The sequence below is a fragment of the Pipra filicauda genome, unplaced genomic scaffold (assembly GCF_003945595.2).
Source record: "Pipra filicauda isolate LSUMZ 115617 unplaced genomic scaffold, ASM394559v2 scaffold93_size3172892_pilon, whole genome shotgun sequence".
Classification (NCBI taxonomy): domain Eukaryota; kingdom Metazoa; phylum Chordata; class Aves; order Passeriformes; family Pipridae; genus Pipra; species Pipra filicauda.
This window is the reverse complement of record NW_024105131.1, coordinates 798,440-870,528: the sequence shown is the minus strand read 5'-3', so window position 1 is coordinate 870,528 and position 72,089 is coordinate 798,440. Positions and strand designations below refer to the sequence as shown.

General features: G+C 38.6%; 1 protein-coding gene and 2 long non-coding RNA genes across 4 annotated transcripts in view; 1 reads left to right on the top strand and 2 right to left on the bottom strand.

Moving 5' to 3' along the window:
* The window catches only part of TSPAN8 (tetraspanin 8), a 17,601-nt gene extending 1,020 nt beyond the window's left edge, over window positions 1–16,581 (bottom strand). The window contains exons 1-7 of the mRNA XM_039391339.1: window positions 16,455–16,581; window positions 10,813–10,875; window positions 8,693–8,812; window positions 7,991–8,065; window positions 7,799–7,906; window positions 5,428–5,577; window positions 2,215–2,298 (exon numbers count right to left, since the gene is read on the bottom strand). Coding sequence (XP_039247273.1) covers window positions 2,215–2,298; window positions 5,428–5,577; window positions 7,799–7,906; window positions 7,991–8,065; window positions 8,693–8,812; window positions 10,813–10,875; window positions 16,455–16,514 — 660 coding nt within the window. The 5' untranslated portion in view covers window positions 16,515–16,581. The remainder of the gene's footprint in view (window positions 1–2,214; window positions 2,299–5,427; window positions 5,578–7,798; window positions 7,907–7,990; window positions 8,066–8,692; window positions 8,813–10,812; window positions 10,876–16,454) is intronic.
* Window positions 2,694–4,997, top strand: LOC120325333. The gene is made up of 3 exons (XR_005567271.1): window positions 2,694–2,810; window positions 2,974–3,245; window positions 4,274–4,997. It is a non-coding gene; the product is annotated as an uncharacterized LOC120325333 (long non-coding RNA).
* A 21,374-nt stretch (window positions 16,582–37,955) lies between the features above and the next one.
* On the bottom strand, window positions 37,956–71,045 carry LOC113988402. Of its 2 annotated transcripts, none has more exons than XR_003540889.2 (5): window positions 70,959–71,045; window positions 68,340–68,414; window positions 65,251–65,395; window positions 51,938–52,065; window positions 37,956–40,838 (listed from the first exon to the last, which is right to left on the bottom strand). It is a non-coding gene; the product is annotated as an uncharacterized LOC113988402 (long non-coding RNA). The 2 variants fall into 2 exon arrangements; XR_005567270.1 differs by having other exon boundaries at window positions 37,956–38,339.
* Window positions 71,046–72,089: the final 1,044 nt, after the last annotated feature.

Sequence of the window (72,089 nt, the reverse complement as noted above, 5' to 3'; positions counted from 1 at the left end):
CTGTAATCTGGTTTATGTCCACTGCTTTGTCGATAAATGCCAGGTTGTTGACAGACTTGATGTCAACCCCGACAATTTCCCTTTGAAATCTTTCTTCTTTTCCACTGTCACTCTCTTTTTTGTAAATATATGTGCAAAGTGTTATGGATACAGGTATACATATGTGTGTGCCTACTGTATACAGGTACACATTTATACACATACCCCACCATTTTGAGTTGCAAATGATCATGGAACCAACATTTTATATTCATCAGTAATAGATTTGGGATAGAAACACTGATTCCACTGAAGAAGGTGTTACTTAGAATAGAAAATTCAGCAGGGTCACCTCCTGTGGTGGGAATTACTGGGTGAAATTCCACAACCTGTGACAGACAGCTGGTGAGATCAGAAGATCAGAAAGTTTCCTTCCAGATTTAGAATTAACCAGTCTGTGAAGGTGTTCCACAAAAGTGGAAAGCATCCAATTGACATTTATGAAGACATGAACACCAGCATACTTAATTTACTTAAGGAAGAGGTAGAGAAGAGGATATGTAACACAGGGGTGCAGCTAAGACAAGGGGATGGACTCACAGCTGGAATAAACTGACAGGGCATGCTCGTATTTTCACTTGCGCCCAGGTGAAACTGGGCCCTTCTTTTCAGTATCATTTCCACTAATAGGGTGAGCTGAAACCAGTAACAGCCCACAAGTGGCATAATGGAGCAGGTAGAGAGGGGAAGGGCCCTTCTTTTTATCTGGGGTTTTCCAGAGAAGAGAGGTTGTTATGCATGTGGCCTTTGATTTGCAATTGCTTGAGAAGACATAATAAGTTAATATCTTTGGAAAGGCTAAATGTTTATCAAGTATAAATTGCCAGCTGACAATTTGTACCAGCTGAGGCTCATATTGTTTATTCAAGTTGTTTTCTAATCCTTTTATGATTGGGAGAGGCAGCCACCACAGAAAACGCCAACTGGAGAACAAGAAAGAATGATGGCCAATGAACTAAAGGCTACAACTCACATAACTGCAGTAACTAGAGCAAAGTGACTTATAACTTGCCTTAGGGATACAGGTGTAATTTTACACTTTTATTATATTTTTAAGGCCTTTTAACATTGGTGTATTTCACCTATTTTTCCCCCAAAGCCAGTATATGACTGAGAGATCTGACCTGCCACATATAGCTTTTTAGATGCCATGAAGTCTGTGCCAAGTAAGAAGTTGGTGGCCTGTCTGCTCCCAGTCCTGCAGCTACGTAACTCTTCCCTGCTTACTATTATTTTCCTGGAAGTGTATTTTTGAGTTGGGGCTCTTGCCCACTCTTCTACCACAAGGAGCAATCCTCTGCCAATAATGTTAAGAAGTTTTTACTTAGAATAACAGAATGAACACTGCACAGCAATCTTTGTCATTTGTGCTTTTCTCTCAAACATCCACTGATGGGGAGTGGGGGAGGAGGGAAACCAAGGAGGAAGAGTGAAAAGAGAAAAAATGACCAAAGAAAGCAACATGATGAAATCCCATTTCTTTGTTATTTTCTCCTAATCAAATCCAAATCAAGTAGCTGACTGGATAACCTCACCTATTTTCCTCCCCTCTTCAGAGAAAATTGTGCATGTTATTCTTCAGTGTATGATGAGGCAATTAAAATAAACACTTCACATACTCTGAATTTTTTTATACACATGCATGGAGTGTCACAAGTGTGCACTCAGACACATTCATGCACCATCTCGATGGCTAAAGTATGCCTCAGAATTATAATTTAGCTCTACAATTTCTCCATGATACAAATATGTAGTTTAGGGGCTAAGTTTTCTTACGAGATGAGTTTTTCCTCACACAAATAAGAGAAAGAGGAGGAAAAGTCTGCCTATTCTGCTTTATGTCTTCTGGCGCTATATATGCACATGCCCGTCTGTCCACCAGTCTCACTATCAAGGCACAGCCTGGCTGCAGGACTGTCAATTTTTTTGCAGAAATATTCCCATGTGATAAGCTTGCACAGGCAGCAGGGTGGTCTGATCTCACCTGAAGTTCACAGCACAGCAGCCATATACTGTTTATATGAAATAACAGTAAGATTATAGCAAAGATGAGAGCCGGTTTTCCCTTGACTATTAATTGAGCAAGCCAGGTGTTTTAATCCCAGTCCCAATGTATTTCTAAGTAGAACATATTGCTTGTCAGCTACTAAATACTTTAATGGTGTACTCTCATACCTCAATAGCAGCCAGTCCAAAGGCGATCCCCATAATTATGACCAGATGGTCTTTAAGGTATTTGATAATCACTTCTCCACAAGGCTGAAAATAAGACAAAATGATTAATTACAGATAAGCAATATTATCCTAATATTATCCCAATACTAGGAGTGCATCTGCTAAAATAACTCTCCCATGCTTTCTCTCTTTAACTCTGTGTTAAAGAAAGGTTATTTGAATTTACTTTGGCTTGTTGCTAATGAACACAAAATCACAGCTATGTGTACCTGTCATGGTTTGAGATGGTCCCCCCGGGAATTGGGGGCTCTGAGGTGATCGGGTGCCAGGGCAGTGTTCCCTGGAGAGCCAATCACCACTTGTCTTGTTCGCTTCTGCTAAAAATCATACATACACAGCCACCGGAAGCTGCCGGCAGGTTTTTTTCTGTTGGTGTCTGCTGCGTGTAGGTGTAGAAGGCCAGGGGGTGGCTAGGCTCCTTCTTCCCCCTCCGGGGGGGAGGGGAGCCCTGCGGCCCCCCCAACTCTACCTAGGCCAGAGTTAGAAACAACATTTAGAGTGAGTGTTTATGAGGGATGCGACTCACAGCACCTGAGGTAAGAGGAGAGAGGCAGGCCTTGCAGCCCTCTTCCCCCCCCTTTCTACAGTTAAGCTGTGGAGGGGGGCCTTTTCTTTTCCTCCACTGTAAAGTGGAGGAGAGGCTCAGCTTTTGAAGCAGAGCCAAGTGGACGGGCTGATAATGAAGCAACTTGGCGCTAGGGAGAAGAATCCCAGGCGAAATTGGAGACGGGCCAAAAGAGCTCGGGAGTTGCCCTGCCGAAGCTGACCGAGGGCAGCCAAAAACTGATTTGGAGGAATGAAGATTCCAAACGCCTTCTGTGATAAGCTACACTACAGCAACAGCGAACCGAGGTATGAGACTGAGAGAGAGAGAATGACACAGCAGAGACTGACATGGGACCGAGGAGAAAGGACTCAAAGCTACCTTCTTGGACTTCGTGAGGAGAAAGGACTTCAGCAACCAGCTGGAGGTTGGTGAGGGAGTGTTTCAGGTTCCTGAACACTCCCATGAGAGAGAGACTGCGTTACATATCAGCCTTGAAAGGCTTCTCCTGGACTAAAGTTAAAGGGAGGGGCTTAAAGGACTGATAGAAGTGTAATACTACATATATATATTTGCCTTTAGTTTGTACAGTATTTATTTGTGTAAGTAAATGTATATACTTCCCCTTCCCCCTATAGAAGCCTCTGGCCTGAAAGTTTCTCTCCAGTGTTGGGATAAGTTGTGGGAAGGGGTGGGGGGAAGCCTGGAAATTGGATTCTGGATTTCTGATGTGGCTCAAACTGCCACAGTACCTTATGCTCTGAGAAAGATATCTAGTCATTGCCTTCCCAAATACAAAGATAAATTTAGTAGCCAACCATAAAAAGGTAAAGTTTCAAACAAAGACATACAGCTGTAATGCCTAATGTTTGCATGATTTTCGGTTAACAAGGAAAGAAGTGTTTGTTCTTACTTTCACTTCATAATCATTCACTGCTAGGGAAGAGCCAATGCAGCCATGCCAGATCTGAAAGAGAACTTCAGTTTCCCACCAATCTGATCTTTGGATTTGAAACTTGAAGGCTTATTATTAGAGTTTGGCTCAACTAAAAATATTTGGTTATAAAAACTGGCTTAAAAATTAATGTTGTCAAATGTTTGGTGGTCTTGGGCTGAGGGTGGAAGGAAGAGAGTGATCATAACTTAAGTTCTATGCAGAACTACTCTCCTTTTGAATATATGCATACATTTGTTGTTACAATAACTCCATTTTCTCCAGGCATTGACAATACTTCTGCACACTGTAGCAAAACCCAAGTACAGCTTAAATTCATCAAAATTACATTACTGCTACAACACTACAACTGCCTTCCCCTTGAATATAGTTACCTTCTTTCACTTTATTTCCTCCCTCACAATAGAAGGAGAATACTAATGTCTTTTAGTTCATCTGAAAAGCACTCTCATTTAAGCTGACTCAGAACTGCACTGATCTTCAAATCTTTTTTTTCCCAGATCACAAGAGTTGGATGTCTCTACTAGCATCTCACACAACTATAAAATCTTTGAGTTCACGTGAGCAACATCTTGCACCTGCTGAATTTCATGGATGGCTTCTCGTGTGTCCTTTGAGGGTTTGCCCAAGGCCAAAATGTGGCCAAAACAGCCTCTCTGTATATATCTTGTTTCTAGATTGGGTTCTGGCATCCTCTACTTAACCAGACTGTTCCTTTGCTTTAAAAGAGTGTTTCCTTCTGTGGGACTACACAGGGAGGAAATTACTGTTTGGGCAGAACTTGACTAGAGAGCTGTGCATTTACAGAAGTGTACAACCAGAATGGACATCAGCTAATATCTGCTTTATGGTAGGTGCACACTGGCAAACTTTGCACCACTAGCATCCTAAAAATTAAATTATTCTGTGGACTTTTTTTTCTTTTTTTTTTTTTTTTTACATATGCATAGAGCCCGAATTTCCTTGTAAGGAGACAGGTAAACCTTGAAATTAACTAGTTGAGATCTTTACTGTCCACCTACCAATTTTTTAGTATTCTTTCTTGTTGCCTGTCATCAGATATTTATGTCTTATTAATTGTTACAAAGTTTTCAAAAGGCTATAGTTGTAGGAAATCACATTTTAAGTATGTTGTCATGAAGCCTATAACATGTAAGGTTTCTTCCCAGCAGATCCTGCTAAATGAATGTGGGGGGTTTTATTAAAGGATTATAGAACTCCAAAGGTCTTGCATTTAATGTGCTCATTTTTCAATATCCCTTAGCAAGTTGAAAGTCTCTGAGTCAACATATCTACTACCAGAATGAGCCTAGGTGGGAACATAACCTTCTGAGGTAGGAATGAGAGCCAAAAGGTAGCTGACATGCTACTCTGACCCAGAGGTACATCCTGGCCTCACAGCCACAATATTTTTTCACCAATAGTAACCATTGCAGACTGCTGAGGCATCCCAGGAAGAGGGAGGAGGAGAGTATTTCATGTATTCACGGTAATTTTTTGACAAATGGCACAGAGGCATCTGGGTAAAGAAAAGAAAACAAAACTTTGCTTTTTTGGAAAGATACAGAACTGCTGACTATGCCAGTCACCAAAGACAACCTTGGGTTAAAACTTGGTTTTGTGGAAAGAAGATGGAACATTACATTTTTCTTACCGTTTTATAGACGTATCTGCCTTGAAAGTTGAAGCAGAGGTCTTGCACTGACTTCTCTACTTCACACTGACAGATTTGATAGCTACCAGAAGGATTTTTAAAATTGTTTCCCCAGTCTTCAGGTCCATTCAGCAATCCACAGCATTGATACTGCCGGAAAGGAGGAAATGGGGAGATGAGGAAAAAAGTAGTGATATTCAGTTTGAGGAGAGTAGGTGAGTGAGCTGAGAGGAACAATGAAGGACAAATTTTCTTTTATCTTTTACCATGTGGAAATTGGCCCAAATTAGTATGTCGCAAACACCCTGTACATTTAGTGTGACTCTTGGGGATGGTCCTCTGCAAGGCTAAGGGTTGGGCTCGATGATCCTTGTGGGTCCCTTCTAACTCTGCGTGTTCTGTGATTCTGTGATTTCCATACCAGTCAAAAAAAAAGAAAAGAAATAGGGGAAAAAGACCTGGTTTTCATGATAAAGTGCTCAAAAAACATTAACATACTATAAAGCCAGTAATTGTCAATGCTAGAATGGAATTGGAACATAGAACAACACTGGGTATACTATTTTTTGAGAATCAAGTCTTCTTTTTGTAGTTTATACTTGCAGAACGTAAGTAACAGCTCCAGTAACATCCACATTTCACATCTTGAAAAACCAGGCTGGAAACATAAAATTCAGACACATAAAACTCTAAAATCTAGAAAAACAATAGTGATCTTTGAACGATCATTATCCCTTTAAATTAGAAATGATCTGAGGAGACCAGGGCTCCATTTGGGGTTTGTGAAACCTAAACCAGGTGCAGTTTCATGTTCCACTTTATTCAAGTCACTAAAGCTCGGGGGTGCAGACCTGGGTTTGAGGTCCCCCCTTTTTTAAAAAGCAGCTGGAAATGTTCACATAATTTTGTATAAAAGCAAAGGCTGCGGGACACAATAAACCAGTCCTGGTCTATTTAAAAATTAATACAGTCATTATGGTATTTTTTATTTTGCTCACCCTTCAATCATCTCTCCAAGGAGTTCCCTATTATATCAGAAGAAATAAGCTGTGTCAGAAGCAGAGGACAGGACTGTGGGTGGAATGAGGAAGAAGAAGTGGAAGTAACATAAGACACCTAAATATTGTTTCTTTCTTCTTTTTCTTTCGTGCAGCAGTATTTAAAAACATAGGAATTAACTGTAAGTCTATTCATCAAAGTCATCACCCATTAGGAACTAAAAAAATAAATCAAACAGCAAACATTCTGTCAATGTACAGTGTGAAGGAGCAAGATTCAGGATGGGAGAGGTTCCAGGCGTGGAGAAAGACATACAGCAATTGACAGGACTTTATTATATGGACTTTACTGTTATTATGTGGTTTCATTGTATTCACATTACACAGTGCACAGCCTGGACATGCCCGGGCTCGCCACGAGTTTGCCTGCTCCCTGCTTCCCCGCTCCCTTCTCTGATAGGCTGAAGAAGCTGCAGAGAGGAGACAGCTACTATTTGCCCCTTCCACGTTCCTCCCCCTTTTGCCTGTGCCCCTATCCCGATTTGTTCCCCCGTTTGTCTGTCTCATGCTCCACCCCATGTTCTGGCCCTTTCCCCGCCTGAACTGATAAAAAATCTGGTGCACGGCTCAATAAAGCATTCTACTTGCACCCTACCTTGTCTCCCGAAACCATCTGTGCTGTGTCACGGCCCCATCCCGCCTCGGACCGTGGCAGTACAGATCCTTGTACTAGTGGAAGGGGAAAGGGTTTACGCTGTCGGTGATATTAGTGAGATTCAAGGGTATTCTCTGTGTGATGCCTAGGAACAAGCTAGCACTAACTGTCCATCTGCTGGAGTCTTGAAGCTGGGGGAAGCCAGGAAAAGTATAAGTACAATAAAAACAAATCTCTCATCGTATTTTCTTCCCCCTTCTCAGACAGTAAGGTGTGTCATTTAATGACAATAGGATATTCCAAAATTAACTACACTCCTGAAGTTTTCCTCATCCCTGGAGTAGTCTTTCCTCAAGAGTACTGGATAGTTCTTATTTGACATGGTGAAAGATCAATATTCCTTCAGAAGGGAAAGCTATAATGAAGGAGCAGGCAGCCTTCTCATGAAAGAGTTTAGCTAACTGTCAGTCTCACTTGCATGTTGTGTGTCCTTACTTCATTGCTCTTATAAACACTATTGTACAAAGAAATCATTACAGAAAGACCATGTCATATCAAGAGAACAGAAGCATCTTCTGTAGTGTTTTAACTTGCCTTTAAGTCAGACCTTTCCCCATTTCCAGGAAATGCAATTCAAATCTACAGCAGAGTAGTCATAAAATGAAGCAGAGATGGAACGGACAGCAACAACCCCTGCCCTTTATTGCTTTTTAATTACCTTTCTCTCAATTTTTTGGAACTTCTCCTGAAACACTTTAGAATCTTGTGAGGAGCTTTGCAGTGCATCCACACTAGCCATTAGAGTCAGGTTAACGGATGCCTCAACCTGCAGGTTAAAATATATTATTATTTTTGGGGTACAAATAAAACTCTGTGAAGACATCAATGAAAATATAGAATAATTCTGTACCTGAGATCTGTACACTGCTCCTAAAATACCTCCTGTGACCTGAAGAAGCAGGATAAGAAGCAGTCCAATAAAAAACTAGGAAAAAAAAACAAAAAGGGGAGGAAACTATAGTACTTTCAACCAAGATGACATAATTTCTTCTAAATTACCGTTAATCTTTCATGTGCTTGAAAAACCATGTAGGTAGAATGCAATTCCAGTCAGAGCTGCTCCAGTTATTTCTTCTTTGGTGATAAGAAAATGAGGTGCTTGAGACAGAGTGTGCGCAGCTGGTGATCATAACAAGGTGCACACCAGAGCGGTGCCAAGATGGGCAATGTGTATGTGAAAGTTGTTGGGCAGGAGGACACAGAGGACATTCTAGGTGGACCAGCAAAGGGAGCAACTGGGAATTTTTGAAATTAAATGGGATAGGTAGTGGGGGAGGATTAATGGAGGGAACTTTGGTGATAGCTGGATGGAAAAAAAGCTCAAGTCTCTCTGGACCCTCTCATCTTGTTGATGAGTCTACCCATCATTTTTACCACACTAGAATTCAGAAGAGGCTCAAGCTCAAGGTAAGCAATGATAACACATGATCATAGAAGTGCTTTTGGTTAAACTAAAAGGCTCCCATCCTCATTTGATAACTACTTGCAAGGACTTTATCCATCAAATGTAGCTGTGGCCTGTTAAAGGTAGACAAATGTTTTTCTTTCCTACCAAAAGCAGCATGCACCGGCTCTCCTTTACAGCACCACAGCACCCCAGAAACCCAAGGATCATAATGATGGAGCCCACGGCAATCAGCAGATCAACCGCTGCGAATGCGCTGCTGTTTATCTCCAGCTCCTGAAATGAGAGGAAAAAAGTCTTTCAACTACAAGAAGGTCCTCCTAAAAATATCTATATCCCCCAAAACAAGATAATCACTTCATAACTGATAAGTGAACAGTCTGGCAACCACAGAGAAATTCATAAATAAACAAAGGTCTAATGCTACCTTCTTAAATGTTTTAGTGGGGAGCTCAGTAGAACCTGGCTTTTCACAATCTTTGTTTCTACACAAGATGAAAGTCAACTTACCGAGTAAATAAAAATGTCTTGTCTTTAAAGTGGTTTTCGGTTGGCTTTCAGTTGATGAATCTTTGCTTTTTAGTGGAAGTAGCAAACTTGATTATCTCAAAACCTCTGTTTGTCATTAGAAGGCCAGGAACATAGTCTGTGGCTGTTCCTGAGAGAACACTTCTCAGAGCAGTGCTGGATATATTACAGAAATAGATGTATTTTCCAAAGGAGCTTTCTTTTTCCTTTTTTTTTCCTCAGGCATGATCTCTAATATTACCCTCAGAGATGAGGACTCTATTTTGATGTGTGGGATGTTCACTAAACAATTCATATACCTCAATATTATAAAATATCAAATTATTCAGTTCCCACAGGACTGGCTAAGGTCAAAGGCCAAAATAGAGGAAAACATTCAAAGAATGTTTTCCAGTGTGACTGGTGCCAAGATTAGCAAAAATGTCTGGAAATTGTCACATTTGTCTTCTGATAATTGCAAAGGTATATCGACAAGTATAATTTGAAGAATGTGTTGTTCTTTCCCCTTCCAAGTTATTTATTCTTAGAAAGCTCTATTCATCTACAGCCAAATACTTATGCTCTGCTCAATTATTACTCAGGAGAAATATACATTGGTTTTGAATGGGAACTTTGCCTGCCTGGAAGCAAAATAGTGAGAAAATTCTTTCAATTTTGGTCCCTACTTTTAATTCACAGATTTTTGGGGAATACTAAGTGGCACTTCAGGAAAGTAGTTTGTCACACATTTAAGTATGTTTTTCTGAATAGGAGATCTCTCAAAAAATAAGAAATTATAATAGTGGTTGTGGTTTTCCAAGCTCCATTGTACCATCTGAGCCATCATTCTAGAGACTGTCAACTAGCAAGTATGGCAATTTTAGCTTCTAGCAAAATACTGATTGAGGAGTGAAAGTTGTTATTCTTCCTCCTCCACAGGACAGAATGGCAGAGCTCTCCACCATGACTTAATTTACCCAGTGACACAATGTCATCATGAACCAAGTGGATTGTCTGTCCCTGGAGGTTTTTAAGATGAGACTGGATTGTGGCGCTTAGTGCCATGGTCTAGTAACTGCAGTGGTGTTGGATCAAGGGTTGGATTGATGATCTCAGAGGTCCTTTCCAACCTGGCTGATTCTATGATTCTATGATTCTATGAATTCTAAGTAAAGATTTTTGGGTAACTAAAATTCTTTCTATATAAATATGAGGGAGGAAGGATACGGTGTTTTTAAGGAGCTGTTGAAAATAGAGAAAAATCCTTGCTCTCTTTCAAAGTTGCAGTTACTAAGGAAATAAGAATTGTGTTATTGAGAGGCAAAAATATCCCCTACAAATATATGAAGAAACCCTAGGAATATATATGACTATACTATTCTAATAGGGAAAAACATTGAAAATCTGTGAGCTGCATGGCTCCTCATTATTCTAACACTGAAATCAATAACATCATTAGTTTCCATTAAGGGAGAGAGACACATGTTTTCAAGCAGAAATCTGTGTGCATCTGCATGAAACTACATTAATAATACTAGCAGACACTTCTTGTAGTCACATATCTCTGCTTGCATCAATCACTTTATCTGACTGCCTGCACCATGTTGTTTAATCTTAACATCATAAAATACATTAATCTTTACCCACACAAACCGCCTCAACAAAAACATAGAAAATTTTTGGAAATGAAGGTGGTAAATTGAAATCTATGTAGTAGCTTCCACATTTTACATGGTGCTGGTATGACTGCATGCATTTACCTGCTGAACATCTTTGCTAACACGTATCCATATGGAGACTCCCAGAATAATGGAACCACACAACTGCAGGAGAAAACAAAGACAAGTTAGAAAAGTCAACAATTTTTAGTAACGTTCAATATCCAAATTGCACCAGATGCTGTCCAAACTTCTGAAATCATTTGTTTGGCAAAGTGAAAGAAACATGAATTGCTGGAGCATAGAATATTGATTCATAGGCAGGAAAATTTGGATCTTAAGGTATGCACCAAATCCCTGACGTTTCTACCTCAGAGGACTACACATTTCCTTGATGATTTATACACGTGGTTGGGAAGCACACAGAAATTCTGTCAGATCCGAGAGGAATATAAATTGCTATTGTATGTATATAACATGTCTGTAAACAACATTTCTTGTATAATGCAAATGTGAGATTTGACAAGGGATGTTTGCATAAATGTTATTTCTAGATTTATTCAGGACACATATCTAGAGACATATTCTCTATGGTAAAACTACCAGGAAAAGTTCTAAATAAAGTTTTTCTGCTGTTTCCAATGCAGCAGTATCTGGCCATCTCCAGTCCTTAGAATAGTCCCCGTAAAATGCCAGTAGTAATTATTTCCATTATATTTTTACAGAAAACAACCATACCTGGTCATGTACATGTGAATGTTAGACCAGAGTGACTTGCTTAAAGATGTTGAAGTCAGGGAAGATGAATCCCAGGTCCAGATACATTACCCCATCACTAATTGAGCTCCTGTTTCATTATTTGTTGAGGTACTACTCCACTGTACAACAGTCACCCTATTCCTAACCTTGTTCATCACGATTCTAACACAAAATTTCTCTTTATTAGATGTTGGAGACAGGTTTTTAAGAGGCTAATGAGGAGTAAGAATTGTGCCTACTGAGACGATTGGTAGGAAAGAGAGATCACTGAGGATCAGAGATTAGTAATATTTAGAATTATCTTCCTGTATGCCATTAATACTGAAGTCATAAATTGCCCTGAAATGTTGTTATGAGTTTTCCATGAAGGCTGGGACTATTCTTAACCTTTTAGAATTAAAATAATTATTTTTATGTCTTTTAGATCATTTTTCTTTAAAAATATTTTCCCCTCAAAAGTTTTCATATAATATTCAGCATCAAAGACTATAATGACTTTAGCAGATTATTTAATATGGAACAGAGCCAGCACTTAGACATGAGTACCACATATTTTCCTACTCTAAGTAAAGCTCCTGTAAGTACCTTTTAAACACGAAAAGGAAAGCTGTACAATCAATGACAGCTATAAAACATTATCAAATTTAACTAGAGCTCCCAATGAAACCTTGTGAATCCCACTGAATCTGCCTAGAAACTGATTGTATCATATAACTCTACTTTTGGGTCTTGTTCAGCAGCACTGTGTGGCTATCCGTCAGACAACATGGGCTCGCTAATGTGAAAATTTCCACTGATGCATCTTTTGCTACAAATCCAAACAGAATTTGGCACACCGCCTTTCTTGTTATGTAGGACCTCCCATAAAAATACAGCACAGTAGTAGAAGTAAATATAGCTAAATGTACAGGAACTTACCAGTCAGATGGGAATACTACGGTATCTATTTCCTCCACGCAAAAGAAGAAACATCACTTATAAATCAAAATTTTAGTAAGCAGTGTATATATTTTAATTTTATAAATAGAGATGGTTTAGTCTGATAAAAAATGTTCCATTTCATTAAAATCTTAACGTTTTGTTTCTGTTTATTTTCATAATATACAAAGTGTATAAGAATACGCGGAGAAAAGTTTTGGAATTACAAATAAAAATGGTCTGTTCCCAAAGAGTCCAAGTTGAACATTTCAAGTTTGCTGGAACACTCTATCTTAATTTTTAAGTCTTCTTAAAATAAAGTTTAACTAAAGAAACTTTCATATCAAGAAATTTCACTTTTAACGAAACCAGTATTTTCTGACGGAATAAAATTAGTGTCTTTGCAAAGGTCCTCACCCATTTTCCCAAAACTAGATGGCTATTGTAGTTTTGCCTCAACTCTTGATAAGGAATCAGTGATCTTATCTCAGTCTTATGAACTGAACAGGAACAAGACTGCTGTCTATCAAATTTGATTGATCCTTCTCTTCTCAAGCCCTTCAGTCTTGGCCTGACAAAGAAATACAGCCTAGTTAAATTAATATCCCCTCAGATGAGCCTGCTGTGATTCTGGATCACCAGTATATCAAGACTCTGCACTTCTCATACACAAAAATACCAAACCTATAGGGAATTCCCTCCATTGGCACACACTTTTCAGGCAGTTCAAGGGTATCAGGAGAAGCTTTCTACAAGGTTGCTTCTGTTCAGGAAAACATTTGACTGGAACACTTCCTTGAGATACCTAAAATTAACAGTACTAGGAAGGTTTTACAGAGAATGCAGTCTATGGCTCAATATACCTGCTAAGCTTCTTTGCTACTTCCAGGAATCGAGATGTTCAGATGTAAGGTTAGGGAAAGGGGCCACTTTGTTTGTAGGTGGAACTGCAAGTCCAGTACAAACAACTGATCAAAGTTACTCTGTTAAAAATCATGTTGCCTCAAATTGGCATTACATATCAATATTTAGTGAAAAAACCAAGGTAATTCTACAATTTTTTGTGATGTGGCATAGCAGAAGCTGACACAATAGAGGCAGCAGGTGAGACTGGATATCCTGCAAACTCTGAAGAAGCGAAATAGGAAGCATCTGACATATGTGTGAGGTTTAATGCACAAAAGTGACAAGGATTAATTTAAGGACTATTAGAAACTCCATATAGGCACTCACCTCCAAAGTACAGATCTTAAAAAACCCATGGTCAGCTATTTTTCACCAAACTGGGAAGATGCAAAACTCTATTGATATGCTAGAGCCCAGCATGAGCTCATGGGGCTGTAGGTTCCCAGGGGACACATGTCATGTAGTGAAGCCATAGTCACTTTGCAGAGCTATTTTAGACTATTCCAGGACTTACACACTTAGTGTGATGCTGTAAGAGCTGCTTAGAAAAAGGCATCAGAAGGCTAGGAAGCCCATTCCTGAGCCTTCTAAGAGGGGACACTCCCAGAGAGATTGCAAAGGGTGTAAACTGAAAGGACACCAGGTAAATATGCAACTGTCATTTTTATCTAGTTAAGGTTGAAGTAACCTTCATTTCCCACTGTCTGTAATTTTCCACTTGTCAACTGCTTTGTGCAGTAGAGAGAGCAGCTGTGACACCAGTGGATGCAGAGTAATCACTGTTCCCTCTACCTTGCTACAGCAATTTAATGATTTCCAGGAATTAGAGACAGAAATGTGAACCATTGTACTCCTTAAGCCCATTTTCCTGTTTGCACCACATCCGTTCTTTCCAATCTTGATAGTGCTAAACACCATCCTTTAAAAAATCTAAATATGGCTGCATGCCTGTCCTCCTCTCTTCCATTCTTCCCTATCGTGATAGTGCTAAACACCTTCCCTTAAAATAATTAACTACAGCTGCATTCCTACCCTTGTCTGTTCCATCCAGGCAGTCACATGCACAGCAAATGCTCTCAGCATATTCTTCCTCAGAATACAGTATGGATTTTCCAACTTTGGCATAAAGATAGGAAGTTTGTTTCACACATGCTACTTTTAAGACTCCCCAGGATCACGCCCCCTTCTTTTTTTCCCTAGGAAACCAATGCTGGAGGCATGGGGCATTATTCAAATGTTCATTTCAGAAGTAGTTTGGAACTTTCCTAATGCTAGTCTGAGACATTTGCCCCTGTTTTAGCTTACAGTAAATACAGGTGAATGTGAACAGGTATGCTGAGTTTGGGTGGGGTAAAGTTAATTTTCTTCACAGTGGCTAGTATTGGGCTGTGTTTTGGATTTGTGCTGAACACAGGGTTGATAACACGGAGATGTGAGACACGGTCAGGACAGGTGACCCCACTTGACCAAAGGGATATTCCGTAACATATGGCATCATGCTGAGCATATAAAATGGGGGGAAGAAGGAGAAAGGGGGGATGCTTGGAGTGATGGTGTTTGTCTTCCCAAGTAACTGTCACATGTGATGGAGCCCTGCTCTCCTGGAGGTGGCTGAACACCTGCTTGCCCATGGGAAGCAGTGAATTAATTCCTTATTTTTTTCTTTGCTTGCGTGCACAGCTTTTGCTTTCCCTACTAAACTGTCTTAATTCACGAGTTTTCTATCTTTTACTCTTCTGATTCTCTCCCCATTCCCATTGGTCAGAGAGTAAGTGAGTGGCTATGTGGTACTTGGTTGCTGGCTAGGGTCAAACCACAACAACAGGAAAAACTTCTGAGGGGCAGGAATTCCAATTTAGAAATGTACGGATTTTTGTAAGTACTGTTGCAGAAAAACTTCAACACAAATGTCAGATATCTTCAATCTGCCTTTATAGAGGTGGAGGGAGAAAATGGGGGAGACAGTCCAAACCATTGCTGCCCTGTCAGGAATTTCTTTGTAAGGTCCACAAACTATAAAAGAATTTTGTTAATTCTTCTAATTTTGGCTAGCCACAAATTTTCCAGGGCTACTCTTTGTGGTCCCTTTTGAATGGTATCACCTTTCAACTTGTATAAAATCTCTTGAGGCGAAGCCCATAATGTTGCTAGTAGTTCCACTTCTGATTTCATAGAATCATAGAATCAGCTGGGTTGGAAGGGACCTCCGAGATCATCAAGTCCAACCCTTGATCCACTACCACTGTGGTTACTAGACCATGGCACTAAGTGCCACATCCAGTCTTTTTTTAAAAATCTCCAGGGACGGAGAATCCACCGCTTCCCTGGGCAGCCCATTCCAATGTCTGACCACCCTCTCTGCAAAGAAATTCTTTCTAATATCTAACCTAAACCTCCCCTGGCACAACTTGAGACCATGGTTTCAGTGAACCTCTGGTGAACCTGACAAATCTCTGTCAGGAAATCTGAGTGAGGTTGAACCATGAGAGAAATGTTCTTTAATTCGAACCTTTCCAGAGCTTCCAGGACTTGAAATTCTTGCAAACCAGCTGAGATGTCATAAATACACAAATATGGTTCAAATAACACTAGAAATTTGCCTGCTGCCCTGTGCTGTATCAGCCTTGATACAGCTATTTGGTAATACTGCCAGCTCATACCATCTTACAAACATTTACTGTCCACCACCAGAAACGAATTATGTACTGAATGTAAAGCAAAGAACCAAAAAGAAAGATATGAAAACCATTTATCAATTAGGAGGCTAAAAAAATCAAGTGAATTTTCCACATCTTCTGTTGCAACTACATTTTCAAGATCATACCATTTGGATGCAAGAAGCAGACAATAAAAGAAAGAGAACTGTAAGTGGAAAGTCTGTTATCTTCTGAGAAGAGTAATGTCTGTTGACATGAGGGGCACAATATGAACAGGGAGACAGACTTGTGGCTTGTCTACTTTTGAATATGTAAGGAAAGGTATTTAGAAGGAAAAAGACAAAGGGAAAGGCAAAACTTAAACATATTCTCCCCTCTCTGATTTAGAATCATACTCTGGTTCCACTTATGTTCTATTTTCTTTACAATTCCTTTAACTACAGCATTCAAATAATGGTGAACACATTTCATACATCGCTAATAACAGTTTAAACATCAACTTACCCAAAATAAAAAGTTGAAGATGAACATGGAATACTTCATGCAACTGCTTACACCCGCCATTTTCAACAAGCTGAGACAAAAACGAGCACTGCAGAAGGTTTCCTAAGAGTTTGACCTTGATATAAAAGTTGGGTTTGTGTCTTCAGAAAACCTCTCAAACCATGTCAAATACACCATGCTCTGCTACTGAAAGCAAAAATTATGACCAAGTTATCGGCGATTAAATAGTTCCTTTGCCATGGGTAAATATTAACCAGAGCATTGGGGAAGCACTACCAGGTGTTATCACTGAGTCTCCAGACCCTTATTGTGTCATGGTGATTTGTACTTCTCCATAATCCCACTACTTGTCCTACACCTCAAAAGTAAATAATGCAGCAAAAGTCAGTTTAAGGAGAAAGAGAAGTGAGCATAAAAGCATTTTACAGACCTGCTTTTAAGAGGTGGAAATTATTGTATTTCTTAATGCTTTACATTGCAGGGTTTACTCTTTCACTGCCTGGGGATCATTGCCAGCATTTGTTCAGTCATGTTCACAACTGCCACTTCAAATGTTCAACCGGCATAAAGGGATGGGTCTGCTTTATACTGGCAGAGGAGGGGTAAGGAATCTGCCAGCATTTTCTCCCTCTGAGTATCTACTTCAGATCCTTTTCCTCTTCCTTACCAAGTCAGGATCCCAGGAACCTGAGCGCTGTGGTGCACAAAGCATCCTGCTGTGTAGGTTTTCAGAAGTGTTGTGAACCCAAGTGCAGCTATCCCAGTTCTGGCATCAGATGCAGGATATCTCTCAGCAACAGGAGCTAGATTCATTCCAGAAGTCAAGGCAATAAGCTTATTTCATTAGTTTTGATTTATGTCTTGTCTATTTTCTTCTGTGTCCCTCCAACTAGGAATCTTGAGGGAAAAATAAAGGTATCATTGCTCTGTTTTTTCTATCAGCCTATTTTCTGAAGAAGCCCCATACAGCAATCCTTGTAGGAATGAGGGTCAGACACAGGTCTCTCTGCGTTTGTCATAAAAAAGAAGCTTTATTTTGGAGGTGAACATGATGTAAGAGATTAAGGACACACTGATCAGAACTAATTTATGAAGCCCTCTTAGCTCAAACCCATTTTTCAATCTTCAGTGTCAGTCCCCATTCCTCAAATCTGCTGTCTGTATTTGAAAAAAATAGAAAGTGTTAGTGTATAACACACCTGTAGATGGTGACAAAAATATGTAACTTAGAATGTGGCTTGTGTAGGATCCACAAAAAACCCACCTACTCTACATTTAAAACAACTTCCTCTAGCTGCTCTCTAAAATAGCTTTTTAATGAAGGTGTGATGTAATCTCTCCCTTCCTTTTCACTAATTATATTTAAACAGACACAACCATTCCCATTTTCAGGAGTGGCTTTATATCTGCCTTTGACTTTCTGAGCTCCTTTCTGGAATAATACTTCATTATAACTCTAGATATCGGCTGTCTGAATGGCTTATTTTGCAATATTCACCCTAAATCTGAGAATGTTCCTAAATATAATTGCGCTCATGAAATAAAGATTTTATAAGGATTGGAAGAAAAATCTGTGTGGTATGGTTTAGATCTAACACACTCAATAAATAAGTAAGTTGAGAAATGTGGCTGTCTTTATGGAGGGATGCCACAACCACAGATGAATCATGAGAAAAGTTTAAAGGGCCATATAAAATTGTACGAAAAGGACCATAAAGGGTAGTAAGGGAATCACAGATGACATAGGATTTGAAAAGATAAGTCTGCAATCAGACCATCCAAACTAAGTTTATTATAAGTGGAGTTTGGAAGCAGCATTATGTACAAAAGCTACACAGCTATAAATCTTTGCACTGAGTAGATATTCATTAAGGAAAGTCTGAGCTGTAGCACTGCTGTCTATTAGATGCTTAGCCCAGGCATTCAGTCAGAGATGTCTGAGGGAAACTGTGCAAAGGCAATAATAATATAGGAAGCAAGATGAGCATTCACACTGGCTCTTCAAAAAAGGCCAGTGGGCAAGGACCTTTCACGTGCGAATACCCAGAACTTCTGAGATTTTTCTTTCTTTTTTTTTTAGTATGTCTGTTGAACATAACCACAAGCAAGTTCTGGTAAGATCCCAGATTTCAAGATGCTAAATCAGCTGATGAATAGAAACTCAGTATCTATCTGAATTTGCTACAGTTCCTGCATGTTTCATGTCTATATTTAATGGTATCCAAAGCAAAAATATGTCATCTAAAATTAAAAGCAAACAAGCAGTTTCCACTAAGTGACAGATTTTCAGCATAATCTTCTGTATGGGTTGCCTATTTCTTATTTCCTGGTTACACAGTGCTTCTTTATATGTCTTGCAGAAGGGAAAAGCCACAATTATGGCACAGATTATGTTAGCAGTTGTACCTACAAGTACGAAGGTCATGCAGATAATTGCAGAGGCTTATGAATGACACTAATGGCATGAGAAATTTTGCTGGTATTTGTCTGCATGTGAAATTGCTCCCATTACCCCTCCACTAACTGTTTAGATGATCGGCTTATACCCTACTCTCAACTGCTCAAAAGCTTTTCCCAGTAAAGAAGTTGCAACAGCCCATTCACTTACTGCTCCTCCTTACAGATTAGAAAAGCAGGGTTATCAGTGCACAGCCTGGGTGCAGCACAGGGTGGGACCCTCTGACGCAACACACACAGCTTCCCAACACAACAGGGGAGCTATGACAACATGCTGACTTTGCCCACTGTCTCACACAAGAAACCGGAAAGGGAGAGGCATATTTTGGCAGAAAAAAAAATCAGTGTGTCTGCAATGAACCTGGAGTAAAGCATCTCCCCTTTGACACATACCAAGCAGCTACAGTTGGTTTTACAATGCTTTTTTTCTTCCTTCGCTGCCAAGCCTTTCTCACTTTGAGTCTTTTTCTTCTCATTTTACAGCCTTCATTTCCTCTTGTGAGGTGCCTCTACAAGATCAGACTATGACCAAAGTCCCATATCAGATGATTCACTGTACAACCAGTCATACATTGAGGTCCTGACTTGAAAAACTGGTTTGTCCTGGGTAGTGGTGAGGTCTTTGAACCTTGCCTTTGAGTGGGATGTGGAAAGTAAATAATAAAAGGCTTTTTGCCATCAGAATTTGTGCTCAGTGCGGTGACAAATGCACAACAGAGAAAACAGGTAAGAACTATATTCAGAGAGGAGCTTGAAGCCTCAAAGAGATCACTACATCTTGGGATCTGCTGAATCAGCAGTCAGTGTATATAAGTATTTACAAGGATTTTAGGCTGTCACAGCATCTGTCTTTCAGCCCAAGGAGTAATTCGCCTCTTGCAATCTCACTTGTTGCTCTGAGGTCTCTACTCAATACAAGTTTCTGCATTTCCTAGTTAAAATCCTGTTTAAACAGTAATGCAAAGCATAAGAGCTTTTTCATGCTTTGACAATAAGTTACTCACCCATAATGACAGGTGAAGCAAATGTTGTGTGTCATCAGCCTTGACAGCATTTTTCATGATTTTGGGTAGCTGACTTATGATCAACAATAAGCACACTTTCTGGAAACCTCGATGCCTCACATGGTTTAGATAGGTATAGTTGAGTCCAAGACTGATACTGCAACTGACCACATGAAAAGCTTTGAGAGTGTTTTCAACCAATGTTAGGCATGTGTATGGCTGGCTGAGTCAGCTATCTAGGGTGCCTTCACAGCTTCTGCCAAGGAGTGGGGCTGCTAGGGAGTGATTTATCTTATCCTAAAATAGGCATAAAAACAGGCCAGGTGAACTGTGCCCTTAAACTGCCTGCTTCTTAACACTGACCAAAAGCCATAAGAGATGGATTCCACCCAAGAGTCTCCTCAATGGGACAAGATCTCTGTTTCTCAGCAGATCCTATTTGCTTTTAAAGTACTCTAAAGGAAGAGTATCTGTCTTTCACTTTCAGAACTTCTTTATTATAGTGACAGAAAAAGTGGGGAAAAAAAACAACAGGAAATGAAGATCTCAACTTAGTATGTTACACTGTGGGCATGTCTGCAGAGGTTTTGTCATGAGATTTCTTTGCTCTGACCCAAAGCTCTGTAGCTGCCTTAGCAAGGTGTGTAGCCCAAAGCCGCTAGCCCAGTCTCTCAGAGGCACTGATTGATGACTGCTCAGCAGTGCTCTGACCTCAGCACCACCCCAGACACAGCTCAGAACAAGCGAGAATCCACCCAGGAAGCAGTCTGGTGTGGCCCCTCTGGGCCAAATACTGCTACTGACTTCCCTCCTTTCTATTCCTCCATTCTACCTCACCCTGAATTGTTACAAGGATGAGCCAAGTTGTGTCTCAGATGCTCAGGATCTGGAGCTTCTCCGTTTCCTATGAGCTGTAGGAGTGAACTGGGTTCTCGTTAGTGTCATACTGGGAACTGATTTCTGGCCTCTTATGGCTTTTACTTTTGCTTTGAAGTAATAGGTTTTTGTAGCCATTAGCAATGTAAACCCTTCTCTCATGGTGACTATGTTCTTTTGCACTCCAGCCAAGAGAATTGCAAACTCTTTATATAAAAGATACAGCCCAACATGAGTTGTTGAACAACCCAGCTCACAAGGGGCAGTAGCCTGATCATCAGAACAAACCTAGATGTCCGGGACATGTCCATACACACAGGAGCAGGCCAATCTTGCCGTATACCATGCCAGTCTCAGCTCCAGGCTGAAAAATGTACAGCTGGTGCTCTCCCCTCCTTAGAGGCCTAAAGAAAGGCAGCGTGGATATATAACATACAGGCATACAGGCACTTGGAGGGCACCGGTGCTTCTGTGGTCCAGGTGAGTGTGTTGGCCATCGGGGGGGTGCTGGTCAGAGGTGTGTCATGCCCTCCCTCTGACCACATTTTTCACATCAGCACTGGAAACCTTGTCTCCAGGGAGGGAGTTTAAATGGGGAACAAAAAGTTCCTATTCTGACAAAAGTTTCATCAGAAATTCCCCATCCAGCTCTGTGCTGAACTCCTACCCAAGTGCTCCATGGCCTGGCTCCAACATCACTCATATATTCCCGCTTTAGCAAGGTCTAGTGTCTCAGACACTCTCATTTTCCCTAAAGCAACAGCTCTTCCAGAAAACCAGAAAACAAACCTCAAGCAGCATGTCTGCCTGTGATCTGCTCCCCTCCCAAAGGATGCGGCCTCCTCTTCCCATACACCACCAGTTTTCTTCAGAGCCCTTCATCTGAAAAAATCTTTGAAATACATATTTTCAAGCTTTCTGTGATACTTGGCTAGTATTAAAATAGAAGAAGTCCTTAAGTATGGATAAATTCACATACTTAATCCACATATTTCTCTTTGCACCTTCCCTGCCTCTCCAGACCTTTTTTTCTGCCAGCTTTTTTGACTGCTTTACATAATTTTTGTTCATTTATGCACTTCATGAACTAAGCTCTTCTTTTATGTCAGGCTTATGTCAGAGATTTCCTATTCACCAGTGCCTGGTCAGGATTCATTTAAGCTATATGTCTCCAGGTTTAAGATCTTTTGGTGGTTTCAAAATTAATTCATCATGGATTAACATGCTAATCAGTGTCAGTAAGGGCTTCACTATCTAGTCTGTAAGTATATTATTAAGCCTATATTTGTTTAAAAAAAAATGCTTTCTAAAGAACTCATACTGAAAAAGTTTCTTGTAGGTTTGTATTATGTAGGCAGGGCTCCATGTACAGGAGCTGTGACTAACATAAGGGGTTGTATTTCTGACCCTTGGCATTTTCAGCATATTTTCAAATTGTCTGTGTCGTAAAATACAGATTGCTGTGAAAGATACCTTAAATATGCAGAGAACAGCCTGTGTCAAAGACTCAAAAGGCTTCACATGCATCTTTAGAATATGGCCTTCTTTTTCAAGCAGTGGGAGCTGTTCTAAGAGTGTTTCTGCTGGAGAAGGACATGTATATTTCATATTCAGGTCTAAACACCAGGAACTTAATTATGATTTTGTTTATGCCTATGGAAATCAAAAGAAGTTTAGAAGGCAAGTCACAGACAGTGCAAATTAGAAATAACATAGCTAACCTTTCACCCTGTCCTATTTTTGACAAGGAAAAAGAATAAACCTGTCAGATAAATGTGACACTTTCTTTCTGCATTTTCTCTGCTGCCCTCCAGCCGTGGGTGGGAAGTGTCCCAATGATACAAGGCCCAGAAGTATACAATTATTTTGTGATCCAAAGCCAGATACTTACAGGTTAGAAAATGACAACTGGGACATTCTGATGTTATTTTATATGCATCAGTTATGCAACAATAATTATATTATGTTTACTTAATACCTTACATGAGAACTCTACATAACACAGGTAGGCAGACAATACGGTCACCACAGTTATGTTTAGAATTAGAACACAGGAAGTACATAACATCTGTTATGAAATTTTGCTCGAATAATGCAGAACTGATGTTTATTTTGACAAGTGTATTTCTTCTATTTCAGGTCCTATTTTTGACAAGGAAAAAGAATAAACCTGTCAGATAAATGTGACACTTTCTTTCTGCATTTTCTCTGCTGCCCTCCAGCCGTGGGTGGGAAGTGTCCCAATGATACAAGGCCCAGAAGTATACAGTTATTTTGTGATCCAAAGCCAGATACTTACAGGTTAGAAAATGACAACTGGGACATTCTGATGTTATTTTATATGCATCAGTTATGCAACAATAATTATATTATGTTTACTTAATGCCTTACATGAAAACTCTACATAACACAGGTAGGCAGACAATATGGTCACCACAGTTATGTTTAGAATTAGAACACAGGAAGTACATAACATCTGTTATGAAATTTTGCTCGAATAATGCAGAACTGATGTTTATTTTGACAAGTGTATTTCTTCTATTTCAGGCTAATATAATGCTCAATTCCTGCTTTCGCTGAGGCATACCTCTGTTTGGCAAAGTAAACGCTAAACACAAAAAAAATTAAAAAACAAATAGAAGTAAGCGAGCTTTAGCTTTTGACATTATTAATTCCTTAAGTCACATTTGAGGTAAAACATCCATGCTCTGAAAGTTGAATGGAAACTTCTTTATTTTTCTATGGTTGCTCTAGACAAAGTGATGCTATCAAAATAACACTACTCAGCAAGTGAGCTACAGGCTTCACAACCCCCTGAAACTCAGAGATCCTCTGGGAATATTCTACCAGATGTGTATAGTCTTTTCACAGTCAGAGACAAGTTTCCATCAACCCTCATCTGCTCACTGACCTTCACAATCCCACTCACATTAAACTCTGCTGCTCTGCAGCACTCTGTGGGCACGGGGGTCTTTTCTGATTCAGATAGTTGTATTGCTTTTTCAGTTTAATCCCTTCACACACAAAACTCTCATTTCTATCCCTGAGTGCTGTTTTTTGCAAAACTTCAATATGAAAATTCTGTCATTTGTGGATTATAAACACTTGCTGAAAAAACTCTTATTTTAATTTCCATTCATCTTTGTCCCGTAAGTGCTATTCATTTATCCCCTCTATAAATAAAAAGATTCTTTTCTTTCCAAATGTTTTTTTCTTTGGCTGAAAGGACAGGAAGAGAACTGAAGAGTATTACTGAAAACTTTATAGTAACTATCAAATAGCAGAGTTAGAGACTTTACCTACTGGCAATGATCCAGATTTATAACTTGCACGTGTGCAATTTACATTTATGCTAAAAACTAATTTCCTACTGAAGTCATTGAAGAAAGATGCTGTGAAGAGCCCAGTCCTCAGGAAAGCTAAGAAACCCATGCTGAGGGACTGTCAGACTCCCAAGCCTGTAATCAGAGCTAAGAGTGCTGAGCTGCTTTCAGAGGAATGTCAGTACTACCCAGTGCTAATCTCCAACCACTACTGTAAAAAATAGTTCCTCTTTTTTCATCTTTCACAAATTGTGTGGGATTACCTCCCTCTGATCAGACAAACGTATAGAGCTGGGATACTCCTGGCTGTTGCATAAAGATGAGTCTCTTCAATGCTACAAGAAGCATCCAAAACCTTCCTTTGCTGAGATAGAAAGAAAAAAGACTCATACTAGAATAATCCTGGGGGTTTTGTAGCCACAGAAGTTCTTAGAGACCACCTCAGCCTTTTGGAGGTCATGGTGTGCTTCCTCACTTGCTCTCTGATCCCCCTGACTCATTCTGTGACAAACACTATGATACCACAAGGGATGAGCTTCTGAAAATGAGACTCTGATTGATGCCATCCGTGAGAGATTTTAAAGCTCTACACATAGCTGGTCTTAGAACTGACTCTGAAACTTTAAAATCCCCCTCTGCAGGGCCAGGACAGATCATCTTTATGGACCTACTCTGCCTCAGAGTATCTGTCCTGGGTGAATAGCTGGAATGGCAGAGACCTCTGTTAACCTTAGATAGAGAACTAATGCAACAACTCGAGCCAAAATTAAGTTAGTACACTTCTTATTTTATGTTATTCGGGTTGCTATGAGCCATACTTGCCCCTCAAAGGTATTTGGCCAAAGCCAACTCTTGAGCAACCATGTTTATATCTATGGCATGCCCCAGAGGAATTTACAGGAAGTGTGAACTAAAATCAATGCAAATGATTAAATCCTAGTTTAAATTTAAAATAGAATCTATATAATAGATAACAGTTAAAACAGATGAGAATGCCAAAAGGAAGAATAGACAAAACTTCATGGCTAAAAGTGAAACAGGATCATTTTCGTGGTGCCTTGGAACACAGTTGCTGTAGTTAAGATAATAAAAGTCACTTTTCCATTAAGCTGTAGGCTTCCCATCAGCATAAGGTTAGGCTTTGTGTCTTCTCTTTGCTAAACCACTTACTCTCCCAAAATGAAGAATTTCTTCCTTTGTCATGTCCATAGATGAGACTAACAAGCACACACACTTTATACACTTCATTAATCCTTGTGATGATTCATGCGCATGGGGGTCATGCTCTAATCCAAGTCAGACCTCTAAAAATACTGGACCTCCAGATGTCTATGCTGACTGCTCTATCTAAGAGCAGTTTTTGGACACATTGTCTTTCTTTTCATAGCACTGTAGTACAAATTAAACATGTTCAAACAATCCTTACAAAAGACATGCTTTAACAGTGTGCTGAATATACATTAAAAAAGGTCATTTGGGCAAGGATTTTGATTCTCTGAGATTTAGTTTAAAATCTGGCATCAGTGCATTTTGCTTTTGAAAGAGTCTCTGGGTGCCAAAAATAAAGCATAGCCACAGTGCTGCACAATAAGCTTGGTGCCAGAAATGTCAGATGTAGAGGGACCATCCTCCAGGGCCACACTGTCAGTTACATATGATTGTTGTTCTCCAGAGTGCCTGAGACCTTTAGAATGGGTGTCAATGAAATACTCCAACCAAACAGAAATGCTGAAAGACAAGAATAACCATGATTCTAATCACTATTTAGCTATGCTTGGATTTAGTCCATTCTGGTTTTTGAGATGTACAGCTCTTCATGAGGAGTCAAATCTATTCACAGATCTGAAAGGCTTTCTCTCCTGTTCTATCACCCAGTCACAGAGAAATCAAATCTCTGCTTTTGAGTACTGCTATTTTAGTCTTACCACTGCACTACTCCAAATTTATTCTATGACAGCCAACCAGAATACCCTGACATGAGGATATTTCTTTTCCAGACTTTATCAATATGATCCCCTTCACTTAATTTCAACCACTTAAAAAGTAAGACTAAAATTTAGGTTAGTTTTCTAACCTGCAGGAGATCCATCCCAAGTGTATAAAGCAAGTGAGATGGCTTACTGTTGGCAAGGATATTTTTTTTAGAGACAAATTATTTAGACTGAATTTAAAGGATTAGCTCAGATTATATGACAGATTTAGGAAGCTAGTATTAAAAGAAATAGGTATTACCCTAAAAGCTTTCTATCTGTGCAAGAAATTAAATGTTGTGCATTGCACACATTTTACCATAAAACAAAGTCTCCTGGCTTTACTCAGAGACAAGATATATAGATATTTTCCATCCTGTTGGATTACTTAGGAAATATTTACTCATCCCAAGAAGTCTGTTAATCATATGCATAAAGGATCATATCTGGTATAAATGGGAATAACTTAACTGATTTTAAAATTGGGCTTAATAGCAGAAGGAAAATATCACAGGCCATTAACTCCATCTGAGACTACTGAAAAGGAATTCATCAGATCAGAATAGATGTAGGAAGTTTAATATCTTCCACAATGATCCGTCTGATGTATTTCCTCATAAAGCCTGTCAACGATGGCAAAAAAAGAAAAAAGTCACAGAGGTCAAAAGCTATTCTCTCAAACCCCATCTGCATTGCAGTTTCAATAGAAGTTGCTGCTAAATGTGGTGGACTCTACTTCACTTGAAGCATTTAAATTAAATCTGAATATCTTTCTGAAAAGATATGCTACAGATCAAAGGGATGCATTGAGCATGGAGCAAAAATGAATGAGTAGGTTTCTATCGGCTGTATTACATTAGAGTTAAGAATAGATGATCTTAATGCTCTCTCCTCACCTGAACATATGAATCCAGTCTCGTTTAGCTAGACAGTACTTCGCTGCCATAGCTACGTTGATTTCATGAGCTATAAAAATACAATTTCTAATTTAAAAAACTGGCCTTTGAGCTCAGTGAGTACTCCTGAGTCACATAAAGCAGTCTCTTGTTATTGCAGACATCATATTATATCCTTTTTTATCAACTCCCATTTTAGCAATTTGTTTTCTTCCCTTCCTCAGCTCCCATTGCTATATTGGCTGGGAATGTTCTTCTAATTTTCATTCTGAACGTGCACATGGCCAGTTTACATTCATATACTTTATTTCTGTCTTTTCTTACAACCACATCTTTTAGCTTAAATAGTTATTTTCTTTCTGTAACACCTTTAAAACCTGAAAGACTGCTTTGTTCAAAAGGTGACACATTCTTCTAGTTTCTCCTTGCAAGATGTTGAACCTAACCACGGCTCTGTGCCTCTTCCATTTGAGTTCATCTTTTCTGAATAAGAGAGCTGCACAAAGGATACGGAATTCAAGACAAGGTCTGAAAAATAGCGATAGCCATCCCTCTGTCTACAGGTGATTGCTCTCATGACCATAGTTGTCTTTCTTGTCTGTATCACAGCGCTAGTGCATACTTACTATACATGCTGGTAAACAAGATACCCAAATTCCCATCCTCAGATTTTACCTGATTAGTTTCTGGTTTATAACACAAGGGTTTTTTCTTATCCCTGTCCAAGCTAAATACTTCACATTATATTTTGCAGAAATTCATCCCGCTCTAATCCTCCAGACCTCCGACCATTCAGTTTTCATGCATATCTTGATTGTTCACATCTTGATCATCTCTCAAACCTTTGTGTCACTAGCATTTCCCATCAGGCTCTCCCATTCTCCACACTACAGGAAAAATGCTAAAAAAATAAAGGTCCCGACTCTGCTCCTTTGATGCTCCTGCTGTGCTCCCTTATAAACTAATTTCCTTCATTGCCAGAATCTTCCCTTTCAACACTACCTGATGATATCTCCTCACCCACCATAGAATGCTTCTGTTGATCTCCGTCTTCACTGGTTTAATGGATATTCCCCTATGTGGCATCTCATCAGATGGGAATGAGAGAGATAGAACGGAAAAGAGCTCTTCCATTTCTACATCTATTCTGCAACTTCTCTAGAAGAACAGCCTTGAGATTGCCTTGTGCAGTAGGTATCTGCAAATTCTGAATTTTCTGTAAAACCTTTTCTGTGCCATATTTCTGTCTAATATGCATCTGTGCTCCTGCACCAGTTGATGCTAAGTTTATTGATCTTTTCTTGTAGCTCTGTTATACTTAATGCACGTGCAGCTCTAATCAGGTATACATTCTAAATTAATGAATAATATGAAGTGCGTCCCCTGACTGGCTCTATTGATTCTACTGTTCTTTGGATTTCTTCTCCTAGTAGTCTCCTACTCACCATTGTCTTCTCTGAATAGTCTCTGCTTTTAAAGACAAAAATAAATTATATTTTTAAGAAAAAGAAAAATATGTATAAAATTAGCCTTTCACTACTTTCTATTATGTCATGCAATAACTTGTTTTTGATTGCTGGAATGTAATATCTGGCTGTGATCTCTCAGCAGCAAACTAGACTTTCATAACCAGCTATTGCATTTCCTGGCAATGTGTCTCCCAAATTATGAGAACATACCAATACAGACAAAATGTGTTTATGAGTCTTCAATTATGCATTGGAGGATGTGAGATCATTGGGCTGAATTCTTAACCACACGAGGCTTGTTTCGGCATCACTGCAGATTTTATGAAAAAACTTGAAGGTAGTTAAAGAGCAAACCGAGTGTACTTGGTGCACAGAGGAACCTTTCACATTTGCCAAATTGGTATAACTTCTTTGACACTGGCTCTGGCTATAGAAAGTCTTCCGGGGCATGGCCAAGAAATACTAACCCTGACTGCTGCGATGGAAGCAGGCTTTTGCAACCCTGACACTTCTCCAAACCAATTGCTCAGCTTCAGCATCAGGAGTGGGGGAGAGAACAAGGCAGAGAATCAATGACGGGGAAATACAGGGAATTCAGGGGAAGGAAGAATATCTGGGATACTTAGGGCAAGGGAAAACAAGAAACATGAGGACTATACACGAACTGTGCTACACAGTAAACTTTTAGCAACAGAGAACAGAGACAAATTAAAATGCTCTTGAGCTTCCTGATATTTGAGGCAATAAAGCACAGCTTTAGATACACATTCGTACTCCTCAGTTTGTGAGTCATATAACCTAAGGTTAAGCAAAAGAAACCCTAGTTAGAAACTGCACCAGCCTTTCTCCTCCCTTGTTCTGTTAATAAATAATTTTTGTAGATAACAATAACTGGTATGTGAAACTTATGTAATGATGGAGACTTCACTCACATTTACATTACACACTATCTACAAACACACCTTGAGAGATGATAAGAACCTGTATGTGATTATGTGTAACTGCTGGTGCCTGCTACATTACCGATTAAATTAAAATATGATGTGTACTGTAATGCATACAGTTGCTGAAAAAAACAGGAAGGAAAAGGTATACTGCAGCAAACAAAATGTTCATCTGCTAAACTCTCTTTTTTCAGCATGTGCTCGGCTTCTTTACTAAGGTGAAACTGATACTACATCTTTTAGCAAGTTTTAGTAAGATAATATTGTTCCAGAAATTATAAACTAAACACAGCTTTTTCATAATGCTTTATACCTTCCCCACCTTTTAATTCATTTCTTGGAGGCTTTTTGTCTGGTGCTTATATCTTATTCCTCGGTGTGTAAAAAACATCATTCCATTTATGGAATGTCATTACAGTCTTTACATTACTTCAGATTTTGGCCCTGAAAGTCAGAGCCCTGCTTAACTCCCAGTGACCAGCTCTGTATCCAGAGCTTTACTTGGAAAGGGTTCGTTGACCCCTGGGATGTTTGGGAAGCCAGGCACAATAACCCCTGCATCTTGCTCAGGGCTGCTCGGGACTGCCCCAACCACAAAAAAAAAAAAAAAAAAAAAAAAAAAAAAAAAAAAAAAAAAAAAAAAAAAAAAAAAAAAAAAAAAAAAAAAAAAAAAAAAAAGGAAATAATTGATGTAATAAATATTTGCATTCATAAGCAAGGAAACAAACCGTACAGGTCAAGAATGCCCAAAACAATTTGGTGGAATAAATTGTTCCCTGTTAAAATTACAGTACAACCACAAAAAACCCCAACATTCTCTGTATTTTGAAATCTTAATAAAGGTTTACTTAGCTTGTATTGTCTCCACTTTTATGATAAAATCATGTACCAATGTTAATTAGATGTGCTGAACAACACATAAAAGTAACCCCAAGCAGAACTGGGAAAAAAAAGGTCAATTTTTGAATTAACTAAATTTCTATGATAAGAGGAATTTTATTGAAAACCTTAGCACTGCAAAATCGCACACACAAATAAGCTCTAGTCTGTAAAAATCACAACCATTCATAAAATGTAGTACACAAGGTTGTTGGAAAGAGCTAAGAGAAAGACTTTTTTATTCCAAAGCAAATTTACAAAGTCAAAAATTAAACAAAGATGAGTGGAAGATAAGACACAGCAGAACAGAAAGCATTAATTATCTTGTACAGGGACAAAAATGTAACAAAAGCAGGGAAATGAGAAAGAGCGTTTTGTCAGGAAAGCCATCATTTGAGATTTTAGATGCAGTTGTTCATAGAAATTGGCAGGAAGGGGACATCTACGTCCATAACTCCAAGTCAGATGTGAATGGGGTGACCGCTATTTTAGCCTTATACTTCTGAGAAAACGTTTGTAAATACAGACAAGAGAGAGACACATCCAGGGCCAAAAAGAGATGAGGAAAAACATATGAAAAACTGTAAATCAGTTTCTTAGGAAAAAGCAGATAATAGTTGAGCTTCTCCACCTTCTCAGATAGTGCTGTAGCTTAGACTCAAATAGCAGGAACACAAATTGGTAGTTGTTATTGTTATTGTTGTTTAAATGCCAGCAGCAAATGCCTCACAGAATATATGTGTAAATATAGCTTGTAGCTGAGGTTTTCTCAAAAGCTGAAAACATTACTTACTAACTGATAAGCAAACAAATGCAGCAGAATGCCAATGCAAAACCTGGATGTTGTGAGATAGCTGGCAGCATGGTGGATGGATGCATTGGAAACTGGATAATGCACCATTTACATATGCAAAATATTTTCAAATATTCGTACCCCACCTAGCAATGACAGGGACTAATATGTACTGAGGTGGGGGCAAGCTTGGGAGGTGTTCGTTTAGTAGCCTTACCCCTTAGTGCATAAGAGTTATCCTTCAGTCTGGAAGTTTAAAAAAAGCGGGGCAAAGGAAGGTGTTTTTTGTTATAAGGAAGCAAAACACCTGAGCACCCATGGGAGTGTGTAGCCATCTACTAACACTGTGAAAGTAGATGGTTTCTTGCTTTCTTCTTTGAGTGCCCTCTTGATTGTCTTGAAGGATGTAACCTGTAGACTTCCCTGCAGAGATGTTGGGCATCTTACCTCATTGGAGTGGATGAAGCTCCTTCCTCAACAGAAGTGAGGGCATCTAGCAAAAAGATCAAGGTGAAAAACCTTCAGGGGAAAAAACAGTCTCTTACTTTTGTGAGCTATTCTCTAACTACGTACATGTGCTCAGACAGGGCTGCCTAAAAGCGTTTTAGAGCATCATTTCCATAAAACATAATTACTGTTATAAACAAGTTATTTTCGATTATTTCGTGGTGTATGACTATAATCAGATCATCTGCCCTTGAGCAAAAGCCCAGGTCCTGCTGCCAGCGACCAAAGACCTGTGCAGGAGGCTGAAGCGTTTGTTCCCCAGCTCGCAATACTACGAAGAGGCAGAAGATGGCAGAAGGGAGCCCTGAAATGGCACCGCACCAGCCCAGGTGGGAAAGCCCTGCCTGGCACTACTTAGCACAGAGGACGAAATGGCCACATCTGACCTCCGTGTGAGGATGACTTTTCATCTCGGCATTTTAGAGTGCTTTCTTTGCCTTTTGTATTATCGTTGACACTAAAAGCACTGGAGAATATCTGAAAACTGAGTGGAAATATAAAATGCTTAATCCAGTAATGAGCTGGGTGTGAATTTCTCTTTTCACCCCTTTATTTCATTCTGCTTTTGTAGCCACATCTATTGCTGAGATCAAATTCTGCTCTTTTGTGGCAACCTTCAGAAAGTCATGTTCCGAAGGACGACAATCGTATGAATTCTCAAAAACAGATGAACCACCAGATTTGGAGCTCTTACACAGGTTTTTTTGTATGTTTTAGCCTGGTGCTTTGTTTAATGAGACCTTTACACACTTCCTGCTTCCAAGGGTTCATTTGCAGACTGGTCCCACCACATGATAAGCAAGAACATACACCAGCACAACACCAGTGCCAGTCCTGCTTGCTTTCATTCAGTGTTAAGCAAGCTGTCAAAGGCAATGTTCCTCCTTTTTGAGTAAAACTTTAATGAAATCACAAAATCCTTTCATCCATGTGAAACTTTAAAGATGAGTTATTGGATTTTGACAAAGCTGCAAAGCTGAGGACAGAAGCATTATTTGATGCTTGAACATCTGCTGCTTTCTCACCAGTCTCCTCACTTGATCAAATACCTTAAAATGAGAGTCAGCAGCTAAAGTAATCTGTCCGGGAACAGATCCTACAGGCAATGGCCAAGTGAGTGATGACCACAGCTAAATTTCCCAGGGTAGCTGTAGGTACCACAGAAGAGCTATTGCAGAGCAGATTGTCTAGGAAGCTCTCCATCTACTTCTCTGCTCTTTTCTTTCTCCCCACTTCAATCTGCCTGGAAAGCTCAGTACTCTGGGTGGCTCACTATCATCACTGCTTTTCTGTGTAAGCTCTTTTCACCCTTTTTTCCCCACACACAGGGAGAGCAAGGAACAAGGGGGTTTCAGTGGGTGTCTCCCACTAGACTGCATCTCCTGGTGTACCTGCAGCACCCTGAGGTGATGGCCAAGTACAGGCAGCCTCTGCCTCCAAGGCTCTTCATGGAGCTGTACATCACTGCAAACAGATCCATGCTCATAACAGCAGTAAGAATTGAAAATAGAGGTTCTCAAACTTAGTGGCACTTACACCACGTCCTTTTGCACCATCAGACTGGTGTTAACCTGACTTCACAGGCTAAGGCAAAGTCCACTGTCATTTTTTAATTCATCCATTTTATTCAAGGAGCAGCACATTTTTAGAGAAACTGAACCTCTTTTATGTGTCTGTCCTCCCTCCCAGGTCCAGGTGACCAAAACAGGAATGGCGTTGCCTTGGTGGCCCATCAAAGGCCAGCCCAAGCACTTCCCTGGTGTGCCAGCTCACTTCACTGTCTACTGACGCTCTTGCCCTTGCTCTCACTGCCCTTATAAAGTGTGGTATGAATTGGAGTTGTTTAGGCTGTTAAATAAGACCAGCTGTGTTAATTTTATCTCCACTCAAAACAAAGCAAAACAAACACACAGAGAAAGGGTTTGACAAGGAGAAATAGAAGGAGGAAATCAATAGGGAAATAAATAATGTTTTTTAAGCTTCTAAGAGGGTATTAAAATAATGCAGATTAAAGAGCAAACAAAAGCTCTGAAGCAAGCTGACGGTGTCCTTTTAAGTGAACATGTGTGGGTTTATACATTCACATATGCCCTACAGGTGCACTTGCCAGATATCCACCCAGACTGTACAAAAAGTATGTGTGATTTTCCCTCCTTTCCCTCCACCCCACCAGACATGTTTACTATAAAAGAAGCTGAACAAGTTTGGTTCTTCCTAATAAAAACTGCTAATAATTATTTCAAGTATACAAAGACTTGCTGCTTTTCTTTTTCTTATAAGCCAAAAATATCAGTAAGATCTTCTGTTTGTTACTCTCAGCACTTCAGCCATCACCCTGGTTTTTAGGCATTGGCTAGAAATTTTGTAGGAAAAAAGAATTACTACCATCTCTTCAAATAGTTTCCTTGGCTTTTGCCTCAGTTTCTCAGCAAAATAATCTCTGAGAATGTTGTTGATACTCTTTTACGGAGTTAAAACCTGTCATAAGATGGATTCAGGAGCAAATTTGAAGGCCACCTCATCTTGGCCATCTCATATCAGACACCAAGTCTGCCCCCCTCTGTGATTAAAGGAGAGAGCAAAAAAGGGCACAGAAGCCCTGACCGCCCCACTCCTCTGAGACTGGCAGGGGGAGTGCCATGTCCATCAATGACTGGGGAGAGGGAGGTGGCAAAGGAAGTACAGAAAAGCTAAACCACAGCATGTTGATGGAACTTAATCTAACCTGGCTGCAAAGCTGATGGTTTTGATGAGAATGACATGCCCGTCAATAATTTCCTGGTCTGTCAATCTCTTTTATATAGAATCCATAGAAGACCAGGACTGTTTTAAATTCAGTAGATTGCCACATTTTGGGATAGGTCTGGTCACTGCACTGAAATATTATCCTTGGTCATACAACTCACAAGCTTTACCGTGACCATTATTGTCCTTAGCCCCCATCGGTGCCTGGGATATCTGGAGCTGAGTCAATTGGCTGTGCACGGTCTGTAGTAAATGTGAGAAAAAATATGACAAAGTTAAGAAAATTACGCTTTTAGTAAGCAAAGAAACTATGAATTGCTACTAGTGATGCCCATGGGTTTTCCAGCTGCCTACACAACAGGAGAAGAAAGCCAGAGAGGCAGAAGGATTTCTTGAAAGTTCTTATTTCTATCCCATTTGTAGGTGCCTATCTCCTAAAAATTATCTCTGCAAATTATTCCCATATCTCTATCTCTTTCTCTATGTAATCCTCATTCTAACACTTCACTGACACATCTCTGACAATTATTAATGGCTAAAACTAAATTTACTGCCCATCTTCCCCATTTTTTCCACTGCTCTTAACCTCACACTTCCTTCAGCCTATGTTCAAGGAAAATTTTAGATTCTGCTTCCTCTTCCCGTCACTGTATGAGCCAAGTCAGTTTGCCTCCTCCTACACAATAGCTCACAGATTCATCCTTTCTTCAGCAGCCAGCAAAGGCTCATAGCAGGATCCTGTCATTTTGCACTTCGTCTGTATTAATCTGGTCTCCAGCCATATTCCAGCACTACTGCTGCCTTCACTTCATTCAAAATAGCAAGATTATAACACTGTTTCTGGCTGATTGCTTTGGCTGCATCACCACTCTACTTGTGTCCTTCCAGTGGCTTCACATTTCTGAACACAAGCATCTTATCTTTACCTCTAAGATCCTTCACATTTAGCTTCACCCTATCTGTCAAATATATTAGCCTATCAAACTGTCAGCTTTTGCCTGTGATCTGACAAAGATGACAGCCTTCATCACCACGTCTGCTTCTTCTTTAGTCACTTCTATGCTTTCATCTGCCTGTCCCCTATGCATAAGGAAAACTACTGTGGAGAATTCTTAATTTAACCTTCCTTGCAGGCTTTTCCATCTGGGGACAGAGAAATAAACTCCATAACTCCCTTCCTGCAGTGGCCAAGCAAATGCAAAGCTGTGATTTCAGTATCCCTCCTAAGCCCTGTTCAGTTTATATTGCTGTATCTTTTCATCTGACTCTGCTGCATCAACTACTTTGTCTGTCTCACACATATTCTCTTCTTCTCATCTCTTCTTCTCCAGTCAGTAAATTTCACCCCTAGATAGTGGCAGTATCCTATAGCCATAGCAGTATTCCTGCTTATGCTATTGACATGCTGGCCAGTTCCAACTCAGATTGTCACTTCTAAGGTCTTCCTCCCATGGTCTAGTTATGTGCTGTGAAAGAACTGCTTCATGCCCTCTGCATATGAGCTTTTCCATCCTGGTTGTTCAGCGGCCGCAATCAGAGCCTGCCTTTAAGATAATGACCTGGTCATAGACTCTAGCATTGCAATGATTATTTTACTGAACAAAGCTATCATTATTATTCTGCTTGCTTAGGTCTTGGGAACCTCTTTAGGCTGTTGGCTTGATGCACTTCAGGAGGGGTTATAGCACTGGATTGCTCAGGACTTTGAGACAACTAATGGATATTAATGACTAGACTCATTGTTATATAATTGCAGAATATCAGGAAGCTGTTATACTCAAGTAGTTTTGGCAACCTCCCCTTCTTTCACAGAAGCCAAAATCTTGTACCTGGACTGTACTGCCTAACAAAACTGTGCTCTTTCTGGCCATTTTTCATTTGCTGCTTCTACTACTACAAATTCTTGGCAATGAACCTTACTGTAACAAGACTTACGATATGGAGTTAAATGACAGAGTATGGAAGAGGTTTTAACTTTATTAACTCTTAGCCACCACAGTGGAATGGTGTTATATTTTGATTTTTTATTCTTTTGATGTTTTTAGAAATCCCACAGAAACACTGCTGACTAAAGTTCAGTCACTCATAAAACTTTATAGATCATTAAAATTTCTGTTTATTCCAGCTCTGAGGGAGATCTAGGTTGCACTATTTTAGATGTTACTAACTTTTATTTCTTAAAGACCAATAAAAATCAGGTCCAAATTACACCCAGAGATTTAGTTTAGAGGTTAATTTTGCCAGCGGACAGCCTGGAAAATTAAATTTTATCCCAAAGAAATCACATTCATTTATGTTTAATTTCATGGACCAATTTCAGAACATGCACCAGAAGTCAAGTAGACAGGAATCCTTGTGGTGTTCCTCATTCCTTATAGAAAGTGATACTTTTTAATCTAAAACACTATGTTTAATTAACTTACTTCACTTTCCATTTCACTGGGCCTTGTACCTTGACTGCTCAGAGGGAGAACACACAAGCTTACTCTGGTTCTATTTTGGATGAACTAAGTCCCCAAAAATCAAAACCTTTGAAATTTCTCTATTACAAGTATTGTTCAAATAAGTGTATAAACTGTGTTATGTTGTTATGGCAAAAAGACCTCTCATGTGCCTTGTGTTCTTTGGACAACCCAACCAAGGTTCTTCAGCCCAGCAAAGGTTTTTCAGCAGCATGTCCTGAGGAGGAAAATCTGCCTTAGACAAAGGGATTCATCATAAAACAGTGAATTTAATCATCGTGACTTCCCTTCCACTACGTTGTGTCTATTTGCCTTTTTTGCTCCCTATCCAGAATTATACGTCAATTTGTTTGCTCCTGTTTCCCAGTACTCCTCTGCTACTGGCTTCCATATCTATGCAGACCTGCCCCAGGGCTGCACTTAAGCAGTAAATTTCAGCATGTGAACTGCCTCAGGAGATGTTAGCTTGTGCTTAACTCTAATGAGTTTTTCTGATCAACATGTTTAAATATTGAAATGCTGGCAAATATTCAGATAGTAGTTTTCTTCAGGCTCCTGCTGTCTTCATACAAGTTTTGCAGGTAGCTATTGCAGGTGCTGTCTGTGTCCAAAACTGGAAAGCACTAATTATTTTCCCATGCTAAATCATCTTCTTGGTCAGTGTATTACTCTCCTGTTTCAGGTTTCAGTGATGATTAAAGTCGTAGAGAAATCTTAGCTACTCCGAGGTCAAAAAAATCTCCATTGGAACCTCTAACATTTAACATACTCTGCTGATACTGCTCTTCTCTATAGAAACTTCTTTAAAGCTTTGCATAGTAAATGAGACATTTACATGCAGTTCATAACTCACCGGTTTCAAAAGATCTGTGTCTCTGTCCAAGAGCTGCATAAATACATCATGTTTTTCCTTTTTTATAGGATTACTTTAGAACAAACACATTGTGTTATGATCGGTAATAAAATTAATAAATCTCTGAAACAATTCACAGCTTTCTGATTTATTTCAATGGTCAATGCAACACCTTGTGTTCACATTGAGCTTTTTGAAAATTATATATGGCTATGTTGACAAGTTAATTTTTTCCATACCATCTCTTTCTCACTACCTAATGAGACTGAAGACACATATAGCTCAACTATTTTTCATAATGTACTTTCTGGAGTATTTAGCACTTATGTTTTATATCAATTTTTATTTTTAGTTATGAATTAGCACTTCAACCCTAAAATCCCTCTGACAAGAACTTGAATGTACATGTATTTTTCCAAGTGTCACAAATAACACATGCAAATGTGCATACAATGTACATGTTTGCTTGTCAAGGAGAGGAAGGAGGGTATATCAAAACATTTGGATCTTCATTTCACACAGGCATGCTGAAGTTTGGACATTTGTTCGAAGTCTATCCAAATGTATCTGAGTATTTTGGCTCTGGAAATCAATCGGAAATCTTGCAAGGTCAAACTTTCTCATGAGATTACCTCTAATACCTCTTCAGCTTCAGTCAGGCCAGTAAAAATACCACAAAATACTCTCTTGTCCACTCTTTCTCCCAGCTGAAAATGGAAAAGATGAGGAATGTGAAAATTAAACAATTAATCAAATTTTTTCCAACCCTCAGGAAAAGGCTTGGTTCAGTTCAAATTTTTTTTGCAAGGTTTCAGGTTTGCTCTTGTTTTATGCAAACTTGTTCACAGAGCCCAAGTCTGTATGCGAATTGCACTAATTCTCATGGTCAGAACTGCTCCTATAAACTTTAATGGGCTTAATGACAGCTCCACAGCCTTTCAGTTTCAGAGTACAGTGTTTACTAGGGGTTTCTATCCCCACATGCAACCACATTTCCACTTTTTTCCCACTTTCTGATATTTTTTCAAAATACTTTTTTTCAACAGCTCTCCTGACACATAAGGAAAACACTGATGTATAAATCTCTTTTAACTGTGCAGAGGCGTACTCAAGCCTATATACCACACAAATTATACTGTGCTGATGTGGAACTGAATGTGATACAGACATACTCTTCAGAAATGTTGCATGTCAGTGTACCGTACATGCTTTTTTCCCTGGTGATAATACCCTCATACACTATCTTATGATGAGAAGGAATTCCAGAAATGCTTTTGCTTTGATCCTGATACTGCAAAGATCTTCTTCAGAATAGGTGAGCTCCTGAATGTCTGTTCAGTTCCTAAAGCCTACATCTCGTGCAGGTTAGGAACAGTTTTAGATTATGCATCAAACAACATTTCTTAAAATGACTGTGAACTGTTACCTTAAAGTTACATGTAAACAAACCACACTGTAATAAACAAAACAAAAAAATAAAATAAATAATATATATTAACATGCAAATACAATTCACTATTGTAACTGAGGAAGGTTTTGAATAGCTGCTGATTGTCACAGAACAATGGTAGCACCAAATAGAAGGTTTCCAGGCAGAAATTCCTCTTTCTCTCTCTTCATTCTTCTTTACACTGGTAAGTAAAATGTCAAGGAAATTATTCCAAAACTAAGTTTTTGCCAAAGTGCTCTGTAATCAAAATAGAATAAAAATGCTCTTTTTGACCATTTCACAAGAAAGGACGTTAAAACCATGAAATTACACAAATTATATTATTGGATTGTTGTTTTTTTCTGTAAAGAAGATCATGATACAACAGATGAAAGGTCTGAAGTAATTAAGAAAAAAAATACAATTGCAAGTACAGATTTGTATTTTCCCTTTCTTTCAACAAATGTGAGAATGCCAAGCTTTGATTTCTGAAGGTGTCCATGTAGCAATATGCAAAACTTAACTTGTTTTTCTTTTAGATTTTAATGACATCTATTCATTTTCCCGCTTGAACTGAAAATAAAAAGGGTTGCACTTTTTCCAGTCATCTTGCTTCGTTCTGAACACCACTGTTAATTTTGCCTGGAGTTTGATGATTCCATTCTTTATAGTCCTCTCTACATCTCATAGAAAAACATATACACACTGTAACAAAAAAAGAAAGAAGAAAATCTTATCTCTATAAAAAGCCTTCATTTTTCCAAGAGGTGAATTGAATAGAAGGTGTTTTGGACACTCATGATACAAATAAAATGACTCGTACTGAAGTCATTGGCTGGCATGAGGCAAGTAACTTTACTGGGATTAGTCCCAGTTGCCTTTCAATTCAGCTCCCGAATTTCAGCTGCACTGAATTATTCCTGGTTAGACGAGGGAATAAAGTTATGGAAGAAAACGGATAATGTTATTTCAGCAGTCTAGAGAGATGTCCATCATTTGTTTTTAAAGTTACATTGATGTGTTTATTCAACATTGTCAAAGGTTTGAGTTTATTTCTTAATGGTGTGTTTACATGTCTTCAGCATTTTTTCTCTGTTCCCAAATTACCACTAAATGGCAATAGTGGTACTCAGTGAGTCTTCAATTTGTCAGAAAGACCAATGAGAACTAGTATCACACTAGAATTTGTACTTCCCCTGTGAACTAATTCAAGCTTACTCCTTAATGTTCCAAGTTTAACAGGGTGGATTTGAGATATTTGGTACTATGATTATGCTAGTAAAAAAGTTACAGTCAGGACATCAGTTTGAACAATTTCCCAGGATGATCTGTTAAATATAATTGTTAGAATATTTCCCAGTTTTGACATGAGACAATTAATACTCATTCTAATAATGCTAAGGGGTTAGCACAGGAGGAAGAAGCCCTCTTTTCCCAGGAGCAGCATGGACAAGGTTGTCCTTTCTGAGAAGGAAACATTTCTAGCAATCACAAGGTCTGCCATGGCATTTTTCACCGAGATTGAGATCTGGCCCATTTTCTCTGCTGTAGGGATCAATTGTCCATATGCACGGCAGGGAGTCCATGTGCCTGCTCAGGCTGCAGTGGTCAATGCAGGCAAAGATGGAACTTAAGTGAGTTGCCACGAAGAAAGACAAATCTTGAACTGCATTCTCCATCAGCAAAGACCAAGATATATCTGAATTGGACGTGTTTGGAAGCATAACGGCAGGTCCTCTATATGTCATTTGTTTGACCAGTGAGCTCCATATCTTTCCTTATGCAAGGAAACAAATTAATTATAGCAGATTAATCTTGAACTGATGGAAATAGGATTTCTTGCAAATGAAAAGTAAATCTGATAGTAGTTTTATACTTAAAACTTAATGGTATCTATACAAATGAGAATGCAATTACATAAAATAGCAATTAAGACGCTGATTAATTTTTTTATCCTAAAGACCTCTTTGTTACATTGTGTTAAGCAGTTACAAAATTCTTTTTCCAGTAGTTTGTGCATTCCTTGGCTACAATAAATAATTCTTTTTCTCCCTTTCTTATTTTTCTTTAAGGGAATTCCATAATTATGAGTGGTGCCGGATTTATAGCACTGGAGAAGGAAGACTTCAGCTTTATGGAAGGTAAGCCAGTGGGTGGCAAAAATGCAAATATACTTATGTTGCACTTCCACTTTTTAGCTTCACAAGGAAAAATGGTGTCTGGGACATTCTGGGTTTTGCACTTTGTTAAGAACTTCTACTATGCTCAAATACATCTTTCTATGCGTATAAGCATGTAAGAGAGTAGAGAATGGAAACATTTATGTACCCTTTTCATACGGTTTCCTTTTCTTTATTCAGTCAGAATGAGCATTTGCTGGTTCAGTGAGGGGACAGCAGAGGGGTTGTCTCTCGAAACCAATGGCTCTCTCACTAACTGGTGTTCAGGGAGTTGCATCAAAATTAAAAGATCACAGGTAGAAAGACCATGGGAACTCAGCATTGGTTCCTGGGTTGGATTGTAGGCAGGCTTTCTGCCACCAGAAGACAGTTTTTCTATTCTTTCCTGGAACTTCCCTCCCTTACTCCTTCTAGGAACCTGCACCACAAGAGTGGAAGGCAACTTTATAACTCATAACAATCTCAGCATTCGCCAGCTACTAAGGATTTAAACAGTGGCCCAGACGAATTAACTAACAGTCCTCCATCCAACAGTCCTCCATTTTGTAGTCCTCCATCCTCAAACCAAGTGCACAGAAGGAAGGGAGGGAGGGTTGGAGTTGAAGACAAAGGACAAGAAAGTAGAGTTGACACTTGTGTCTCTGCACCTGCAGGACAGCATGGCAACCTGGATCTTACACTGGGAACTGTACCAAACTACACCAGGAAAACTGAAATTTACATGATGGGAACAAAATACACAGGTGTAGGAACTGGACTAAAACCAGTTACATATTTCACTGGGTAATGTCAATGATAAATTACCAAATTTGGTAGCCAGATTTTACAGAAGTACGAATCTTCTATGCGTCCAGAAGAGAAGATTTAAAATGAAATGGGATACAATTGGTAGGAAATAATTACAAATTGTTGCCATTAGTAAAAACACAGTTTGAATCTGTTGTCTAAGCAGAAACATGCAATTTTTCAAAGTATAAATAGAGTTGGTGAAGTTCTGTGTCAACAAAAGGGCAAAAATGGTTTAAGAGAAGTTAATAGAAAGGTCATAGTTCAGTGCCAGTCATTTCAAGTCAGACTTTTCTGACTGCACATCAGATGAATACAGACTGCTCCAGTTTCAAGCTAATTGGTTTGGGATTTTCCAGTGCTCCTTGCTGCTTGATCAGGAACACATGAGACCATAGAAGTGTCAAAGGATATCATTGGCAATACCCCAGTAGCAAATCTTTCTTCTTTTCTTGCATGGCCCACTTAATTGAACACTCATATCAGTGGCAGATTCATTGCAAAATACGTTTTTCATTTGTATGCCCTTTTTATGAAAGCTGTAAAGTTATATGCTTAAAAGACTTTGGCTAAAAATTTTGTGAAAATGCATAACATTTACTTTTCCTATGCTTGGGGTGGAGTAAGTGGTTCACATTTGTGAATATCCTTGAATAAAATGCATTTTTATTAGCATTTCTATTTACAAGCTATTACCAGATGTCTGATTTAAAAGGCATTTTTGAAAGATTAAATTCAAAATACCTGATATACTCATGCATATGAGGGGGTCCAACAAGTCACATAAGATGCATTAGGGAATACTGAAAACAAGGCTGACTGATGAATTATTTTTCCTTACTTTTACCTTTTTATGTCAATCTGAGGGTGTCTTCAGTACATTACAGAGGCCTTCTGCCCACCAGTGGGTGTTTAGAACAATGGCACTATCTGAAGTAGTCCAAGCTGACAAAACAACAAGGGCCGAAACCTGATCCTCTGTTTTTTATGGAAGAAAAATTCCCACTGATGTCAATGAGAGTTTTGCCTAACAACAAAATCAAGAAATTGCCCCCAAATGATATCTCCAAAGGAGGCTTTACTTATGTCATACAGCTGTATCTCATGAGCCAGCACTCCAGGATTCCATTATTCTTCTCCCAATTGTTAGTGAAATTACTAAGCAAGCCAAAATATAATACCTCTGCTCTGGGAAGTGAGGCTAAAATGTGCGCTGCATATTCTGCATGTACATATAGAGCTTACAGTCAAATCATTATTCTCAGAATAAAAGTTACAGTAACAGGCCACCATGATTGCTACAGTAAAATGAAGGGAATTCACAACAGGGTTATCAAAGTGATATAGCACCATAAAAGTTAGCAATGAAAGGACCTATGGTTGGATCCAAAAATACTTAGGCCCCTGAAAAGGGTTTGTATTGGGTTTTTTTTCAATTCAGTTCATTTTATCCAGTGACTTCTTGATATAATATACAGGAATAGTTCTCTGAAAGTACAGGTTAAGAGTCCAGGACTCCCCTCCTTCAGGAAATTGCCCAGATCTCCCTCTTTTTCTCCGGCCAATGAAGCTTGGATCTCTTTTTTGCATTTACTTTGACAAAATGGACTAAGTTCACCTCCCTCTGCTTCCCCACAGCCAAGGTTTAAGGCACTCAAGGGCAGATACGAATCTTCATGTCCTTAAGAGGGCCTGAATCTGGATTTCCTACACCTTCATGGTGAAGGCTCACACCAATACATTATTATATAGAGGAGGATGGGGAGGGTGTCTTTATGCTCTAGCTTTATAATGAAGGTGGCACCCACAAACAAATTTTGTGAGGAATGCCTTTGTTAGTACATTTTGAGTGGGTCCTGCTCTGTAGATGAAGTCTCTCAGCATGCTTTGGTGAGTAGGTGGCTAAGTTCTGAACCCCAGATGAGCTTTGTTTACTGGGGTAGTCTTCTCTCACATACTCCATTTCTGTCCCTTACCATCCCTGACCCATGTATCAATGTGGAGTGCAAAATGGCATCAGCAGCTCAACAACAAAACTCAAAGATGAGTCCCTCGTTCCAGTAAAGCCATGAAGCCTTGGTGAATAAGCCCGTGGACATATATATGTATACTCTCTTTTTAATAAATTTTGCTCCAAAAATGGGAAATGTTAAGCCACTATGCCCCGTGCAATGCCTGCCACATGAGGTCTTCCTTTCCAATATCCCCCCCCCGGTACCAACACATTTATAATGAAGTGTGTTCTGGGCCATGCAATCTGCACATTGGTGTTTCAACGAGCAAAGTACTGAATGCGGGTTATGGAGAATGTAGCCAGGTTGAGCAATGAGATTGCTGAGCAATGACATGTGGGTTTTTTTCTGATCTTCACTTCTTCTGGCATCACCAGCTAGAATAACATCAAAATACAAGTATATGTCAAAAGCATGAAAGAAATGGAAAAGCAAGAATTTTTTTCAAAGGTTATTGAAAATTCACCTTGGAAATGTGGGGACTTGAATACCAGGATGTACATCAGAAATAGGTTATCATCATGAGATAGAAATCCTGTAAGGAATATAACTTTAGCAATCTCTTTTTATGTTCCTTTATTGTCTCCAGTGGTCAGTGTTGATACTTGCTGAGCTGGTCTCAAGCTGTGCGTGATAAAGGTCTGACAGCTCAGTGACGTTCACCGTATGGTCCATCCACATGCCAATCAGCTATGTGGGAGCTACCACTTTGATGGCCTCTGAGTCTCCATTTTAGTAATCAGGATATGTCATTATGGATTAAAGCATGGTATTTTATTCATTTCAGCAGTTGAATGGGCTGCTGCCACAGTAATGCTGGCATCTTCCAGGTCAGGAGGTAGGCTGTATTGGCACAGTCCAAAGAGCACACACACATCTCCCACACAAACATGTTCAGCGTTACTGTGAGGCCATCCTTGTAGAGAAGTCCAATAAGACTTTCTGGTGTATCAACCATTAATCATAGTTTTATGTCATCAAACTTAGTGAGGGTACACTCTTCCTCATCATCTAGATCTTTAATAAAGATTTTCTCTTCATAGGGTGAAAAAACCTTGCAATTTTTCAAGCTGTCACCTGATTCTAATGTTCTATTGGTGAGTTCTCAACAACGGCACAGGTTTAAAATAAGTTGCTAGTTAAAGTTAGGTATCTGCCAAACAGAAAAAGCAATTAGTATACAGAGTTATGTTTTTCAAATTGATGCAGAAATTTCCCTGGCATTGAAATGAACATCAAAAGTGCTGCCAGTTAACGTGATCAAATTGGTCTTCTAAAGATGAAGTAACAACACATATTTCACCTTCACCATGCTTCTTTCACAATATGTTTCTTGCAGGAAAACAACTTTTGTCAGCCTTCTGGAGTCAATGACCATATACTGCAGCAGGCCTGGGTGACAGCCAGAAAGTGATTGTCTTTGGAGGATCATGGGTAATGCCTTGCTAATTAACTATAATGGTAACCTGGTAATGTTTAATAGTGGGTTAGGCATTGCTTTCCCCTCTCTCAGATGTTATTCGTTCAAGGAGAAAAAATATTTGTAAGGTGATTTCACTTGTGGTTTCAACATATTCTAAATGAACAATCTTTGTTCTCTCACAAATGGTATTGTGTTGGATAACACAGTTGACAAGGTTTCATAAATCCTTTTCCAAGTTCAGTTTAATTGCAATTCAATATTATTTTGTTTCTATTAACCCAGGTAAATAAATAGAGTGAACTGGCAATTTTGAACTGTGATCTATGGCACGGTCCCCAGTGTATTGGCTCATACAAAATTCTTGCAGATCACAAATCTGCAAGAAACATGTTTGTGTCTTCCAACAAAATGTCATCAAACCTCTGAAGGAATCCATATTTATACTTTGCATGGTGAGTTACAGCTCCACATTAAAAGCAGGCAGACTCTAAAGCAGCAGGTTTGAAACAGGGAGAGGGAAGAATCCTCCTACAAACCTTGCTCTTTCCAAGTACTAGAATCGTAACATATTTAAATTAATTTATTTTAACGAAAGCAATTATCCTATTTTTTTCCATTCTTTCTGCTTTCCACACAATTACTGTCTTATTTACTATAAGATGATCTTCTGTGCTTTTCCTCCACTACCTAATACCCTAGTTCTCTGATAATACAAGGTGTACTTTACAACTCATTTTATCTCTCTGTGGTGAAATCCCCTTTCAATCCATAACAGTAAATACTCACTATAAAATTTAGCAGATTATGGTGAGATCCTCTATCAAAGAAATTCTAAAAAACCTCAGCTATTACAGGATAAATAACTGCTTAAAATATACAAAGCAAAGATTGAGGCTAAGAGGTCACTCTTCATAGAAGTATATCTCTGTCATCCTATATTAAACTGTTCTGAAATCTGCTCTGTGTAAATCTGCATTTACACAGGAACTGAACGAACAAGAAGGCAGCAATACTATCACTACTTGCAGATCATATAAAATAAACCAGAGTAGCCATTGTCAGGATAAATGCAAAGAATTACAGAAGAATCTTCTAGGGTTAAGGGAGAAAATAGAATTTGAAGTTTACTTGACAAGTGTAAAGTAATGCACACAGGCAAAAAAATACCCTATGGTATATTTGTTTATTTATTAATTTCCAGGATTAAGGAAACTAGTTCTGGAGTAATGGTGAATAATTACCTACAAAAATAGGGTAATGCTAAGTAGAGACCAGTAAGACAGGTAGAATGTCAGGAAATATTAGGCAGGAAACAGAACAAAATACATCAATATGATCCATGCAGTACATATGTGTTGAATACAACATGCAGTTCAGTTTTTCAGAGGATATAATAGAAATAGAGAAAATACAGACAAAAGAATCAGAGTGATTAGATTGAAACAGATTTCATATGTGGACAGATTAGGAGTAGTAGGACACTTCTAATCCTGGACAAGAATCCTGAAGCATCAGAGAACAGTTGGATGGGCAGAGCTAGCGGGGTACATTAATTCACTAGCCTAGACAAACGCATAGAAGACATCAGGTTTCAGGGGGAAACCTCTGGCACGTGGAGACTGTAATTTGTTGCCTACCAGAAGCTGGGAGAATATAACAAGGTAAGATAATACTTGCTTGGTCTTGCGTTATTCTTTAAGTAACTTGTCTCAGGCATCACTCTTTGGTGGTATTAAGCCAGATGGTCTGGCCTTGTGTGGTAGTTTATCTCCTCTTAAGATCTTTTTAGGTAAGATTCACTTCATCTCCCTTTGGATAAGGGTTTCTAAAGTGAAGAAACCTACACCTGAAGTTGTCACCAAAGGCTCTCATTATGCTGAGAATCGGACGTTTTCAGGACATGATTCATGCAAACTAGTTTAGACACTATTGTGGTTAAACTCCAGCCAGCATCCAAGCCCCAGGCAGCTGCTCGCTCCCTCCCCTAACAGCAAGATCGAGAAGAGAATTTGAAGGGAAAAAGATAGAAAAATCACAAATTGAGATAAAGACAGCTTTGTAGGGAAAGCAAAAGCCATGCACACAAGCAAAGCAAAATAAGGAATTAACTCCTGCTTCCCATGGGCAGCCAGGTGTTCAGCCACCTCCAGGAGAGCAGGGCCCCATCACGTGTGACGGTTACTTGGGAAGACAAACACCATCACTCCAAACATCCCCCTTTCTCCTTCTTCTCCCCACTTTATATACTCAGCATGATGATATATGGCATGGAATATCCCTTTGGTCAGGTGGGGTCACCTGTCCTGGCTGTCCTGGCTGTCTCCTCCCAGCTTCCCACACAACTTCCTTGCCAGCATGTCAGTACAGAAAGCAGAAAAGGCCTTGGCTCTGTGTAAGCACTGCTCAGCAATAACAAAACCTTCTCTATATTATCTATCCTGTGTTCAGCACAAATCCAAAACACAGTCCCACAATAGCCACTGTGAAGAAAATTAACTCTACCCCACCCAAAACCAGCACAGACATCTACCTCAGAATGAGATGAATCATACTCTACAAATGTTTGTTTCTCTCCATCGACTACAAAGGCAGCCAGAAGTGATTATTTTTATTGTAGATGTTTATACTGAGTCAGATGAATTTCATCCATTTTATTTTTTTTGTCCTCTGCTATCAGAAGAAAACTGGTTAAGACTGAAGCAGAGCAGAAACGAGGCCAATTAAGCACTGCAGATGCACATTCATGGCAATTACCCACACCACATTATGAACTATGACTTCCAGGGATTCAGAAGAGAGGCAAATGGGCTCATATGGCACAATTCTTTTTATGGTTTAACCATGCTAAGCAGCTAAGTACCATACAGCCATTCACTCACACTCCCACAGCAGGATGGAGGGGAGAATCAGAAGGGTAAAAGCGAGAAAACACGTGTGTTGAGGTAAAGGCAGTTTAATTATTTGAAAAAATGGAGGAGAAAAATTGACAACCAAAAAACACATGTGATACAAAAGAAAAATAATTGCTCGCTACCAACCTACTGATGCCCAGCCAGTTCCTTAGTAATGGCAACCCCCACAAAACCTCCATCCCCCAGCTTTTATTGCCGAGGGTGACACCACATGGTCTGGAATATCCCCTTGGTCAGTTGGGGTTGTCCAGCTGTGTTCCCTCTCAGCTTCTTGCACATGCACTCACTGGTGGAGCAGTTTGAGAAGCAGAAAAGACCTTGACTCTGTGTAATCACTCAACAGCAACCAAAACATCCCAGTGCTATCAACACTGTTTTCATCACAAATCCAAAACATAGCCCTCCACAATCTTCTATGAATAAATTTAACTCTCTCCCAGCCAAACTCAGTACAAATCAGAATAAGGAAAACCTCCTGTAGGTACCATCTCCACAATGCTTGAGTGAAAATTTTTAACTGCATTCCTGGTCAGGATATCTATGGTATAAGGAAGCTCTTCCTAGGATTTCTCCAATAGGTATTGGTGAAAAGATGAGAGTGGTCCATTCTGGCAAAGTCTGTCAGTTAGTACTGATGGCAAGTTGAGTTATATATATATATATATATATATATATATATATATATATATATATATAAACAATATACCTAAACTGCAGAGAAGTGAGAAGACTTTCTTGCTGTCAGTTCAGGCAGATAACTCCTAGGGTTTGCTTTTCACATGGCAACTACAAGTAAAACTGCCTGCACATACATTGTCAACATACAGGCAAAAAGCTGTCAAAACATTGTATCATGCACATTTAAATGCAAACAATCAAAATTTCCCAAGTGCTAGACTGTCCTCTGTTTTAAGCAAAACACTCCACTAAAATCATTGTGGTTCTGCTTAAAAACACAAGAGTAAGGTCAGGTACGCAGAATTTCCACCTTCAGTGATGGTCCAAATTTCTCCTGTGCCTGAGTTCAAGGCAAAAAAGATGTGCTGTTTCTTCTGGTTTGGATTAAAAAATGAAAAATAAATATTTTTCATGGAGTCTTACAGGGATTTTGGCCTTCCTGAATCACACTGCATCTGGATTTCTCCACCCTTTTGTTTAGGTAGGAGACTCAAATGGAACTCACTAGCACAACCTTTGGCATCTCCAAAGCCTTGGCAAACTGTTTAGGCTAAATAGGTCAACAGGGTGGAGATAGCTCCTAAAGCATAAAACTGTTCTTGAAAGTTGAAACATCACCAGCTATTTCTATCAACATGTAGGTTAAGATCAGATTCTCATGAAGCATAAGAAAAACCTGTTTTGCCAATGTCCCTTTGGATTGACATAGGTCAGCAATCCTGAATTAGAGAGAGGTGGTGGAAAAGTCTTGCCTGTTGCAGCCCCAAAACAAACTTTAAGAGGTTTAAAAGGAGGAACTATGAACGATAAGGAGCGTGTTCTGGACTGTAGTGTTGGCTGCACCACTAGAGGCAGAGAGGCAAAGGCAAAAGAGGTGTGGCTGAGCCCCGTAGACATGTATGATGTGACTCCAATGTTTATGGAAAGAGAACCACAGCCAAATATTTGGAACCTGATGAGCATTCTCAGCTACAAATAGCAGTTATTTCAACAAGCAAATAGCCTTCATACTAGATTCTCTGGACCTTAGGTTCCTCTGTGTCCTGTCTTATTTCCTCATTCAGAATCTTCTTCCATCACTTACACTTTGTAAAAAACATACCACAAATGCTTTCAATATATCAAACTAAGAAATTTCCAGATGCAAGGTGGTAGGAGCAAAACAGATAACCTACTCCTTCCTCCATCTTTAACATTATTCTTACATTAATCATACAAAAAAAAAAATGTTTTTTGAGCAAATTACAATTTTGGTATTTACATGCTACAAGGTAGTGATAAACCAAATCATCATCTATGTCAGCAAAATAGCACCTGAGGGTAAATGACATCTGAGTAAACTTGCTCCTAAAGCGTCATTCATCCCAAATGCCTCTTAGTTTTAATGAGCAGAACAAGGACTATAAGGCTACTGCCCAAATTTCTTCTAACTAAGTCGTGTTAAATCAGGCTCATCAAAAAGCTCTTTGGACATAAAACCACAATCTTTGTTCATCAGGCACTGCGTGGTCACATGATGTCTTAGTTTCATACAGTTTCCTAAAAACTACAACATTCAGATATTCAACTAGGAGCCTATTTTAACAAAGGAGACAAACACAGATTATTTAAAATATTTATGTTTTAAATTATTAGCACAACAGAAAACACAGGTCAGTGATATCTGTCTACATATAAATGCAAGTGTGTGTTTGTTTGAGAACATATTAATAGTTAAAAGGAATAATTATGGGAGGGTCATTTTGTTTTAAAATGGCACATGGCTGGATATTCATACAAAATTTGGGATGTTCATGGGCACTAAAGAATGAAGAAACTGACATTGCTGGTATTGTTTATACTTTCAATTTCATCCAACAAACATTTAACAAACATTTACTTTTTTTTATTTTAAAGTCTCTATTGCTTTTTTGTCTAGAATTCTGCTGAGTTTATATACTCAGACTTAACTTTGTTCACCTCATTTGGTTCACTCATGATTTCAGTGCTGTCACATGTAGAGAATTTTGCATTGGCTGCACATGTTTATATAAATGGGTTTATATTTTTAAACTAGCAGTATACTACTAAATTATGTGAAAAGTCCCAGCACATAAACTGCTGTCTGAGTACATGTGTCTATAAGTCCCAGTAGAACATGAAAAGTGGCTAACTTCCCAATATATAGACACATACCAATTTTGTGTACTCAATACATTTGCACTAAGAGTTAGATTTTCCACTCTAATGGGTCTATATTTGAAAATGGTAAAGGAAACGGCTAAAAAAAAGGGGGGGGAAGAAAAAGAAAAGCTGATTGTAATTCCTTAATCCCAGGGGATGTGAATTTATAAATAGGTCCTTTTATTTTCCACTGGATGAACAGCCTTGGCAAACATATCTCAGTACTAGCCTGCTCCACTCTTCACGTATGGCAAATGGCTTTCATTTATTTCAAAGGTGAAAACATGACCAATGCACAAAATGCTTCCATAATGCCATGAACTTTCTGCAGGCAGAGGATTCCATTGCTGCAGAAAAACCTCTGCTGCTTGTTCCACTAATTTTAAAATCACTTCATACTACATAAGCAGACAGAAGGATTTAGCCAAGTCTGTTCTAGGTAAAGCATTGAATACCAGAGTGAGCTGAGGTTACATGTTACTAGGATAAATAGAGACATATTCTCAGCTGGCATAAGCCAATCCAAAAGCTACATTCATTTAAATTATCAGAGTATCTGATTTTTTTTAATGGATATTATGTCCATTGAAAAAATGGAAAACTTAATCAACTGAGTCCTTGTACAACATCTTGTGATCAGATTGTAAAAAAAATGCAATTTAGGAAATGTACTCCCCAACACTGAATCATACTGTAAGGACATTAATGGATGTAGCTCTTACTTTTAACTGCATGCAAGACACAGAGGATATGCTGTATCATGCAACAGGAGAGATGTCTAGTTCCAGTCACAGGTTCTGATGCAGGGTTTCACAGTCCTCCATTACAGCACTGGAAAAGAGTTTATTTCCTGAGTGGAAGAGACAGGAAAAACTGTTGAGTTCATGAAAATGCAAGAGAAAATGGCATTTTAGGGAGTTTTGGCCAAATACTGTGACTAGATCCTTTTGCTGAGACCATCTGGGGCATTTTGGCCATTAGAGCAATGACTAACTGTTCTAAACTTTTTAAAATATATTTGCAGTACTATAACCAACACAAGTATTATTGTTCTTCCATTCTCAACATTGCCATCAAAAATGGGCATCTTTTAAACTTAAATCTGATGTCTGATTATTTGGCACGTTAGGTCCTGGTCAAAGCATTAGCACAGTCTTAAAATTACCAATAGCATTTGCTCTCTAATATGTATCAGGGAAATTAATGTCCCCAACACAATGCCTATTAAAATTATTCCCACATTAATGTTAAAGGGAACACTGGCAACATGTAAAACTGATCTTCAATATCTGTTCATAAAATAATTTTCTTAATTTCTTCCCCAGACAGAATATCTACTGTCTTCTATGCATGCTCCTTTTCCTCATTGTTCTTCAGCATTCTACATCTAAACATGTATCATGCCTGCTCTGTGCATTTACTTCTCTGAATACTGTATTCCCTTTAACAGGTATTTCTCAGTTCTTCTGACTCTTCTATTATGTCTCTTTTTTCTCTATAATACTTAAATTCATGTAATGTATCCATTGTTCAGATTCCTTTGCTTTCTTTTCTAGTTTCTTTACCTTACTTCTTTGAGTCTTTACCTGTTTCAATTTCTTTCTGATTCTATTTAGTTCTCTAGCTAGATTACATGATTTTAGCTGCAGCATCCACTTGACTGTGACTCTCCTCATTATAAAAATTTCTCTTTATTCCTTTTAGTGTTCTTTTGTTTTACAATAACTTTGTACCCTTTAACTGTATTTTTGCTACCCTTTACCTAATTTCACTCTTGCCATGAAAAAAAACCCCACACATTCTCTCTGCATTTATTTGTTTAAAACTTTCCTTATGAATTACCGACTTAATTCCATAAACTGGAACCCACAAACTGTCCCAGTAGCCCAGTTCTTTATGTTATCATTGCTTCTTTCTGTTACACTAGAAAAGATAGCAGTGCTACTTAGGTTCCCTGCTTTGCTTCTCTCAGAATGCTACCTCTCTGGTCTAGTAATAACATAGCAATTTTGGTTTTATTTTTTCCCACCATAAACACTTTCTGTCAATTTGTATCTACTTCCATTCTTCCCAGTACCTATAAAACAGTATGCCTTTTTGTGCTCTGGGCCTGTTCTGGTGTCAAGCTGTTGATTCTTCTTAGTGAGGAATACCAATCACACAATCCTGTACATTTTCCACGAGGGCCCAAAGAGGGTTCTTCCATATGTTTGAAACTCATTTCATCTCATCTGTACTTCTCTTTCAAATCAGGTGTGAATAGTCCATTTTCTCCATTGGGTTCTAATCCACAGCTATCGTTCATACTCATACCTTATTTTCTTGTACCAGCACTCTCTTTCTCTCTTCTGCCTTCCTGTTCTACCTTCCATGCTTTCTTTACCATAGTAGCTGTATCCTGTTATCCTATTTCTCTTCTCCTAGGTAGTACTTCTTGATGTTGGATATTTCTTTGATCTCCCTTTCCACCAAATTCTGTTTTCCACATCTGCATCATTAAAAGTTATATGCACCTCTGCAATTACTTCCACCATCTTCTCCTGTTCCATCATGTCCCATCCCTGATGTTGGACTTGTCTTATGGTTACACTTTCAGTAGTCCCAGGCTCTCTCCTAGGAATGTGAGTAACATTTCAGCCAAAAGTACCTTCTGCCATAAATGCTCTAGAAGATAATACTCATCTCATAAATTCTGCAGCTGGTAATCTTTGTCTCCTCTCTTACTTGAGGCATTGATGTCTCTCATTTCCAATCCCTAGCATTAACAAAATATCAGGGCAAAATGCGAACTCCATCACATAATCCCTTCCTGTATCTTCCTTAACTTTTTTTATATTTTACATTATCTAAAAGAGTAAAGAGTGGTCCCTCTATGTAAGTCAAAATCTGTAATTAATGGGGTCAAAATTTTCAAAAATAAGAGTTTAAACTCCCAAGCCTGTATTTGGATAATGGCTTGAATTTCCCAAATGCATGGTTCTCCACATCTCCCAGTGATCTAGATCATTAGGAAACTGAACTGGAGCAAAATGCACTCTTCAGGGCTTAACTTCAAGCACCTTAAAAAAAATCTTGACCTAAGACCATCTACCAAAATTCTTATAATTTAAAAGAACAAACATTGCCCCTATAAAATATGTAAAGGAAGAAGTGCCTGCAACACTGGATCTTTTATGCGCATGGACAGGTAATTTTTAAAAAAGGTTCTACAGGAAAACACAGATGAAAAAAAAAGCACAAAATCCACTCCATGATATTACTAGGAAGCTTTGCATTTCTAATGGGTGCAGAGAGCCCAGAAAAACTAAGTTAGTATTGATAGGCAAATTCTGAGCGTGGAATATCCATAGTAGTACACCTGCAAGTTAATGTGACTCTGAAATTATATTAAACCTGGAAGTGACAAGTAGCTCTCCAAAATGAAATAAAATACCATGGCCTCTTACAACAAGGACTGCAAATGAATTATACAGTCAAACAGTAGCTGAACCTCCAGTTACATAGGGAAAGGAAATACAATACAAACCTGACTATCACATTTCCCCATGATCCTGTTCTAGATTTTCTTTTACCAGACAAAAGTAACAATGCTAAATTGAGACAAAGAACATTATATTAACAGTACAGCATTATGATGCTAAGAAGCAGTGACATTTTGAGGAGGAAGTCTACTGAATATTGGAACACCCACCTTCAGGAATGTCCAAAGCGCTCTACGGAACAGAACTGAGAAGGAAACAGTGCCAAAAAGCTCAAAAACACAATGATACAACTTTGAGATGTCTATGTCAGACATAGAATGTATCCTACCAGGAAAAGAGCATAATCCTTGCCACATAGGTATACAGAATGTATTTTTAGCATGTCTGCAATTCCCAAGAAAGTCAGTGGAAATTTCCAGCCAATAAGAAGGGTTCCTAGCTCCTTTTCCCAAAGAAAACTTAAGAATGATTTGGTAATGGATAAATGTTATTAAATATTCATTCTTAGTATTATTTTCTTCCCCCTTGTAAAGTAAAAGTTAAAATTATTTGGTGAGAAATCATAGCTGTGAATAGCTAGTTATTGTTGGCATCACCCCCAAGCATCACAGCATTTTTTCCCACCTACTTTGTAGCACAACTAGCAAGTCCTTGAAAATTAATGACCTACTCAGATATTTTGACAACATTTTGTGAAGACTGGAATGGTCTTTACTGCTGATATTGAGGGATAAGCAGCTATGCAGAAACAAGAGAACTCCAGGAGAAACTATGTAAGTGTAAGAATCAATCCTCTCCATCTTTCCTCATCACCAGCACAGAGGAATCAGTCATTGACTTCGGACTTCTAACATGAGCTACTAAACTCCAGTCTAAAGCTAATATTCTAGTAAAATGAAACACACTTAAAATCAAATTCTGATGAAAAGTGGTGAAAAAGAAGCTCACAGTGACTTTTTTTAGTTTGCCTATTTTTGTGTCTTTTTCTCTTACTATATCCAGAATCATTTTTTGTGCACACACATACACAAATTCTGAGAGTAGTAAATGTTATTCAACAAGGCATCAAGAATTTTTTTTTCTGGCAGAACCATGCTCAGTAACTCGTGCTGCTTATAGCACAATATATTAATATTGCACAATATTGCACAGAAGCATTAACCTCTCAAAATTCTTTGTGTGAATAAAAAGGATGCACTCAGTTACAACACTCTTCACAGGAACTATAGTGGCACAGGAACTGAGCAGACAGATCTCTCTAACAAGAGAGTGAAACAAAGATATTACCTTCTTTCGAGGGAAATTGTTGCTATTTATGTAGCTGCATTGAACATTTACTGAAAAACTGCTTTAGATAGTATTGGTCATGGAAAAGAACTTCATTGGAAATTTAAGTATGCAGGTCTCATATTCTGGTAAAAATATTTCAGACTCAGTGTAATGGAAGACCTGTGCTAATCAGAATCTGTTTATTTACCTCATAAACCCTCTTACACCTGCAAAGGTGTAAATTACTATATCGGTTACCAGGAAGAACGGATCCAGGCCCAAAAATTAAATACAGGAGCATGTGGGAGTGTATGCACAATCTGAAACATTTTCATATTTTCTGAAATGTAATGAGTTCAAATAATTATGGAATTGGGAAACAAATTATCAATCTGTTTTCTATCAGGAAGACAATTGTATCAAGAAGACTCACTTGGAGCCCAGTGCTGAGTAATAAACCACCCATGCAGTTTCCATTTTTGACTTCTCGCTTTTGGGGGGGTGTGTGAAATAAGCTGCAGATGACAGTCAAAAGCACAGTCTTTGGTAGCTTCTTTCCAATGAATATATTCTCCTGGACACTTGATGTTCTATATTTTTACAGTGTGAAAGTAAAAAGAAACAGTTGTGCAGTTTTACAGAGGTTTCATTTGAAGGAATAGCATGATGGTTTCATTACTGAGATGGCAAGTACAGCTCAATCTAGTCAATATGGAATTTCCTTTTTCCATTCTCTAGATATAACAGGATACAACAGGCAGTGAAATGAGCACTTAAGTCACTGGGGGTTTTGTACAAATCTTTTTAATTCCCCTATTGCTCAATTTTGCAGTTGTTATGAACTTGCCAACCTTTTTCTTGCCATAATTCCTGCAAAAGAAGGCCCTTAAATGCAAAATATAATAAACATAACCTTTAGCTGCCTTCCATGGATTGCCACCCATAAGGCTAGGAATTGGGGAAAAAAAAGTATTAATAAAAATAATGTGACATTTCTTTAAAGACACCATCTAATAGGCTAACTAAATGTGCTAACTATGGGCATGGTTCATGACACCATGACATTTTATTCCCCACAAGACTTACTACAGCAAGAAACTGCCATTAACAGAATGGGCTTTCTTATATTCAACATATGCCTTAAGTATGGCAGGAACTAATTTTTGGGTACTCTCTGAAGGGTATTCAGAAGTCTGGTCATAGTTTCCAAGAAAATGCAGAAGCAATGAGATTTGCAGTAATAGGCTGTACAGAAATAATCATATCAAATTTGATTCAGAGCCTTGGAGTTAACTTTTTGGTGACTGAACATCTACAGTACATAGTCAAGTCCACACATCTGTGTCCTAGGAATAGATATCTGTCTTACTTTTGCCCTGCTCTGAAGAAATCCCACACTTTTTTACTTGGCCTTTTTATATATATTGCTCTCTGAGAGTGTCATGGATGACCAAACAGTACTCCAATTTTATACCCCAAGAGAGTTTCCATGTTTTTATATTTAAGAGACATGCTTGTTCATTCACACCCTCTCTTTTGAGTTAAGACTACTAAAGTTTTTGTCTTACAAAAGCCTACCTTACGTAAGCATGTATTTGGATGAACTCCGAGTAGTCTTATGCAATAATGCATACTGATGATGAATAATAGGACGAAGAGAAATATAAACACTTAGGAAAAGACTAAAAAAATAACTATGCAGCAATTTTCTATTGGTCATTTTGGACCCTTTTCTAATACTGTGGAAACAGAATAGATCAAAAACAACCAAGACAAAAAGGTAGGGTTTTTTCCAAATAAAACCAGCAGAATGTGACTAGTAACATTCAAACATGAGCAATATCAATGGTCTTGTACAGAATGAATTATTTGTGTCAGAAATACTGTGGTCAGCAGGATCAGGGCAGTGATCGTCTCCCTCATACTTGGCACTGGTGAGACTGCACCTCGAGTCCTGAGTTCAGTTTTTGGCCCTTCACGACAAGAAAGACATTGAGGTGGTGGAGCCATTCCAGAGAAAGGCAATGAAGCTGGTCAAGGGTCTATAAGTCTGATGAGGAGCAGCTGAGGGAGCTGGGGTTGTTTATTGTGGAGAAATAGAGGCTAAGGGGAGATCTTATTGCTTTTTATAACTACCTGAAAGGAGATTGCAGCCAGGTGAAGGTCAGTCTCTTCTCCCAGGTAAGAAGTGACAGGATGAGAGGAAATGGCCTCAAGTTGAACCAGGGGAGGTTTAGTTGGGTACTAGGAAAAATTTCTTCATGGAAAGGGTTGTCAAGCATTGAAATAGGCTTCCCACGGAAGCAGCCGAGTCACCATCCCAGCAAGTGTTCATAAAACATGTGGATTTGGCACTTCAGAACATGGTTTAGTGGTGAACATGGTGGTGGTGCTAGGTTAATGGTTCAAATTCATGATCTTAGAGGTCTTTTCCAACCTTAACAATTCTACGATTCTATGCATTTTTTATCTTGAAGAAAACCATCTCTTATTGAGAAATTGCATTTGTCACTTGGTACTGGATCCACAATGAAATATAATTACAAAACATATATTTTTAAAAATAGGTAATAGAAACTTTCACTAGTGATGTCACCAGTGTCTAGATCCTGATTTCCTAATAAAGCTTCCATCCAATTTCTTCAGTACTGTTCCATGTCTTTCCTCTTTGAGCATTTGACTATCTTTTAAAACACTCTATTTCCTCTGATGATTAAACAAATAGGGAAAATAACCACAGAGTAGAGTAGAATAGAATGTGCTGAGTTGGAAGGGGCCCATAAGGATCATAGAGTCCAGCTTCTGGGCCTGCACAGGTCCCTCCCCGAGCGTCACACCATGTGCCCAAGAGTATCATCCAAACATTTCTTGATCTCTGTCAGACTTCATGCTGTGACCACTTCCCTGGGGAGCCTGTTCCAGTGCCCAACCATCCTCTGGGTGAAGAACGTTGTTCTAATATCTAACCCAAACCTTCCTTGACACATTCCCTTGGGTCCTGTCACTGGTCACCTTAGAGAAGAGATCAGTACCCGCCCCTCCTCTTCCCCTCACAAGGAAGTTGTAGACTGCAACGAGGTCTCCCGTCTCCTCCAGGCTGAACAGACCAAGTGACCTTAGCTGCTGTTCACACGGCTTTCCCTCAAGGCCCTTCACCATCTTCATTGTCCTCCTTTGAACACTCTATAACAGCTTAATATCTTTCTTATATTGTGGTGCCCAAAACTGCACACAATATTCAAGGTGAGGCTGCCCCAGTGCAGAGCAGAGCAGGACAATCCCCTCCCTCGACTGCCTGGCAACGCTCTGCCTGACGCCCCCCAGGACACAGTTGGCCCTCCTGGCTGCCAGGGCACTGCTGACTCATATTCAACTTGCCATCGACCAGGACTCCCAGGTCCCTTTCCGCAGCACTGATTTCCAGCATCTCATTCCCCATCCTGTACATACACTCGGGGTTGCCCCATCCCAGATGCAGAATCTGTAACTTTCCCTTGTTGAACTTCCTATGGTTGGTGATTGCCCCCCAGTCCTCTAATTTGTTGAGGTCTCTCTGCAGGGCCTCACTTAAATTGTGACATTTTAAGTCCAGTAAGTTTACTGATTGCTCACCATTGATATTATGAGCCAAATGATTCATCATAGATCCAGACTTGCATGCTTCAACGTAGAACACCATCTTCCAGTATTTCTGGTGAAGATTCACACAAGAAACAAGACCTTATCTCTGACTCTACCAGATTGTTCCCCCTTTCATATCTCTTTATGCTGTACTGTACCTCCTTTGGAACTGTCCCTCTGTTAGTTCACATCATGGTCAATTAAAATCTGTATATTTAATCAAGTCTGTACAAAGACGTTGCTTTCATTGTTTATTCCTTTCACATCAATGATAATGATAAGTAAGAGCTTCATCAGGCAAAATGTATCGATACATTCTCTAAATCAAAAGCAGTATTCAGGTGTTTATATACTTTTTAGGCCATTCTTTTTACTACTGGCAATTTTTCATATGTCTGATTCTAAAGATAGATAATGTGTGTGAGAGTTCAGGTATGTTTTGCACACTCCAAATACATTCTGAAAAACAGAGGTATGGAATTTTTTACTCTTTCACTTGCCTGCAGCCTTCTCTTCTCAATCTCTTGCCTTCATACATTTTTTATTTGTGCTGTAATTTAAATATAAAACAAGCTTACCGTTCACCTAGGCTAATCAGATCTGACTACATATGAATGATATTTGGGATTATGCCCTACATGAGGACATTCACTGCCTCCCTGAGGTCATAATTTTACTGTTGAGGCTTATGATCAGGAAGACTAATCAGTCTTGTGATGCACACTTTTCATTATTATGAGATTAATTTTTTTTCTCCAGGTGTTGAAAGTAGAAGTACAACTCACTGTTTAATATGCATTCGATGGATAATTTCATATTTGCTTTTCCAGAATTGTGTTCTAAGAAAAGAAAGAAGAAAAAATTTAAAAGATTTTACAAAGTTTATAAAGTGCTCCAGCCTTTTTAACTGGGTGATACATGTAAGGCAAGAGCATAAGCCCACAAAATTTCACAATGGTAGCTCAGAAAAATCTTCAACAGTACATGAAGTGTGACAGTTTCTTGCCTGGCTACTCTCAGGTGGCCTACATTGAGAAATACTTGAAGAATCAAATCCTTTTCAAGATCCCTGAAGTCGAGAGATTTTGTCCATGCAGCACTCAAATACAGTTTTGGAAAGAGGAAGCAAACAGTTTGCATTTTCTTCCCATGTTCTGCAGGAGGAACATAGGAGCTACACAGTGATTGGTCTTGATTTATTTTCTTAACAAATTTATTTTCCTTTGTTATCATAAGCCCAAACATCAGTGTCCTCTTCCTCCATATTTTCCAATGAAAAATATACCTATTGCATAAGGTATTGTGTGTAAAAGGCTTGAATTGATAATACACTTTCACATCCTATGACTTCAATGGCTTTTCAGCATAGAAAGACCAAACAGAAATAAAGTTCTGAATTCATGCTGAATTTTAACCAGATGTCTGTTATCATGGCTTAGCACAATACATAACTATGCACTGAAACATACATTGGACTGGTTCCTAGCAGTGACATGGTTTACATGCTTGAAGTGCAGTCTGCTCGTATGCTTTGCTGAATCTCATTTACTTATCTGAGGAAAACAAGAGTATTTCAGTATGCCACCTGAAGCATCATTGGCCAAGAAAAGTAAGATATTTAACATATGTGAGCATATGTGCCAGTATCTTCTTGGGGAATAGAATGTATGAAAAGGTTTCACTTACAATAACTTAACAAGTAGGAGCCCTAGCCATGGACCACAACTGTAGAACACAATAGAAAGACAGTCTCACTTCCAAAAACTTTACCCTAAAAGAATGAGAAAAGTGATAGACATGACAAAAGGCTAGAAAATATTTCAGATGGCGACAAGAAGTGAAATAAATCTTTGTCTGCTATGCAGTTATGGTTGCACCCCAGCAGTCTACCCACTGATATTTTTTTGCAGACATCAGCAAGGACAAGTTTTGAAGAGACTTGTGAAAAATAAAACATGGAGTGGCTGTGCAGGTTTTACAGGGAGCTCTTCCCAACTTGACAAACTTTGATTAGAAACATTAACAATTGAAAAAGCACTTTGCAGTGATATTACGTTGGATGACTCTGCTTCCTTTCCTGATCAGCTATTAAAATGTTGATAGCACTATACAAGACTTAAATTTATTACAATCATAAGGGAAATCATCAGAAAGGAAGAAATAATTTATAAAATCTGCCTCCTGGATAATTTTTTTGTTTTTTCCTGAATATTTTAGTAACTTCCCTCAAGTTTTTCTCATTTGATAATTTTCATTTACCTTTCTTTTGCTTTGTAGACGCAAGTAAAAAATCTGAAGTTCTACTTCAGATATAAGTGATCTGACATTGCTTTTGCTTTCAGTATTTTTAAGTGTAACTCAGCATGAGGTTTCTTGTACCAAAATTTACAGAAGCTACCTATAGAACTTGTACTCTTCACTATTCAAATAATTGAGCAGAAAAAATTTGTTTGCTTCTGGGCCTGTTAATACAGGTTGAATTCAGTGGCAGAAAGTAAACAGCTAAAATTGACTTCAAGCTATTAAATGAAATATTTACAGTAAAAAATTAGCACTCTTTGTTAGTTCCAGAAATAATAATAAAAGTTTTCTTCATGCACATTTTTAATTACAAGCTGGAATTGTATTTTTAAAAATATTTTAAAATTGCAGACATCTCTATTCGAATTATCTCTAGGTTTACATTATGAAGCACAGCTTGACAGGTTTTTCTTTGATACATATGATTTACAAAGATGCCACATCAACTCCACGCTCCTTGTTTTAAAATTATTTATAGTTTTATAGCTCATACTTACAAAGTTATGCCGGTAGAAGTGGCTTTCAGCACAGGTCTTAATCTTGTCCAAACTTAGCATAAAAGTCAGTTAAAGACAGAAGAGTTCAATGGTTCCTCACATTTATGTATTTAAAGATACTGAATATGCAAATGTTCCCCACTTGAAAAATGTTGTTGCATAAAATTAGTTGACAGAAAGGATGTGTAACAGGTCCCCTGTTTCGATCCTCGGTCAGATCTGCAGCCTGTGGTGTCATGTCCAGCTGCTCTATTTGATACAGAGTGTGACTCATGTGCATGTAAATATGAAGTTTGATAACACCAGGGCTTATTTCAGAATGTTCAATTGGATTTTGCTTTAATAAGAAAGACGGAGGAAATGAATCAAGACTATCAAGAGTTGGCACAAGAAGAACTGCATAGGCAAAACTACAAGTACAATTGAAAGGCTGGATTCAAGATCTTTTTAGCAGCAAAGCAGTTTAACCTAGTAGAGTCTTGATCACATAATGGCAACTAACTAAAACACTCATTCGCTCCTAAGGATTACGGTAGAGGAAATGATTTGGGACCAAGGGATCTTAGAGTGGGTGAGATTTTATCACCATTAGTGCATATTATCCTCAGTAAGAACAGCAGGATTTAGCCAAATACAAAGAATCTCTCACAATGTTTTCTTAACAAAATGTGGTATTTTTGAAAAAAAAAAAAAAAAAAAGGAAAGCTTGCATACCCAGGCAGTTTTGAAGATAGTAATCCCCATCCCAAAATCAACTTTTAAAGTGCATGGAAAGATGGAATGCAGAGGTTTGACAGAAAAGATTTACAAGCTCAAACAGGAAGGTAAACAAAGCAGTGCAAGAAAAGCAAGGCAATTTCCACTGACTGATCACCACAGTCTAATTAGAGCAACAGCATTGTATCCAGTTCCCTCACCTAACAGCCACTGAGGCATAACGACATAAAAGAAACCACCAAGAGGGTAGAAAAGCAATGCGCAGTGGAAAGTTCCATGAAGTGTTCCTGCTGAAAATGTATTTTGCCATAAATGCATCACTCAGGAGGTATGAATTAGAGTCAAGTATGTCTATGTTGAATGACTTTGACAGTAATAAAGTGCCTAGTGATATTACATTTAACATAAAAATTATTTCCAAAGTATTGAACACTAGCTCAAAAGTATAACCACTTCTTGAATTGTCTGACTAATGTATCTCTCTCACAGTGCATAATGCCAGCAAAGGTGCTATTCTGAAGTTAAGTATTTGTTGTGACTGTTTCTCATTTTAGTTGCATGTGAAAGTTGGATTGTTCTTCCAGAATCTGTTGCTTGGCATGAGAGATAATGAGTCCCTCAATCATGCATTATATTTCTAGAAGTGAAGGGCCTAACCCATGTCATATCTTAGAGGTCCAGTTTGGTGTCCTAAAGAATACCATATTCTATGAGTCTACCCTTGTCACTGTCATTCATGGTGATAGGAAGTAACATCTTTAAGAAGAAATGTACAGATGCTGAACCATGGACACAGACAATACAGTGGCATTTGGCTTATAGTGGGCTGGTTGGTTAGCTGTGCCTCCTTGTCCAGCCTGAAACATAAGCTCTTCGTTCCTCACTTCCATGTGATGGTCTTTTTTTCTCCAGATGCCTATTTAATGGTTATTTCCCCCTTTTTTGTGTGTGACTTATGGTATCTTCTGTTTGAGTTCATGCTGCTCTCCTAGGGAAAATGCTGGGTTTAGACACAGATCACGCAGGTTGCTGCATATCGTGTAAGTTGCAGGAAGTGTTAGGATAGCCTCAGCCTTACTGTTTACCTTCTTTGTATTCTCAGGAGGAGTTGGGGCAGTAAGAAATATATGGGCAGAGAAAACTACCTTATTTCCTCTGCTAGCAAGGAGACCTGTAAAAGCTCAATGGTTCTACCACTACTATCTGGCTCAGCTCACTTCCACTCTCCTTTGGAGCAGCAGGTAGCAAAGGTGTCTACTTTTCTGGGGCGCTCTGGGCAGTGTGGCGAAATGTGTTCCACGCCAATTCTTGCCTTGTTATGCTGGTAATTATGTTTTGTCTTCCTCTTATTTTCCATTTCATCATACTATTCCACAGCATCACCAGAAAACTTGTCAAAATCATGATTATTGACTAATGTCTGTTTGCAATGTAGTATAGACAGGGAACATATTCCTTGAATAGAGAGATGTATAACAGTGAAGGGAGTGGTAATTTCTTAGTAATACAGTATTAATGGATCACTGCTGAAATGCACTGCTGTCTGCACCTCTAAAGGAATCTTGATGGCAGGGTCTCAGAAAAGAACTACAAGAATAGTAAATAGTCTGGGAATAACAGTAAGATCATGACAGAAGCTCTATTCATACAGTTAATTAAGAAAGTGACTAGATCATATGCTACAAGTAGCCATGCAGGGAAGAGATTTTTGATAACAAATCGATTTTTAGCACAACAAAGGAAGGCATAATAAGACACAAAGGTTTAATTTAAAATGGTGAATGGAGTTTTCTAGTCATCTAGTATTCTGATAAACAGATCAGGCTTCTCATAATCTCTACTTCCAGCTGATAAATTCTCAGCTTACAACAAGATTTTATATTTTCTCTATAGCACCTTTCTGAAATGCTTTGCAGTTCTTACAGCTGAATCTCATGCCTAGTTCCTCAGGCCCTCAAGGCAATGCAACTATTTTCATTGGTTGCCCTGGTTATTTAAGTTTCCCAATATTGTACTATCAGGAAACTTCAATCCCACTTTTCTTTTATGACTATCAGTGGAAAGATTTCTTCTTAAGGGTCAGACCTAACCACCTACCCATCCCACAGTCTAATGGTTCCTTTTTCAATATTGCCCTAAATCACCTACCATGGTCGCCTCACAGTTGTGCTCTTGAATTCCACATTCTTCAAGCAAGTGAGCAATTTTCTTTTCAGCAGCATAATGAGTACATTGTAAAAGGACACACAGAATATACCCCCTTTATTTCCTTTCTCTTTAAAATGAAGTCATTCTATTTAAAAGAAAAGAAAGAAAAAAAAAGAACAGATCAAGTTAGTTTGGGGTACCCTGCTTTGGTAAACCAATATTCCACTTCCCTTTTACCTGTAGCTTTAATGGTCTTTCCCATCAAGACTTGTTTTAAAACTAAATGTATTACTGAGCCAGACTCACCAGTCTGCAGTGGCACACAGCAGTTTCCTCTTCTTACACAAACACAGGCAAAGCACTTGTCATTAGATCTGGTACTATCACTAATTTAGTAAGCTTGATTTAAAATACTTGCTACTAGATCTATATTTTCATGCCAATCTCAAATAGGACATTTTGTTTACCCTTCTGGCAAAATCAGTTGTAATTTTGTTTTTACTTCAGTTACAGTTATTTCCATTATTTCATTCCCATTTATACTTCATTTTTCTCCTGTAGCTAGTAATAGTCAACTTACTGAAAAGCAGAACAAATTACTCTTTCATTTTGTGTCAATAGCTATTGTTTCTTTAACCCCTTTACCATTCAGCTAATTATTTTATGTCTGTAGCTTTTGTCTTCATCCCTGGGTATCTCTTTGTGTTTAGTGCATCAACAAAAATTGCTGCAGAGTAATTATCTTTTTAACCTATAGTTTTTCAGCTGCTTCTCTGTGGTCATCTATGCCCATCTGGTGGTTAAATCAAGGCAGCTGATTAGTTTCAGTGAGGTCTGAGCTAATGAGTTTTTTCATGACTGGGGTGTGTTTACAGATAATTTCTGTGCCTCAGCTGACAGGTGGTCACTTGCAGAGCTCTTGCTATTCACCAAAGGCGTGTTCTGTATCCACAATTCACCAAACTCTGGTCTTTTGAAATCCTAAATTCACTTACAGGTCTGAATCTCTGCCTCCTTCTAACTAAATTTCCAATTGCCTGGTCTGAAGTTATTTTCTATAATGTCTTCCTTAAATGCAGACTGCTCCAACTATTTATAAGCTTGTAAGTCTTTCTAATGCCCTCCAGTTGTGTCAGAAATTGTTGGTGAAGAAATGTGCATGCTGTAACAGCACAGAGATTTAACTCTGTCTTCAGAATGTAATACAACTGTAAAATAAAAGTCTTTCATAACGACATATTCTCACTCAAATGTCTTTTTCTAGTATAAGCAATGAACCAGATTATTTGAGTAAGCAGTTATATTTTTTTGCGCGTAAGAGTGGCAAAAGGCATGATTCCTTGCATTTTTATTTAAAACTGTGGGAAATATGAAAAAAAAACCCCTCAGGCTGCTGGGGAGATGATTGACTTATATTCAGTTTTCTAAATGTTTTGACCCCAGCAGTGTCCAGGAAGTATCACATTGCACTGAATAAAGAACACAACCCATAATCCAGTCTAGAAGTTGCCTCCTTTTAGCAATTACTCCCTTTTGTCACCTTTACATGCTTATGTGTGAAGCCTGTGGATCCCAAAACTCGTAAGTTTTGGACTAAAATTCATGTCTCTTATTATTATCTCCTCATGTGATCTCTCACTTTGAGTGAAGCGATTCCAGCACAAAAGCTGACCAAACTTTCTTCTACACTTTTTGACTATGGAAGGTGAAACACATAGTTTAGGCTGTAATCTTTAAGTATAACCTTGATAGTGACTCCTGTTTATTCCCAGAATTAAAAGGACTTTCAAGAAAAATAACTATAAAATTTTATTAGTTGTCTCTCAGTTATTGACTAATACTCTCTCCAGGTATATGTTTTCTTATACTTTGACAAAAGTACCCACCTGAGTGAAACCACGGTCCTTTTGATGTCAAAGGCAAAACTTAATTTCATGACTGGATTTTACCCTCTGGGTTATATTTTCAAAATATACATTTCAACAGTATAAAATGTCCTGTATATCCCATGCCAACACCACCACACATAGTAGGACATTCTTGCATTGGCATGAACAATCCTGGCACCACCCTTCCTGTGGTTTTGCTTTTTCTGTGCATAGGCACTTAGTTTTAAATTTTGGGAGAAAATACTATTTATACACCCATCTATATAGCATGTATATCACTGCTGGTGCAAAATAAACAACACTGGTAATAAATAACAATAAAATTATGCTTGTTTTGCTTCTTACATTGTCTTTACATTATCTCTAACCAATGGTGTATTGATTTTACATTTCTCAAGTGTTTTTCTATTTTAAAGTCCTTCGCGGTGCGGGCCTTTATTATAGCAGACTGGTTTTTGATCCTCATCATAATGGGTGTTCTCAATACCAGTAGCCTTTCCAGCATTCTCATCAGAGTAAAGTGCTCATGATACATTTACAATAATGTGGTAAGCAAAACACATTTAGAATTTGGTTTTCTCCATTATATTTCACATCACTCTAAAAACCACCAGAAAATACAAAGCATAAGGACGTTTAATGTATTTTTAATGGACATTGTATTGTTTCCATAATGCACATTTTTCTTGAAAACAGATTGTTTCTTTACCATGTTAGGCTGAAGAATTCCTTTTGATAGGAATGCATTCTTGATTTGACTGACTGAAGACGCATACTTACCAAAAATTCTCATTGGTTTGGCTCACCAGGATGTCAGAGAACACAAACCTTCTCCAACACATTAAAGATACAGTAACAGAAAGGAATAATAAAAATTAAATGCAATCCAGAGAGGAAAAATTACAGGTTTTAACACAAGGATCACATAAAGATAGCCCCAGAGAATCAGGAATGATGGACCAGTGCTCTTTCTCCAGTCTTTTTTGGATAACAGCAATACACGTGTTTTATGAAAATAAAAGTCTTTATCAAAACGATTTATTTTCATAAATATAAGTTGAGTAACAGGTAACTATGCTTCTTTGAGAAAAACAGCATTTGAAAATTATTCTAAAATAACCTTCTGTGGTAAAAGACCAGCACGAAACTAGACATGAACCATGGGCACAAGAACCTTTGGCATAGACAGAACATACTTACAGGAACAGCACTGAAAGGATTACTTGGCTTCTGAGAAAACTTGTCCCTTGCAAGCATAGATAATCCTCACCAGAGCTGAATAATAGAAATTTATATTTAATATACAATCCGTGGTTCTTATGTATAAAAATGTTCTCTTTTTTCATAGATTGCCTTGTGTAAGCATGAATATATGGAGAAGTATAGATGGAAAATGTAAAAACTGAAACTGAAGATCAAAATTATCCAGCTTTTACAACAAACAAACAAATGAACAAAAATTATGCATGTGATTTAAACAGATGTCTTACATGTGGAGGCTGCTTATATTTTCCCACTCCCTGTAGTGTTTCTGTATATAGTTATACTGCATGATACACAATTCTAAAATGCCAGAGAACTGTCATACACTATACTTGTTTTCATTGGGTGAACAACCTATGCCAGAGCTCCTTGATCAAACACCATTCAACAGTCCCACAAAATTCTATTAAACAGAACAGAAAAAACTTTTCTATCAACACTCACACTTACTGTAAATATTATCTTCTTACTCAACTGATCTGCTTCCTCTCTGATTATTAGGTTTGTATCTACTAACTTTATTGACATAAAAACTTTTACTTAACTTTATAAGCCCCGCGAACCATTACTAAAAAGTGCTTATTACTAGATTTACTCACATTTGTGCAAAACTGCAGAGTTGTTTGTTCATTCTACTCAGACCTAGGGTTTTTCAACCCTATTAAAAAAATAGAATTAACATGGAAATCACCAGGAGACTAATCCAAATTTTTATAACTAGTGAGAAAATGTAGTCAGGAAAGATCTCATTGTTTGCTCTCACAATTTGCAGCTTTGGCAGTTTACACAACACTTTTTTTACTCTATAAACTGGGTTCTTTTATTTTTTGATTGTTCAGACTCAGCAAACATGGAACATATTTATATCAGTTTTATTCCCTTTTCAGATTAAACGTAAGCTTTAACTGTTCTTGAAAATCGGTTCCCAATTCTATGGTTCACAGAGCACAAAGTGCCCCACCATGTGAGCTGTGCCTTCATATACACCTGACCTACTCCAGTTTCCTGGCCTATCTTCACAGCTCAAAGAGAATTACAGAAGATAAGTTCTGATGCAGTCGAGTGGCTGCAGGCTACTGAAAGCAACATTAAATAAATGAACTATTGTTAGCTATCAGTTTGACTGTCTGCCAACCAGCTAAATGAATCACTTTGAAAAATTAAACAAAAAGAGGTTTAATTTGACACGACTGTTGTTTGACTTTCCGCTTTTTTGTTTTAGTGGGGACCCAAGGCTGATGCCATGCCATGCCAGCCAGAGAATAAGCACCACATATCTGTCCATTACCAACCCACAACTAATGCATTAAACCCTCTTATTTTTCACTTCTATTGTTTGCAATTAGAAATCTGCAGTGTAGACCCATAAGTCTACAATAAAGCCCCTGGATATTTTACAACTAAAACTTCTCTATCCTCTTAATATGTTTACCTGGTTTTCTTTGCTCTTAATGTAGTAAACAAACCTGGAGGGATACTGAACACAGATAGCAAAAAAAATTCAGGTCTTTTAGCAGTTTATGTGTGTCTTCAATCTCTTTAAAAAGCTGAAGGGCGGGAGAGGCAGGGTTGCTACAATAAAGTGTTTTATACAGTAAATTCAGCTTGGTTGCATAAAATGTTAATGTTGGAGTAAATCACCAGTTTGGCAAATAAAGTTAGCATGAGGCCTGCTGCCTGGCCATTTACAGTTTTGTGTTTCTTCTCTTCAATAGGTTTCTTTTCCTTATTGCTACTTACAATAAATACTGTGGGCCAAATTTTCCACCCTGCTACAGCATGTGACCACATTGGCACTAATTCGGTAACACTGGTGTAACCAAGGCAAAAGAATTTGCTCTTCACATTTATAGCCTGCCTTTCATCTGAGGATATCAAAGAACAGGCCTGACCAAAATCAAGTTCCATGATCTAAACACTCCAAAGCTTTGGGAAAGTACAGAGCCAGCCTTTGCAGTCAGTTCTATTTCTGATCCATATTTAAGGTACTTCTGCCTTGAACCTAGAGATGAAATTAGTTACAACACTCTCAACGCAAAAAGGGAATCTGAAGGGAACACTGAGAATTATTAAAACCTGTAACCTGCTTCAAAATTAACTTCTTGTTTAGAGACATAATTGTGGTTCTAGAGGGAATAAGTACAAAACAGTTCTGAATATTTTATTTTCTGCCTAGCGAAAACCCAATTGCAAGAAAAAATAAAATCTATCTAAGGAATTTGAGAACTTAGTTCAAGTTGCCTGCAGAAAGAATTAAACAAAATAAACCCTTAGTATGATACACATTATTCCATGCCCTCTAATCACAACAGCAGAAAAGCATTTCAGTTTCTTAAGTCAATCAATCAATTCAGTCAATGCAATATATGTTCTGCAGCATTCAGAAACTAAAAGGTGAAAAATACAAAAGTGTCATCACTACAGAAGAGAATTCATTATTTTAAAAGAACCTGCAGTAGGGGTTATTTGTATTGAGTTGTCTTCCACTGTGAGAGTCTATTGAAAGCATGACCTTGTCTGCTTATGGACCCTGGCTTTGCCAGATCCAGAACTCACCTGGGCAGATGGCTGGGCTGCTCTGAAGGCAACACAGCCCGTTTCAACTTGTGATGGAAGTAACAGGCATGAACCTTTTTCCCTCCCTGCAGAGGAGGCAAGGGGAGGTCAGCGAAGTTTCCTAAGACCTTGTTCATGAGCAGACACTAAACCCACAATTTTTTCAAGCTACTATCAAAAGTATTAAAAAAAAAAGGAAAGAAAAAGAAAATTGTAAATATGAACGTAGGCTAGGGAATGACTCGGTAGAAGTAAATCTTGAACTGAATTAATTGTCTTTAATTTTTCTCATTGGTTTCTAAAAACTACAAGGGTGGGAAGGAGGAAAGAATAATTAGTAGAAAACACACAGCTAAGAAATTTAAAACCCCTAGGCTTAGCATGGCACAACACCACCTCTCTATACAGAATTCAGCTGTGGGGCAGATGAGAGCAAAACAACATTTCTAAAAGCTGTAAGTCTCCTTATGTTGTCCTAAAGTATGACCAGAATGCTAATGGGGCAGAGTCAGGCTCTGTTTCATGGACCTCCCACCAAGTTTATGCTTCATGCACTACACAGAAAGAAAAGCTTTGCATGTTAGACTAAAATTAACTCTTCCTTTTCTTCCCTCAAAATGAAGAAAAGAAGCACTATGCATGGCTGCTGTGGGCCTGGGAATCCAATTCCCTCAGCTGCTCTCAACACCATCGGCCAGATTGTAAGGAGCAGCACAACTATCAACAACAGCTTCTCTGCCATCAGTGTTGCAAGCTGAGTAGTCCTTCCAGCAAAAGGATTTCAAGACAAAGGATTTCTATCTGCCTAGATCACCCCCGTGAGCTGCTGAAAAGACATGTCAGAGATGACTTCTCTGGCATATGGGTTTGTACCATATACCAGACAAATCCTCTTGACAAACTAACTTCCACATTAAAGTGAATTTTAATTTTGGGTTAGAAATGAATGGACGTAAAACAGTGCAAGTATCAGACACACTCCTCTCTCAAAATGAGTGACAAAAAAAAGCACCTATCTTTCTGCAGTCTTTTCTACCCCTCAAATATCTGTTCCTTTACCACATATATTTTACAGGATGAAATTTTTCATTGAATAATTGCCAACAGGCAACATCTACCTTTCTATTTTCT